At 41.2% G+C, this 55,931-nt stretch overlaps 1 protein-coding gene across 4 annotated transcripts; it reads right to left on the reverse strand.

Moving 5' to 3' along the window:
* Positions 1 to 333: 333 nt before the first annotated feature.
* Positions 334 to 46,698, reverse strand: galnt3 (UDP-N-acetyl-alpha-D-galactosamine:polypeptide N-acetylgalactosaminyltransferase 3 (GalNAc-T3)). Of its 4 annotated transcripts, XM_059966422.1 has the most exons (12): positions 46,375 to 46,664; positions 41,014 to 41,119; positions 40,511 to 40,909; positions 36,961 to 37,133; positions 35,756 to 35,905; positions 34,740 to 34,974; positions 33,321 to 33,438; positions 30,008 to 30,208; positions 19,699 to 19,830; positions 18,787 to 18,888; positions 8,319 to 8,468; positions 334 to 823 (listed from the first exon to the last, which is right to left on the reverse strand). In XM_059966422.1, the coding sequence occupies exons 3-12, from the start codon at positions 40,864 to 40,866 to the stop codon at positions 710 to 712; spliced, it is 1,731 nt and encodes a 576-aa protein (XP_059822405.1). In that variant the 5' UTR covers positions 40,867 to 40,909; positions 41,014 to 41,119; positions 46,375 to 46,664; the 3' UTR covers positions 334 to 709. The 4 variants fall into 4 exon arrangements, with proteins under 4 accessions (XP_059822405.1, XP_059822404.1, XP_059822401.1 ...); XM_059966421.1 differs by having other exon boundaries at positions 40,511 to 41,068; positions 46,375 to 46,665; XM_059966418.1 differs by having other exon boundaries at positions 40,511 to 41,119; positions 46,375 to 46,665.
* Positions 46,699 to 55,931: the final 9,233 nt, after the last annotated feature.

The following is a 55,931-nucleotide window of genomic DNA, read 5'->3' on the forward strand; positions in this document are numbered from 1 at the left end:
ATATTATACCAAAGAAATGTTTGGTCACCTCTGCACGAAAGATTGTGCAACAAAATTTCCTAAATAATGAACAATTTTAAACACATCTCAATATAAAATTTAGAAAGCTTTAAGATAAGCTAGCAGCAATAACCCATCCGGTGATATGTATTCAAGTTATAAATGTACCCAAGGCATAGAAGGTGAAATAATGGATTAAGATAATGACAGACATTTTATAAAGCTCTTTCTCTATTTATTCTTTTTAAATAGAGCTCTTCTTGGTCTAAGGAAGGGAAATAAAATCTTCTCAGAAACAACTCCCAAAAATACACATATAGTAAAATCCTCAAGTACTTTACTTTTCAAAAGTAAACTGAATTTATTTTGCCATTTCTTCATTACTAAAATGTTACCAACACAATCACCAATTCTGTAAAATAAAAATCTTACAGTATCCATATTCATTGTTGAGTTTTGTAGTAATTAAAATTGCAAGTCGATTAAAAGTGTCCATTGCAATAAGAGAATATATAGGAAGAGAACCCTAGCACCATCTAAATCATTCAAGTGCAATTTGCTTTATTACAAACTTTAAAAATGTCTTGAAAATAGTTCCATTACAAAGACTTGTATGTTTTCATTGTGCCTTTCAAGCCTGTGTTTTGTTTCCTGACTTTGATACAAAATTTTTACTTAATCTTCATTGCTTCAGGGGCTAGATTGCTTGTTAGCTGAAAATCCACTTTTGAAATTGATCAGAAGGATTGCACGGTGTCAGATTGGGTTTTCCACCTCTTGCGCTTAAACACTCTTTTGTAGCTTGATTTATAAGATGCATCTCCTGTAATACAAAACAATATATGAAAGATAAACTTGCAATACATTTTTCTTATTAGTCAGAATAACTTTGACTGTTTTGGAAATACACTTCAGACCAGGGGTTCCCAACCTGGGGTCCACAGACCTCTCTGTTAATGGTAGGGGTCCTTGCCATTAAAAAGCTTGGAAACCCCTGTTATAGACAAATGCCACATTGAAGATGGTGAAGATTTAAGCTGTCTTCTGACTACTTCACATAATCTATTCCCTAGGCATTGATCCTCCAAGAGGACCACAATTTTATTGTAGGCTTGGAGGCTTGCATGCCTCAATGACCCAGAGAGCTAACGTTTGTTGGAGTCAAGGCCTTGTGCTTTGGCTCTTGGTAGGGTCACCCATGCCAAACAGGTCAAAGGGTAGAGGCCAGGTCCACTGGTCCTCCAGGTTCAGGGGTTCAGCTCAGGGCTAACAACCCTGACTAATCAAAAAAATGATTGGTACAGAAACAGCAATGAAGACTACAGCAATGGACCTTCATTTCTGCCCTAACTGCAGCTTCATAATGAGTATTAAGGAAGGCATTGATGCCATTCCTCTTCCTGCTATCACTCTTAACAAGCTTACCTATTCATAACTTAAGCTTTATAACTAACTCTAGTATGAGCTTCAGGCTATATTCACATGCCATAACTCAGGATATACATTCTCCTGCTTCATCATTCCCTTTCAGAATCAGTTTTAATATTACTGGCATATGTTGTGAAACTTATTAACTTAATGGCAGCAGTTACCAGCAATACACAAGTACACTCATGGGTTCAAGCTGCAGAGGGGAAGCAGCTGTTCCTGAATCGCTGAGTGTGTGCCTTCATGCTTCTGTATATTCCTCCCAATGGCAACAACAAGAGAAGGCATATCCTGGGTGGTGGAGATCTCAATCATAAACATCGCCTTTCTAAGGTAATTCTCCTTGAAGATGTCTTGGATACTACGGAGGCTAACACCCATGATGGAGCTGACTAATTTTACAAGTTACCGCAACTTACTTTGATCTTTTCCAGTAGCCCCTGCCCCACAGCAGACGGTGATGCAGCCAGTCAGAAAACTCCCCATGGTACATTTGCACAAGTTTGAGTGTTTTAGTTGATAAACCAAATCTCTTCAAACTCCTAATGAAATATAGCCACTTTACAGCCTAATATTCATTATATTTCATTGTAGCCCAGTGAAATATAGTCACGATTGGCTCGAACTGAAAGTTAGTTAGTCAAGCCAATTAAATAAACAATTTAGTGTCCAAAGATATGTAGTGTGTAGTTAATTCTCTGTAATTTTTTTTTTTATTTGGACAATGTTGTTTTGTGGTCCATAACTTGATTTGAGTTTCCATTCTTATTCCCCAGAATTACTCTGGTGCCACTTGTGAACCATTTCATCTGGATCCAGTTCAGAGCTGAAATTGTTTTACATTGCAGGTCAAAACAGGATGAATTTACCACTGGATGAGAGATTAGTTCAGATGTTTATTTCAAGTGGCGGTTTCATTTTTCACTTCCCTCCCAATTGTTGTATACATGCTTGTAACCTACAAAAGGCTTTGGCAGAGAACAAAAGCTTCTTGGAGACCTGTTGGTGATGAGGTAGAGAATTAATCTATGGACAGGGATGTCAGAGTTGTATTTCAGGCAGATGATTTCTCCATCTGCAGCTTCATCATAGAAAATACCTCTGAGCAATATTGGTATATGTCAAATTGGTGTAGATTTCAGAAGCCACTGAAGTAGTTGGCTGAATACCTATACATTAGGAATAAGTTCCAGCAGGTCAGAAGGAAGTACAGTATTTAGCCACGACAAAGATGAATACTATCAATTAAAATTAGACCCAACTTAGCTCACCTGCTGCAGAACTCTTCTACAAATCAGTTACCACATGTTTGGACTATTCCAAAGTACTCCTGGTTAACTTCCCTCATCCTCCACTTAGGATACACAAGATCATCCAGAACTGAGCTCTGTGTATCTCAGCTTGTAAACAAATCCCATTCATTCTTTATGCTCTCTGACCTACTCTGTGTTGTTAAGCAAATTCACTATTTAAAAATCCTCCTTTATTTTCAAATCAACAAATAGCCTCTATTCCAGTCCTGAAGAGGGTTCTTGGCATGAAATGTTGATTCATTTCCATAGACTCTGCTGAGTTCCTCCAGGATTTTGTGCATGTTGCTTTGGATCTCCAGCATCTACAGAATTTCTTGTGGTTATAAAAAGCTTCTGATCTCCTCCAGACATAGTATCCTTAAAAATCCATGTCCTTACCATTCTAGCTCACTGATAACCTGAGTTCAATTACCCAAATACCGGCGATCGTGTTTTTACTTAAATAGTTCTGCTGCTCCACATCATGTTCCTCCTACAAGATGCTCCTTAAAGCCTATAAGCTGACTAAGCTTATGATCATCCACCTTTAACACCTTCATGTGTCTGCTTATATGATGGCATTTCCATGACACATTCTGCAGGTTTTGCTGCTTTAAAAAGGCACCTTATAAATACAAATAATTATTAATAAATCATTATTTTGCATAAGCAATTATGCTCCATTCTAGCTTTATGCCCCCATTAATGCACCTTGTCAGGCTTTACACTGTGTGTCTTAAACACCCACTACATTCATACCACTGTAGACCCAAGTGTTGTGTACGGTATTTAATATTTCAGTAATATTTGAGTAATCTTGTATACATATTGTTTGATTCAGCATTCTTGTTCATTTAAATAATTCATTACTGGTCATATGTATAAATACATGAATTGCACAAGTCACCACACGATACTTGCGTGCCTCACTTATGGTAAACACAAAGTTAGACCTGTATTCCCATGCGTTCATTTGAATTAGTTTAATGCTTTGAAGTTACAAAACAAAACACTAAGCAGCTAGTTATTTGCTTTTGTAATACAATTATTCAAAGTTCAAAGTAAATTTATTAAGAAAGTGCATATATGTCACTATATACTATCCAGAGATTCATTTTGTTGCAGGCATTCACAGTAGAACAAAGAAATACAATATTGTAGTGGTGCTACACACAGCGCTGAAATAACGACACGCAGTCGGTAAGTCGTTTCGAGACTAGTTTATTCAAACTTTGCGGCGCTGGCATTTAAATCCCTAGCGCCCGCCCTCTCCGGCGGATATAACGTCAGAGGTGCATTACCAAAGACTCGCCCCGTGCGCTGGCTCTTTGTGAGCTGGGTCATCTGCGCAGAAAGTGGTTCACCACATAGCCCCCCCCCCCCAAATGTCCACAGTCTGGATCAGCCTCTGTTTGGGAGGTCTGCCTCTGCGCCGCGGTGCCTGAACCTCGACCGGCTGTGCCAAGTCCACATGGGCTGGTTTGAGTCGGTCCACCGTGAAAACCTCCTCTTTTCCCCCAACGTCCAGAATGTATGCGGACCCGTTGTTGTTGATCACCTTGAATGGCCCCTCGTACGGCCGCTGTAGCGCTGCCCGATGTCAGCCCCTTCGTACAAACACAAACTTACAGTTCTGCAGGTCTTTGGGTATATGGGTCGGGGTCCGTCCGTGCTGTGAAGTTGGTGCAGGGGCCAGGTTGCCGAGCCTTTCACGTAGCCTGTCCAGGACTGCTGCGGGCTCTTCCTCTTGCCCCCTTGGGACTGGTATGAACTCTCCCGGGACGGCCTGGGGCGCGCTGTAAACCAACTCGGCCGACGAGGCGTGCAGATCCTCTTTGGGCACTGTACAAATTCCAAGCAGGACCCAGGGAAGCTCGTCCACCTAGTTAGGTCCTCTCAGGCGGGCTATGAGAGCCGACTTCAAGTGACGGTGGAAGCGTTCCACCAGTCCGTTCGACTGTGGGTGGTAGGCAGTTGTGTGGTGCAGCTGCGTTCCCAACAGGCTGGCCACAGCCGACCACAGGCTGGAGGTGAACTGGGCGCCTCTGTCGGTGGTAATGTGGGCCAATACCCCAAAGCGTGCTACCCAGGTTGCGATCAGTGCTCGGGCGCAGGAATCGGCAGATGTGTCGGTGGGCAGGACCGCCTCTGGCCACCTCGTGAACCAGTCTACCATAGTGAGGAGGTACCGTGTTCCTCGGGACACTGGTAGGGGGCCCACGATATCCACATGAATGTGGTCGAACCTCTGGTGGGTGGGTTCGAACTGCTGCAGCGGGGCTTTAGTGTGCCGCTGCACCTTGGCTGTTTGGCACTGCGCGCACGTTCTGGCCCATTCACTGACCTGCTTGCGAAGTCCATGCCACGCGAACTTGCTGGAGACCAGTCGGACGGTTGTCCTGATAGATGGGTGCGCCAAACCGTGTATGGAGTCGAAAACTCGCCGCCTCCAGGCTGCCGGGACGATGGGGCGAGGTTGGCCAGTAGCCACGTCGCACAGGAGGGTCCTATCACCTGGGCCTACGAGAAAGTCCTGCAGCTGCAAATCCGAGACTGCGGTCTGGAGTCTAGAGAGTGTGTCCGCCACGACGTTGTCCTTTCCTGAGACAAGCTGGATGTCCATCGTGTACTCGGAGATGTAGGACAGATGTCGCTGCTGGCGAGCCGACCAGGGATCGGACACCTTTGCGAACACGAAAGTCAACGGTTTGTGGTCCGTGAATGCGGCGAACGGCCTGCCTTCTTAGAAGTACCTGAAATGCCAGATTGCCAGATACAGTGCCAACAGCTACAGGTTGAAAGCACTGTACTTGAGTTCGGGTGGTTGTAGGTGCTTGCTGAAGAATGCCAGGGGGTGCCAGCGCCCCTCGATGAGCTGCTCCAGCACCCCACTGCCTGCTGTATTGGATGCGTCCACTGTGAGGGCAGTCGGAACGTCCGTTCTGGGGTGCACCAGCATCGCGGCATCTGCCAAGGCTTCCTTGGCTTTAAAGAAAGCGGCCGCGGTCTCCTCGTCCCAAGTAATGTCCTCGCCTTTACCCGACATCAGGGTGTACAAAGGGCGTATGATACGGGCTGCTGAGGGGAGAAAACGGTGGTAGAAGTTCACCATACCAACAAACTCCTGCAGGCCTTTGACCGTGTTGGGCCGGGCAAAGTGGCGGATCGCGTCTACCTTGGCAGGCAGAGGTGTTGCCCCGTCTTTGGTAATCCTGTGGCCCAGGAAGTCGATGGTATCGAGACCGAACTGGCATTTGGCCGGGTTGATCGTGAGGCTGAAATCACTCAGGCGGGAGTAGGGCTGGCGGAGGTGGGACAGATGCTCCTGACAACAACTGCTGGCTATAAGGATGTCGTCCAAATAGATGAACGCAAAGTCCAGGTCGCGTCCCACCGCGTTCATTAGTCGCTGGAACGTCTGTGTGGCATTCTTCAGGCCGAATGGGGTCATGAGTGCTGTTTTGGGGATGTCTTCAGGGTGCACCGGGATTTGATGGTATCCCCAGACGAGGTTTACTTTGGAAAAGATTCTTGCCCCATGCAGGTTTGCTGCAAAGTCCTGTATGTGCGGCACGGGGTAGCGGTCTGGAGTGGTAGCCTCATTCAGTCTGCAGTAGTCGCCACATGGTCTCCAACCCCCGGCTGCTTTGGGCGCCATATGCAGGGGGGAGGCCCATGGGCTGTCGGACCTCCGTACGATCCCCAATTCCTCCATCCTTTTGAACTCCTCCTTTCCCAGGCGGAACTTTTCCAGGGGGAGCCTTCGTGCGCGGGCATGGAGGGGTGGTCCCTGGGTCAGAATGTGGTGCTGTACTCTGTGTCTGGGCATGGCTGCCATGAACTGCGGTGTCAGAATCGATGGAAGGTCCGCCAGGATTCTGGTGAATTCATTGTCTGACAGCGTGATGGAGTCCAGGTGTGGGGCCGGCAACTTGGCTTCACCCAGAGAGAATGTCTGGAAAGTCTCGGGATGTACCAGTCTTTTCCCTTGCAAGTTGACCAGCAGGCTGTGAGCTCGCAAGAAGTCCGCCCCCAGGAGTGGTTGGGCCACCATGGCCAGTGTGAAGTCCCACGTGAACCGGCTGGCACCGAACTGCAGCTGCACTGTGCGGGTGCCGTAGGTCCGTATTGTGCTGCCGTTTGCAGCCCTCAGGGTGGGTCCTGGCTTCCTGTTGCGGGTGTCGTACCCCGTCGGGGGCAAGACGCTGATCTCCGCTCCGGTGTTGACCAAGAAGCGACGTGCTGACTGTTTGTCCCAGACGTACAAGAGGCTGTCCTGGTGGCCAGCCGCCAGTCATTAGCAGCAGCTGGCCCTGGCCCTGGCCCTGCAGGGCGGGTGACAACGGCGGGCTTCTGTGCCCCACCACTGGTGATAGAAACACCACTGTTCACTGGCCTCCTCACTCCTGCCTCTGTGTTGTGTGCGCCCCCCCCCCCCGCTGGGCCTGGTCTGGTCTGTTGTTGGGCGCGTGGCCTGGTAATCTGACGGACAGACGCCATGCTCTCCCTCTTGGCTTTCCACAGCACGTCTGCCCGGGCCGCCACCTTCTGGGTGTCGCTGAAATCTGCGTCGGCCAGCAGCAGATGTATGTCCTCGGACAGTCACTCTAGGAACACTTGCTCGAACATGAGGCAGGGCTGGTGTCCGTCAGCCAGGGCCAGCATCTCGTTCATCAATGCTGACGGCAGCCTGTCTCCCAAACCGTCCAGGTGAAGCAGGCGGGCACCCTGCTCACGCCGTGAGAGGCCAAAGGTCCCAATGAGCAGCGCCTTGAATGCTTCATATTTGCGTTCTTCCGGGGGCGACTGTATGAAATCCGTCATCTGGGTGGCCATCAAGGGCGCTCACCACGTGGTAGTAACACATGGAATCAGAGGATATCTGCCGAATCTGGAACTGGGCTTCTGCTTGGCTTAACCACACGCGTGGTCGCAGCGTCCAGAAAGTCGGCAGTGTTAGCAAAACTGCGTGAACAGATGAGGGGTTGGTCATCTTTGGTCCAAATCCTGTTTGGACTGTCGGGGTCACCAATGTAGCGATGTGCTACAAACAGCGCTGAGATAACGACACGCAGTTTGTAAGTCGTTTCGAAACTAGTTTATTCAAACTTCGCGGTGCTGGCACTTAAATCCCTAGCGCCCGCCCTCTCCGGCGGAAATGACGTCAGAGGTGCATTACCAAAGTCTCCCTCCGCGCGCTGGCTATTTGTGAGCCAGTTCGCCTGCGCAGAAAGTGGGTCGCCACAATATAATCACTGAAAACCTGCAACCTACTGTTGCATGTTAATTGCTGCCTTGAATAGCATCACCTCATACTTATTTGTGAACTCGGGCTTTCCTGTTATAGAGGTTTCACTACTATAACAAATTACTTTTTTTTCTACTTAATCATTAAGGACCTTGTAAAATTTGAAATTGAAAGGTGCATATTTCTGCACCTATTATACAAAGCAAACAAATATCCCAAATGCTTTACAACATAGCTGGAGAGCTAGAAATCATTTGAGAAGTATTTTGCCGCACAATGAAATTCAACAAAATTTTTAACACCAATGTCAGAATACATCGCTTACGAATTGTAATCTATACATTACTTACCTTGAGCTCCCATTTCTGCTCTGATGGAACAAAATTGTTTGAATTTTGGTACACGCATCCCTGAAGAAAAGCATTGCCGTTTAAGTTATGCATACACAATTCCTTCTTGATATTATGACGAATTTCATGCATTTTGGTATATTCAAAGTACTGAAAAGAATAACAAGGGTTAAGGAGTTACAGCTACGATGTACTCATTAAGTAATTTAAGGCAAACAATTCAAATGTTCTTACTATTAGTCGAATTACTCTGAAATTTAAAAAAAAACTCCATTTCAAATTGCATAAGATTTGTAGAATGCCCATCAAGATTCTGGGCTAAACATTTCATATAGTCATTAAAATAGCAATTTTTTGACTCAATATTCAGCCCATTGAGTCCGCTCTGTCATTCCATCATGGCTGATCCCAGATCTAACTCAAACCCATACACCTGCCTTCTCGTCATATCCTTTGAGGCCCTGACCAATCAGGAAACAATCAACTTTCGCCTTAAATATATGCACAGATTTGGCCTTCACAAAAGTCTGCAGCAGAGGTTCCACGGATTTACTACACTCTGACAAAAAAAAATCCTCCTTACCTCTGTTCTAAAGGGTCACCCTTCAATTTTGAGGCTGTGCCCTCTAGTTCTGGATACCCCCCACCACAGAAAAACACCCTCTCGACATCCACATATCTAGTTCTTTCAATATTCAGTACGTTTCAATGAGATTCATAGAACATAGAAATCTACAGCGCATTACAGGCCCCCCCCCCACATTCTTCTAAATTCCAGTGAGTACAGGCCCAAAGCTGCCAAATGCTCCTCATATGTAAACCCCTTCATTCCCAGAATCATCCTCGTGAACGTCTTCTGGATTCACTCCAATGACAACACATTTTCTGAGATATGGGTCCCAAAACTTCTGACAGTACTCCAAGTGCAGCCTGACTTTATGTCTTATAAAGGTTCAGAATTATCTCCTTGCTTTTATATTCTATTCCCCATGAAATAAATGCCAACATTGCATTTGCATTCTTTACCACAGACTCAACCTGTAAATTAACCTTCTGGGAGTCTTGCATGAGAATTCCTCTGCACCTCTGATGTTTGAACCTTCTCCCCATTTAGATAATAGTCCACACTATTGTTCCGTTTACCAAAATGTATTATCATACATTTGCCAACATTGTATTTTATCTGCTAATTTTTGCCCATTCTTCCAATTTGTCTGTCCTGCTGCAATCACATTACTTCCTCAGCACTACCTACCCCTCCAGTTATCTTCATATCATCCGCAAACTTTGCCACAAAGCCATCAATTCCATTACTTTCCCCTTGACAAACAATGTGAAAAGCAGCGGTCCCAGTACTGACCCCAGGGGAAAACCACTAGTCACCAGCAGCCAACCAGAAAAGGCCCCTTTTATTCCCACTTGCTGCTTCTGCCAGTTCCAATATTCTGCCATTCCAATATTCATGCCAGTGGCTTTCCTATAACACCACTGGATTTAATCTTGTTAAACAACCTCATGTGTGGCTTCTGAAAATCCATGTAAATGACATCCACTGCCTTTCCTTTGTCCACCCTACTTGTTTCTTCCTCCAAGAACTCTAACAGATTTGTCAGACAAGATTTCCCATAACAGAAACCATACTGACTTATTTTATCATTAGTCTCCAAGTACTTCAAAACCTCAAACTTAATAATACACTCCAACACTTTCCCAGGCGCTGAGGTTAGACTAACTGGCCTATAATTTCCTTTCTTTTGTCTTCCTCACTTCTTAAAGAGTGGGGTGACATTTGCAATCTTCCAGTCCTCTGGGACCATGCCTGAATCAAGTGATTCTTGAAAGATAGTGACCAATGCTTCCATTATCTCTTCAGCAACCACTCTCAGGACTCTGGGATGTAGTCCACCTGGTCCAGATGATTTATCCACATTAAGACCTTTGAGTTTGCCTAGCACTTTTTCCTTTGTAATAGCAATGGCACTCACTCTTGTTCCCTGACACTCACGATCATCTGGTACACTGCTAGTATCTTCCAGAGTGAAGACTAATGCAAAGTACCCATTAAGTTCATCTGCCATTTCTTTGTCCCCCATTACTACCTCATCAGAATCAATTTCCAGTGGTTCAGTATGAACTCTCACTTCTCTTTTACTCTTTATATAACTGAAAAGACTTTTAGTACAAGATTCTGCTGTATATTATTTGCTAGTCTGCCCATATATTTCATTTTTTCCCTTCTTACAGCTTTTTTGGTTGCCTTTTGTTGGATGTTAAAAGCTTCCTAATCATCCAACTTCCCATTCACTTGTGCTACCTTATATGCTTTTATACAGTCCTTAACTTCCTTTGTCAGCCACGGTTGCCTACCCCTGCCATTTGAGAACAACTTCTTCTGTGGAACATATCTATCCTGCGCTTGTAAACTATTCCCAGAAACTTCAGCCATCCCCGCCAGTATCCTCCTCCAATCCACCTGGGCAAACTCCTCTCTCATGCCCCTGTAATTCCCTGTATTCCATTGTGATACTGATACTTGTGACTTATGCTTCTCTCAAATTGCAGTATGAATTCAATTATATTATGATCACCACCTCCTAAGGGGTTCCTTTATGTTAAGGGATAATAAGATCTGGGTTATTACACAACACCCAATCTAAGATGGCCTTTCCCCGAGTAGGCTCAAGTATAAGCTGCTCTAAAAAGACATCTCATAGGCAATCATCAAATTCCCTCTCTTGTGAACTGATTTTCCGAATCCCCTCGCACACTGCAGTCCCCCATTACAATTGTGTCATTTCTCTTATTACATGCCTTTTTCAGCTCCCTTTGCAATCTCAGCCCCACATCTTCACTACTATTTGAAGGTCTGTATATATTTCCCATAATGGTTTTTTCCTAATCCTTGCAATTTCTTAACTCCACTCACAAAGATTCAACATTCTCTGACCCCATGTCGGCTCTTTGTAAAGATGTATTTACACCTCTTACCAATAGAGCCACACCACCACCTACGCCTTCCTGCCTGTCCTTTCAATACAAGGTACATCCTTTGATGTTAAGCTCCCAACTATGGCCTTCTTTCAGGCACGACTCAGCGATGCCTACAAGGTCATACCTACTAATCTCTAATTGCGCCACAAGCTCGTCCACCTTATTCTGAATGCTACGTGTATTTAAATACAGCACCTTCAGTCCTGCATTCTTCGCCCTGCTGAATTTTGCCTCTGTGGTACAATTTAACTCTTTGCCCTGTCTGCGTTTGTACCCAACCTTTGGCTTGTCTTTCCTTACACTCATGTTACACCCATTATCTACTTTTAAGCCTGCTGGCTCATCCTCAGTTCTGGTTCCCATCACCCTGCCATGTAGTTTAACTTCAGTAATTTGTATTACTTCAGCACTTATTTGCACTAACACCACATCATTCATCCACTTGACAGCTACAGATCAATCAATATTAGTCTTGACTATTGTGTGAGTTTTAAATGTCTCTTGGGTAGCAAATTCCAAAGCTTAATTAGACTTTGTGTGAAGAAATTTCTCCACAAACCCGATTCTGAAGGGTTGACACCTAACTGTGGACTCTGATCTCTGGTTCAAGGCACCAAAGAAAACACAAACTCCATGTCTGCACTGTAAAGCTATAAGAACTTTTAAATGTTTCAATGAAATCACTTCATTTTTCAAGAGTATAGATCCAGTCTGTTTAACTATTTCTCATAATACAAACAGTACCTCAGAAATAAATCTATAGGGCACTTGCTTTACTTTTCCAATGCCAGTATAATCTTTATACTTTTCCTTAAGGGAAACTAGGCATGTACACATGCAGTCTTATAGGAACTTGTATAATTGAATTAAGACATCTTACATTAATAATTAATTCCTTTCGTAATAAAGTCCAATGTACCATTTTGGTTGCTCTTTCTGCATATTAACCTTCACTGATTTGTGTACAAACACAATCAAGATTCTCTGAATGCCAACCTCTCGATCTCTATGAAAAAGAATTTGGCTACCAATCTCAGAGAGTCACAGAGAAGCACAGCACAGAAACAGCCCCTATGACACATCTAGTCGATGCCAAAACTAGTTAGAATGCCTACTCCTATCAACCTGCACCGGGACCATAGCCCTCCATATCCCTACCATCTGTGTGCCTATCCAAACTTCTGTTAAACATTGAAATCGAGCTTGCATTCACCATTTCTGGTTGTAGTCCCATCCAACCTCAGTGGAAAAAGCCTGCTTGCATTTAACCTATCTATACCCTCATGATTTTGCATATCTCTATCAAATCCTCTCTCAGTTTTCTACGTTCTAAACTATTCAATCTTTCCTTATAACTTGGGTCCTTCAGACTTGCAACTTCCTTTTTAAGTTTTCTTTACACTCGTTCAACCTTATTTACATCTTTCCAGTAGGAAGGTGACCAAAACTGCACACAATACTCTCATGTCTTTTACACCTTCGATATAACATCCCATCTCTGTACTCAATACACTTGTAATGTCCTGGTTTACATCTTTACTGTTATGCTGTAGCAGTTCTGTAAGAGCAGTCTGTTCTGCCTGTTTGGGTTACTGTTAAAGATAAGGGATATTGAGGAGTGTGTGCCATCCAATTAGGATTGGGGAACTGGGAGAAGTTTTTTTGATGAGAGACACCAAGGTTGGTCTTGGAGTTTTTTTCTCGGTGGGAGATGGAGAGAACCGATCGTGGGATACGACCAGTGGGCAACTTGTTTATTCAAGATAGAATTGAGCATGACGTTCAGATGTGGTATGAGCTCTCACGCAGACTGAGAGCCCAGCATGTGAGTGACAAGAGAAGTTCAAGATGAGTTCCAACTTGTGCACATTGACTATTTAATTATAATGGGCCCTTTTCTTTACTAACCCTTTAGTTAAGTAAGATTCATAAGTATAATTAATTTAGTCGTATGCAGTGTGCTGTCTATTATTTCGTGGCACTGAGTTGTAACAGGGTGGCAAATTACACAGCATCCACACAAACTGGGGTTTGGAGTGTAAGAATCATCCCAATCTCACAGGTCTGGCTGGATCAGAGTGCGTCTTCCCTAGACTTACACAGCCAAGGAAACCAGTGGGGTTTCACATTGATTCATGAAAGCTTTACCACCCTATCTACGTGTGACGCCTCTTTCAATAAACTACGTATCTGTATTCCAAGATCCCTTTATTCTACCACACTCCTCAGTGTTCCATTGTTCACTGTGTCAGATCTACCCTGGATGGCCCTATGGAAGTGCAAAAATCTCACAATTGTCTGCATTAAATTCCATCTGCCATTTTTCTAGCCAATCCATCTGCAAGGCATGATAACCTTCCTCACTGTTCACTACACCCCCAATCTTGGTGTTATCCTCGAGTTTGCTGATCCAGTTAACCACAGTGTCATCCAGATCATAGATATTGATGATAAACAACAAAGGACCCACCACTGATCCCTGTGGCACACCAATAATGATACTGACAATGTAAATGACCTTACATTTCTCTACATTACATACCACTTTCCATGTCCTTGGCAATTCTTGTAAATAGTCAATAATACACCAAAGTCCCTGAACATCATCCTTCAACACACTGACATTCAACATTTTATCATGAAAGTTGAATACATTATACTTCATCACACAATTTAAATCATTGACGTACATTGTAAACAATGGAGGCCCAGCACCCAAACCTTTGGAAACAGCCTTCCAATACAATGATGACAGTTTATTTTGACTGCTTTGCTAATAACTAATCAATCCATTCAATTATATTACATAAAATTATGGTATTGGGGTAACTATCTCAAGTGACGTATCTTACCAAAGGCCTTTGAAAATTGAACATAACAAAACACACACACACCTTCCCCCCGCCCCCCCACACCTGAAGGAACTCAGCAGACCAGGCAGCATCTATGCAAAAGAGTAAAGTGTTGACATTTTTGGCAGAGACCCTTCATCAGGACCCAAGATGTCGACAGTGTACTCTTTTCCATAGATGCTGCGTGGCCTGCCGAGTTCTCCCGCATTTATGTGTATTGCTTGTATTTCCAGCATTAGCAAATTTTCTCTTATTTGTGATAGAATTACATAAACTCATCACTTCACTATAAAAGAGAACAGGACAGCATAGTGCAGGCCTTTTGGCCCACCATGTTGTGTTGACCTTTTAACCTACTCTAAGATCAATCTAACACTTCCCTCCCACATTATCCTCCATTTTTCTTTCACCCTTGTGCTTTTCTAAGAGTCTCTTAAATATCTCCAATGTATCTTCCTTTATCACCATCCCTGGCAATGCATTCCATGCAGTCACCACTCAGAAGGTTTAAAAAAAACATACCCTTGATATCCCCCCTATACTTTCCTCCAATTACCTTAAAATTATGCCCTCTCATATTGCGCATTTCCACCCTGGGAAAAAGTCTCTAGCTGTCCATTCTTCTTATGCCTCTTATTATCTTATCCTCTTTCCTTGAAACAATAGTTCCAGTCCGCTCAACTTATCTTCTTCAGACGTGCTCGCTAATCCAGGCAGCATACTGGAGATCTCTATGGAAATGAATAAACAGTCGATGTTTTGAGCCAAAGCTCTTCTTCTGGAGTCAGGGCCTCGGCTGAAAACAGCGACTGATGTTTTTCCATTTCCATAGGTGCTGCCTGACCTGCTGTGAACATCCAGTACTTTGTGTGTCTGGTGCTTTAGATTTGCAGCATCTACAGAATTACTCGGGTTTATGACACTGAAAATCTCCTTCACAGCCTCTCTAAAACTTCCACATCCTTCCTATAATGAGGTGACCAGAACTGAACGTAATATTCCAAGTGTGTTTTAGTCCGAGTTTTATAGAGCTGCAACATTATCTCATAGCTTTTGAACTCAATCCCTTGACTGATGATGCCCAACACAGCACACACCTTTGTAACCACCTTATCAAGTTGCGGATAACTTAGAGGGATCTATGGACATGGATGCCGATATCCACATGTTCCTCCACTCTGTTAAGAATCCTATCATTAACCTTGTACTCAGCGTTTAATGTCAACCTTCCAAAGTGGATCACTTCACACTTTTCCAATTTGAACTCTATCTGCCATTTCTCAACCTAGCTCTGAATCCTGTCAATGTAACCTCTGACAACCTTCTGCACTATCCAAACCACCACCAAACTTCATGTTACTTGCAAGCTTACTAACCCAAACCTCCACTTCCTCTTCCAAGTCACGTATAAAAATCAAAGAGCAGCAGTCTCAGTACACAACTGGTCAACGATCTCCAGACAGAAATTGCTCCATTTAATACTCCCCAGCCCATCTTCTGTGGACAAGTCAATTCTGAATCCATGTAGGCAAGTTTGTATGTTTCCTAACTTTTTAAAATGAGCCTACTGTGGGAAACCCTGCCAATTGCCTTACAGAAACCTATATACACTACATCAACTGCTCTACTTTCATTAATTTTCTTTGTTACTTCAAGGCATTTAATCATGCTCATCTTCCCGTCATAAAGCCATGTTGTCTATCCCTAATCAAACTATGCTTCTCGAAATGCTCATATACCCTATCTCTAAAAATCCTCTCCAATAGTTTATCACCCTTGATGCAAGACTCGCTGGTCTACAATTCCCAGGATGTCGTTATTACTCATCTTGACAAAGGAATAACACTTGGCACCCTGCAATATTCTGGTACTATTCTGTGTCCAGTGAGGATCCAAAGATCATCACCAACAGCACAACAATCTCTTCCCTCACTTCCTGTAGGAAATTATACAGTGCCTTGTAAAAGAATTCCAATCCCAACCCTTTGTTCACATAAATGAGTATTACAACCAGGGATTTTGATCAATTTAACTGATCATTTTTATTTGTGACTCCCTTGCTCCTTTCCCCTCCCCTCCATAGTAGAGCACAAAGAACAGAGAAAATAGTAAAGCATGAAAAGCTTAACATTTAAAAACTGAAAAGTCAGCAGTACAAATGCATTCAATCTGCTTTGTTCAGTACTTAGTTGAACAACCTCTTGCAGCTATTACAGCCAGTAGTCTTTTTGGATAAATTTCTACTAGCTTTGCAAAATGTGATGGTGCAAGATTTGCCCATTGCTCCTTGCAAGATTACTCAAGCTGTGCCAGGTTAGTTTTGGGGAGCAGTGGTGGACAGCAATACTGGGGTCTTGCCAGAGATGTTCTATTGGGTTATGGTCAGGACTTGACTGGGCAACTGAAGGACATCATTTTTTTTTCCATCAGAAATACGCTCAACAGTTGCTCTGGCAGTGTGCTTTGGTTTGTTATCCTGCTGAAAGACCAACTTCCTCACCAGTTTAAGCTTTCTGGCAGAGGCTAGCATGTTTTTAATCCAAGATCTCTCTGTAATTACCAGCATTCCTCCACCATAACTTACAGTCCGGTTATGTACGAATGGTGTTACCTGGCTGATCCACAGTATTAGACTTACACCACACAAACCACTTGGGTGTTGAGGCCAAAATGTTCCACTTTATTCTCATCTGATCACAAGACCTTCCACTTCGCAAATTCTCTACAACTAAGAAAATGCATTATTTTTAGCAAGGGCTTCTTCCTTGCCACTCTTCCATTTTGTGCAAGGCCTTAGAGATTGGGGAGCCATGAATTTACCATCAATTGAGGCCACTGACTTCTGCAGTTCCCTCAATAACCACTGTCATCACAGTACTGCCAGTCTTCTCCGGCGATTAACTTTACAGGGGCAGCCTGACGTAGGCAGTGTGGCCGTGGTTTCATATTTTTCCCATTTTCTCCCCCGAGTTCTCTGCCTTTGAGATGGTCTTGTACCATTCCCCAGATTTCGCATTTCCCTAACTAGTCTTGAATGCTCTTTTATATTCACTTTGGCTTGATATGTTAAAAATCTACCATATTTTTGGACTTTACAGAGAGAGGAGATATTTATTCTTACGAATTCATCAAAAACATTTCCTGCATCAAGAAATTGGGTGAATTAGTAATATACTATACAGTAATGCACCAGAGAAAAGTTAGTATAGTAATTACAAAGTGGGTGAATACTTTTTCCGGCCTCAATTTTGATTTTTAATTGTTGACAGGTTTTGAAATTTTTGGAAATGTGAAGCACAATGTTATGTAGATTAACTCAAAAAACCCTACTTCAATACATATTAAATAAAATGTGAAAATAGTTGTGGGGACTGAATATTTTTTCAAGGCACTGTATATCATAATGCTCTTCAACTTCCACATATTCTTATCTATTAAGGCAACCCAATAAACAAGATTTGTTAATCATTATTTAGTTTTAATATATGTTTACTTTGCATAATCATTACTGTACCATTAACAATAGATCCCAGCAATTTTTCCCAACCATTGATGTCAGGCTAACAAGTCCATAGCTTCCAGTTTTAACAACACAGATGGACCCACAGATGGGTCAAAGATGCAAGTTCCGCTATAAGGATAGAATTAACTAAGGTCCAAACAAAATGTAGAAACATAATTTTTCAATCACCATCTAAAATCAAAATCAAATTGGTATTTGGAGGAGATTAACATGATACTCCTTGAAATCCTCTTGGCCTAAGATTGATTAATTACACAATTAATAACAATTTGCTCTATAATATTTGGCACAAAGGAAATGAAGCACAACACCATTGTGATACTGCTTAATGAGTATTAGTAACATTTTCAGATTTGGCTATTTCACTAGCATACACTTACAGTCTGGGTGGTGGGGTGGAGATACGTCTCTACCAAAGGAGGTGCAACACACTCCTTCCTTCCGCTAACCTGCATGGCACCCTTTGGCAAGCTGTAGCTCCTGTTTAGCCTCCCACCACCCCCTCTGACCAAGGTCACGTGAAAGCATGGGAGCAGGTGGTGGATGCTCGTATGAGCATCTAGTGCAGATCACAAGTCCTGGTTATGCGACCACTGATGCCAGGCAGACAATCTCTGAAGGGTATGAATAACGGCTGGGGTCACCTGTCTTGTAAGGCGGCGGCAATGGCAAACCACTTCAGTAGAAAAATTTGCCAAGAGCAGTCGTGGTCAGAGAGAGGCCACTATCACCCATGTCATACAACAATGCACCGATCAAACAATCGACAGACCATAAAGACCAAAAGATATAGGAGAAAAACTCAGCCGTTTGGCCCCGATTGAGTCTGCTCTACAGACACTGTAAAAGGTAGAAAAAAAATTAAAAGGTAGTAAAGAAAAGACTTCTGTATTATCAGAGAGTTAATTTTATATAAAAAAAAGCAAACTGAGAACAAGGCTGGAGTTTTGCTAACAAATAGCTAATGATTTGATCTTCTTTAGAATAACCAAGCCATGTTTCTTTAAAGCTACCCCATATTATTATACCCAATATTATTATTACCCCATATTATTATACCCAATGATTATACTCAATATGCCATTACACTGTATTTTGTTACCTGGTTTCCTCCAAGACCATGGCATGTATACATTATTAGCTGTTTTCCACCTCCGTTGTTTTCCCCAGCGTCCAGACAGGTTCGCGAGCCCTCGTTTTTAATCTGAAATTGAAGGTAGATTGGAGTGAGAAGAAAAGGAGTGACCTCATTGCAGAGCTATAACCACACTTCCACTGAACAAAGGTTTGTAACTTACTTTTTACATTAATAGAACAGAGCTTTTAGTTCAGAAGGTTAAATATTCATTGGTTTAATTTAATATCAAAGAACGTATACAATATACAACTTGAAATTCCTACTCTTCACAGACATCCACAAAACAGAAAACCCCAATGAATGACAGAAAACATTGGAATCCTGAAGTCACCCTCGTCCTGCACAGGCAGCAGCAAAAAGCATCAGCCCCCACCACCCACCGAGCAAAGCCCCCAGAGACGATGATCTAGAGTCCATCAAAAAAAAACTGTTCATCCCAATACTTCGACATCTCGCAAGCTCACTATCTTACTAACGATGGGGGGGGGGGGGGGGAGAGAGAGGTAACGCTCAGTGTTACAGTCTGCAGCGTTGCTTATTTCAACAGCAGCACACTGCTGTCTCGACGTTCCAAACTCCCAGAACGGCAAGTGACTTGAACCAATTTAGCACAATTTATATTTCAATTGAAGACATTCAGTTAAATATTGTAGATATGAAGTTATGATCCAGTAAAGTAAAAAATAAGATACTCAAATAATTGATGGTTCAAGTATAACATTAGAAAAGTAGAAAATGTTAAATTAAGTAAACTGATAATTTAAACAAACTCCAAAGCGCAAGTGCCCAAAATGCAATCAAAAATCCTATACAATAATTCTTGTACTGTAGAAAATATATTGTATAAATATGCTTAAGTAGAAAAAAAATACTTACAGCACCAAAATGTTGAGGAGACCGCTCAGGTATAAATATCTCTGGATAAACATTGTTCAGGTACCAAGTGAAGTTCTTACATTGCAAACGTTGTTTTAACTCAAGCCTTTCTGTGACGTCTCCAAAAGTTTTCTGTTTTTAAAAAAGTTATCATTAGCACCTATTATCTGAATAATCTTCCCATCACATCAACCACAAGACACAAGATCTATAAAAGAAAGCTCATTTGATGAAGTGTAACACATATAAAATGCTGGAGGAGTTCCATGGTAGTGTATCACCGTGGACAGCATTTTGTGTGTTGCTCTGGAAGATGCTACCTGACGTGAGTTTCTCCAGCAGTCTCTATGTGTTACACTTCGTTTCCAGCATCAGCATCATCTTCTGTGTTCATCTTCTGATGAAGAGTTCCTTTTTGAAAATTCCCAGATTAGCCAATTCCTTAACAGCTTTTCTTACTAAGTACCTACAGTACACTAATGTTTAATTGTTTCCTTAAGATAACATTTAAATAAAAAAGCCACTTTGAATGATTTCTCAGTAATTATTCAAGTAGCATTATATATTACCTTTGAACAATGGATGGATGCAATTAAAAGCTTTTTCTCTATTCAGTTTAAATATGTAATATTGCAATTGCTCTTTAATTCTCAAATTGTCTGCACTTTTGACTAACACTGAATAAATTTAATGTAATATTCAGTATCATCATTATGTGCCTTGTTGCATGATGTGGGCGATCATAGTCTGTATTTATTACCCGCGGGGAAGACATCCTTCAATGTTGTTCTGATTCTCTGCTCTATCCATGATCATAATTACTTTTGGCAAGTTATTCTACAGAAGTGGTTTACCATTGCTGCCTCCTAGGCAGTGTCTTTACAAGATGGGTGACCCCAGCTATTATCAATACCCTTCAGAGATTGTCTGCCTGGCATCAGTACTCACATGACTAGGACTTGTCATATACACCAGCTGCTCATACGACCATCCACCACCTGCTCCCGTAGATTCACGTGACCTGACTGGGGTGCTGAGCAGGTGGTACACCTCACCGAAGAATGACCTGCAAGCTAGCAAAGGGAAGGAGCGTCTTGCACACTCTCCATGTGATCGCGTGGGCTTCCACAGTCCAAAGGAGGTTAATTCATCATCGTAAATTGACCAGTAACTAGGCTAGGGTTAATGCATGGTCGATGTATTACCTCACTGCATCACTGAACTGCATCACTGCTCACTGAACAACTTGCCTAGTTCCATAGCATCTGATTCTTTCTCATGAGAAGATTTTGATGCTACTAGAAATAGAGTTAAGGGAGGGGCCAAGTGTGGGGAAGCAACAGAACAGGAGGTCCGTCATAACAGGTGAGAATGTACAAGAGTTTTTTTGTTACTGTTGCTTGAAGATTGATTTTTTTTTGAGAAGGTTGATACTTTTTCCTGAGAGTAATGTTTTTTTTAAAAAAAAGACAAGACAAAAGATTTAATTTTGAGAGTTCGCTCCCTCCAGTTGGAAAGTCTAAAACTCAGGGTCACAGCCTCTGGATGAAGGGATCAGATGCAGAGCAATTTCTTCACGTAGTGAGCTGACAACCTTTGGAATTATCTGCACCACAGTGAGGCATTTGATCAGCTGATGAAGAATCGGTATTTACAATTAATAGAACTGAGCATAAAGGATATGGGAAGAGAATGGAAAATGGACAATGCCGAAGTTGATCTCTCAACCATGAAATAATGTTGCTCTGCTGTGAGATAGTTATTGATTGACTGAGGTACACCACTCTTCCAGCCCTTCTAGTCTCGCTGCCCACCAATCCTGATTTAACCCTAGCCTAATCACCGGTCAATTTACGATGACGAATTAACCTCCTTTGGACTGTGGAAGCACCCGGAGGAAACCCACGTGATCACATGGAGAATGTACGAACTCCTTACAGGCAATGGCAGGAACTGGACCCGGGTCATCAGAACTGTAAAGCATTCTGTCTTTTTTTAAATTTCTATTCCTGTAATAAACAGAGCTGCAGCAATAAACTAGCCACTCACACTCCGAATGCCAAACTTTTGAAACAATTGTTGCAACTTTTAATATAACGGATAATGTAGCAGTTTCTGTTGAATGCTGTATGGACTTTTGAAGTGACTATCTTGACAACCTCTGAGTCTCCATTTTCTTGTGAGCAATTTATGATATAAAAAGGTTCTTTTAATGGTTCTTTTGTGATATAAAAGATTTTTTTTAAATCACGGACAAGCAATTTGATATTTTTCTTAAAAATCCAATGACTGCTCATTGTGCCAGAAAGGCACAAACACAATAAATTCTGCAGCCGATGGAAATCTAAAGCAACACACACAAAATGCTGGAGAAACTCTGTAGATCCGGCAGCATCTATGGAAAAGAATAAACAGTTGAAATTTTGGGCCAAGACCCTTCTGCAGGACTGAAAGGAAAGGGGCAAGATGCCACGATTAAAAGGTGGGAGGACCGGAAGGAGGCTTGTGAGAAGCTGATAGGTGAAGAGTGGGTCTGGGCGAGCACATGGTCAGCAGAGGTCACAGAGGGAGAGCAGTGAGAGCTGAAGTTCAAGGTAAAATTTATTATCAGAGTACATACATGTCACCACATACAACCCTGAGATTCTTTCTTCCTACGGGCATACTTAGCAAATCCGTAGAACACTAACTGTATATATCAGGAACTCTAAACTATAAGCTGGCAAATACAGATATAAATAAATAACAAGCATGAAATAAAAATACAAAAGTCCTTAAATAAGTGTAGTTAAACCCTTTTGATGAAGAGCCTGATGGTTGAGGGGTAGTAACTGTTTTTGAACATGGTGGTGCAAGTCCTGAGGCTCTTGTACCTTCTACCCGATGGCAGCAGTGAGAAAGTTGTATGGCTTGGGTGGTGATGATGGATGCTGCTTTTCTGTGGCAACATTTCACGTAGATGTGCTCAGTGGATGCGAGGGCATTACCCATGATGTACTGGGCCAAATCCACTACCTTTTGTAGGATTCCCCCCCCCCCCCCCCCCCAAAGGCATTGGAGTTCCCACACCAGGCCATAATGCAGCCAGTCAGCACACTCTCCACTACACGGAGGACAAGGTTTGCCAAGGTTTTCCCTGAACTTCTGAAGAAGATTTAAACTTCTTCAGGGTAGGCATCGCTCAGAGACTTCAGTGGAACAGCAAATCATAAACACAAGAGATTCTGCAGATGCTGAAAATCCAAAGCCACACAAGTTACTTTTTATTGTCATTTTGACCATAACTGCAGGTACAGTACACAGTGAAATAGAGACATTTTTCAGGACCATGGTGCTACATGAAACAATACAAAAACTACACTGAACTACATGAAAACAACACAGAAAAAAAAACTACACTAGAATATAGACCTACCCAGGACTGCATAAAGTGCACAAAACAGTGCAGGCATTACAGTAAATAATAAACAAGACAATAGGGCAATAAGGTGTCAGTCCAGGCTCTGGGTATTAAGGGGTCTGATGGCTTGGGGGAAGAAACTGTTACATAGTCTGGTTGTGAGAGTCCGGTGCCTTTTCCCAGACGGCAGGAAGGAGAAGAGTTTGTATGAGGGGTGCATGGGGTCCTTCATAATGCTGTTTGCTTTGTGGATGCAGCATGTAGTGTAAATGTCCGTAATGGCGGAAGAGAGACCCTGATGATCTTCTCAGCTGACCTCACTACCCACTGCAGGGTCTTGCAATCCAAGATGGTGCAATTTCCGAATCAGGCAGTGATGCAGCTGCTCAGGATGCTCTCAATACAACCCCTGTAGAATGTGATGAGGATGGGGGGGGGGGGGGGGGGCGGTGGAATGGGAGATGGACTTTCCTCAGCCTTCACAGAAAGTAGAGGTGCTGCTGGGCTTTCTTTGCTATGGAGCTGGTGTTAAGGGACCAGGTGAGATTCTCCGCCAGGTGAACACCAAGAAATCTGGTGTGCTTAACGATCTCTATTGAGGAGCTGTCGATGCTCAGCGGGGAGTGGTCGCTCCGTGCCCTCCTGAAGTCAACAAGCATCTCTTTTGTTTTGTTCACATTCAGAGACAGTTTGTTGGCTCTGCACCAGTCCGTTAGCCACTGTATCTCCTCTCTGTAAGCTGACTCATCGTTCTTGCTGAAGAGAGCCACCACGGTCGTGACATCGGTGAACTTAATGATGTGGCTCGAGCTGTGTGCTGTAGCACAGTCGTGGGTCAACAGAGTGAAGAACAGTAGGCTAAGAACACAGCCCTGACTGACACCCACAAATTGCTGGAGAAACTCAGCCGGTCAGGCAGCTTCTATGGAAATGAGTGAACAGTTGATGTTTTGGACCGAGACCTTTCTTCAGGACTGAAAAGAAAGCGGGAATATTCCAGAATAAAGAAAGGTAGGGAGAGCAGACAGAGGCAAACTGTTGGCAATTTTGTTTTAGTTAGTGGAAATAGCAGAACAGTGACCATGTTAATATTCAGATACAATCTCAAAGTTGAAGCAATGTTGCAATATGATTTAGGGACAAGCAGCAAAATAAAAAGATTTAAATTGACATGTGATTAGTTTTATTCAAACTTTAGATAAAGTTGTGAATGTACATGGGGGGGGAAGGGAAGATGGGATAAAATGCACTGATAATAATGGAGAAAAGAGGTTAGGAATAACAGTCCTCAAAAGTAACGTAAAACTTTCCCATGGGAGAACTTCCAGGACTCACTGCAACCACTTAAAGTGACACTCATCAGCTTCTCAAAAAAAACTATTCATTATATCCAATCTTATGAATGAATAGATTTTTCTGAAACTCTTCTAATGTTCTAATCAAAATGTATGAAGATTTTATTTATTTGTTGAGATACAGCATGGAATAGACCCTTCCGTTCCTTGAAGCCACGCTGTCCAGCAACAGCCAATTTAACCCTGGGCGAAACACAGGACAATTTACAACCCATACATCTTAATAGCCAGGTCGCTGGTACTATAAAGCGTTGTGCTAACCACTATGCTACCGTTCCGTTCCTTTCTGTTGAATGTGCTATAATATGATTCAGCAAGTCAGGCGGGGAATAAACAGTTTTTGTTTCAGCCTTCATCAGAAGTTCGAAGATGTTGACTGTTTATTCCCTTCCATGGATGTTGCATGACTGTTGAGTTCCTCTAGTATTCTGTATTTCCTGAATCTGCAGAATCTCTTGTGACTACATTATGTTTTGTGGATCTGATGGTACAGAATACAGACAGATTTATCTGGCAGCAGTTATGCACCAGCTTGAAGTGTGTAACTTTGATTTTAAAAAAAACTGGCTTTCAAAACAGCTAGGTTACAACAACACTACTGTGATCAAAACTTTCATTTTAAATAAAAATTCTGACAAAGACTGGTAAGATGTGTTATGTTTTATAACTTCAAAACATTAAACTAATTCAAAGAAATTAACAGGAGTCCGAAACATGGGCCTAACTTTGTGTTTACTTCAAGCAAAGTGCACACATACCACATGATGACATATGCAATTAGTATATTTTTACATATAACCCATAATTATTTATTTAAATGAAAAAGAATGCTTAATCAAACAATATATACATGATTAATATTAATATTTTTGGTATTACCCGTAGGGAAGGGACTAATAAGTTATCATTATATGCTGATGATTTGTTACTATACATACCTGACCCTGAGAGATTTATTCCTGCTCTTTCATTCTTGCTTGTTCAGTTTAGTAGCTTTTCTGGCTACAAACTGAATTGTAATAAGAGTGAACTATTTCCATTAAATATGCAAGTTCCAATTTATAAACACTTACCATTTAAAGTTGTCACAGATCATTTTACTTAATTGGGTATTAACATTACCAAGAAACATAAGGGTTTATTTAAAGTTAATTTTTTACCTTTAATTGACCAAATCAAGCAACTTGTTACCAGGTGGTCCCCATTTCCTTTGTCATTGGTTGGTCGAATTAATACTATTAAGATGATAGTATTACCCAAATTTTTTATATTTATTTCAAGCATTACCAATTTTTATTCCTAAATCTTTTTTTGATATTATTGACTCCAAAATATCCTCGTATGTGTGGCAGAATAAAAATCCTAGATTAAGTAAAAAAAAATATTTACAGAAGCCTAAGAAGGAAGGTGGTTTGGCTTTGCCAAACTTGAGATTTTACTATTGGGCAGTTAATATTCGATATTTAATATTTTGGACATAAGAATCGATTATAGCACCTTGCCCACAGTGGGTAAATTTGGAATGTAAATCTGTACAAGACTTTTCATTGTTTTCAATTTTAGGATCTTTGCTTCCTTTTGCTTTATCTAAATTGAATAAACAAATAACTAATCCTATAGTTAAACATACATTACAAATATGGTTTCAATTTTGTAAATTCTTTGGCTTGAATAAGTTTATCTTATTAAGCCCTATTATATCTAACTTTTTTTTCAGCTCTCTTTTATGGATCAAGCCTTTGTATTACGGAAAACAAAAGGTATAACATGTTTTCGTGATCTATTTTTAGATAACAGTTTTATGTCCTTTGAACAGCTATCTAATAAATATAATTTGCCTAAAACTCATTTTTTTTTGATACTTGCAAGTTAGAAATTTCTTGAATAATATGTTACTATGGAGCTGTGAGGGAGGAGCTGGCCAAAGTTCAATGGAACAATACCCTAGCAGGGAAGACAGTGGAACAACAATGGCAGGTATTTCTGGGAATAATGCAGAAGGTGCAGGATCGGTTCATTCCAAAGAGGAAGAAAGATCCTAAGGGGAGTAAGAGGCGGCCATGGCTGACGAGGGAAGTAAAGGGCAGTATAAAAATAAAAGAGAAGAAGTATAACATAGCAAAAATGAGCGGGAAACCGGAGGACTGGGAAGCTTTTAAAGAGCAACAGAAGATAACAAAAAAGGCAATACGCCACCAAGAAAAAATGAGGTACAAAGGTAAACTAGCCAAGAATATAAAGGAGGATATTAAAAGCTTCTTTAGGTATGTGAATAGCAAAAAAAAATAGTTAAGACCAAAATTGGGCCAGTGAAGACTGAAACAGGTGAATTTATTATGGGGAACAAGGAAATGGCAGATGAGTTGAACAGGTACTTTGGATCTATCTTCACTAGGGAAGACACAAACAATCTCCCAGAAGTAATAGTGGCCAAAGGAACTAGGGTAAAGTATGAACTGAAGGAAATTTATATTAGGCGAGAAACGGGTGTTGGATAGACTGTTGGGTCTGAAGGCTGATAAGTCCCCAGGACCTGATGGTCTGCATCACAGGGTACTTAAAGAGGTGGCTCGAGAAATCGTGGACGCATTGGTAATCATTTTCCAATGTTCTATAGATTCAGGAACAGTTTCTGCTGATTGGAGGGTGGCTAATGTTGTCCCACTTTTCAAGAAAGGAGGGAGAGAGAAAACAGGGAATTATAGACCGGTTAGCCTGACGTCAGTGGTGGGAAAGATGCTGGAGTCAATTATAAAAGAGGAAATTACGACACATTTGGATAGCAGTAGAAGGATCAGTCCGAGTCAGCATGGATTTATGAAGGGAAAATCATGCTTGACTAATCTTCTGGAGTTTTTTGAGGATGTAACTATGAAAATGGACAAGGGAGAGCCAGTGGATGTAGCGTACCTGGACTTCCAGAAAGCTTTTGATAAAGTCCCACATAGGAGATTAGTGGGCAAAATTAGGGCACATGGTATTGGGGGCAGAGTACTGACATGGATTGAAAACTGGCTGGCTGACAGGATACAAAGAGTAGTGATTAACGGGTCCCTTTCAGAATGGTAGGCTGTGACCAGTGGTGTACCGCAAGGTTCGGTGCTGGGACCGCAGCTGTTTACAATATACATTAATGATTTAGATGAAGGGATTAAAAATAACATTAGCAAATTTGCTGATGACACAAAGCTGGGTGGCAGTGTGAAATGTCAGGAGGATGTTATGAGAACGCAGGGTGACTTGGACAGGTTGGGTGAGTGGGCAAATGTATGGCAGATGCAGTTTAATGTGGACAAATGTGAGGTTATCCACTTTGGTGGCAAGAACAGGAAGGCAGATTACTATCTAAATGGAGTCAAGTTAGGAAAAGGGGAAGTACAATGAGATCTAGGTGCTCTTGTACATCAGTCAATGAAAGCAAGCATGCAGGCACAGCAGGCAGTGAAAAAAGCTAATGGCATGCTGGCCTTTATAACAAGAGGAATTGGGTATAGGAGTAAAGAGGTCCTTCTGAAGCTGTACAGGGCCCTGGTGAGACCCCACCTGGAGTATTGAGTGCAGCTTTGGTCTCCAAATTTGAGGAAGGACATTCTTGCTATTGAGGGAGTGCAGCGTAGGTTAACAAGGTTAATTCCTGAAATGGCGGGACTGTCATAGGTTGAAAGATTGGAGCGACTGGGCTTGTATACACTGGAATTTAGAAGGATGAGAGGGGATCTGATTGATACATATAAGATTATTAAGAGATTGGACACGCTGGAGGCAGGAAGCATGTTCCCGCTGATGGGTGAGTCCAGAACTAGAGGCCACAGTTTAAGAATAAGGGGTAGGCCATTTAGAACAGAGATGCGGAAAAACTTTTTCACCCAGAGAGTGGTGGATACGTGGAATGCTCTGCCCCAGAATGCAGTGGAGGCCAAGTCTCTGGATGCATTCAAGAGAGAGTTAGATAGAGCTCTTATAGATAGCTGGTCAAGGGGTATGGGGAGAGGGCAGGAACGGGGTACTGATTGTGTATGATCAGCCATGATTAGAGTGAATGGCGGTGCTGGCTAGAAGAGCCGAATGGCCTACTCCTGCACCTACTGTCTATTGTCCATTGTTACAATCTTTTCCGAAATTATGTCCAATGGACATTACGGAAAAAATTTTAGCTCTGAATCCTTGCCAGAAGGGTTTAGTAGCCATCTTTTATAATATGATCATGAAAATAAAGCCAGAAGTATCAGAAAAAATTAAGAAGAAACAGGAAAAAGAACTTCATTGTCTTATACCCACTGAGCAGTGGGAGAAAATTTTACAATTGGTCAATTCTTCTTCTATTTGTGCTAAACATGCCTTAATACAATTTAAGGTTGTACATAGGGCTCACATGTCCAAGGATAAACTCGCTCGATTTTATTCTTATGTTAATCCAACCTGTGACAGATGTCATTCTGAAGTTGCTTTATTGACCCACATGTTTTGGTCTTGCCCTTGCTTGCAAAATTATTGGAAAGATATTTTCAGTATTATTTCAACAGTTCTGAATATCAAATTGCAACCGCACCCTATTACTGCAATTTTCGGTTTACCAATGGTGGATAATATTTGTTTATCCCCCTCAGCTTGACGGATGATTGCATTTGTTACGTTAATGGCTAGAAGATCTATCCTATTGAATTCGAAAGAAATTAATCCTCCAACCATATTTCAGTGGTTTTCTCAAACTATTTCTTGTTTGAGTTTAGAAAAAATTAGAAGTGTTGTTCTTGACCCTTCAGTTAAATTTGAAGAAACTTGGAGACCATTTATTCAATATTTTCATATGAGCTAAAATGACTTTTCCTAAACCTTACTTTTATTATCCTTAATTATTTGGATGGAGGTACGGAGTTATTGACGCTGCTGTGTATATTTGACATAATGCAATGGCCCATGTTGGTTAGGCTTTTTCCCATTTTTTGGGGGGGGGGGGTGGGGTTTCTTACTTACTCCATTTTTCATAGTTACTATGAGATTGGGAGGTTATTATATATGGATTATCATCTATTTGTATTTATACCTTAACCTATTAATTATGTACTCTCAAACTCTCTGTATTCATGTTTCATTTGTTTGTTTAAAACTAATAAAAAGATTTAAAAAGAAAGAATGATTAATATTAGTGAAATATTAAATGCACAAGATGGTACCTTCATAAGACTTTCATCAGAACTATGATTGAGAGAAACAAAGTAATGAAAATTAACACGGCAAAGAGAAAATAGAAACCAGGAAAGGTATAATAAAAAATTGAAGTTCAAGAAGGAGAAGCAGTAAGTTAGATTCTGCAATGCTTTGCTTTTGAGTTTATTCCTTATGGTCTTTAAATAAATTTTGAACTTTCAGAGCAATATAGCAAAAGGTATTTTGTTAACTTCTACATTTGAAAATACATTAAACACTTAATTCTTCTACCCATTTAAATTGAACGTCTTTAAAATTTTAATCTCAAAAGCCAAGATGCTAGCTCAATCATTAAGTTGCAATAATTTAATAAATTATGCACATATTGATTCACAATTCCACCCACCTCTTCGAACATCTGCATTGCCTGATTATTTCGTCTGTAAAATATCTGTTTGTAGTCATCCATCCATACCTCAGCCAGCCGTACCAGATTACGGGCTATGACTTGAGTACCTCTGGGGAAAGTATGGGGGCTTTTGGTACGGAAGACATGACCTACGACAGAACATGGCAGTATTTCTAATTGTCCACCACATAGCCATACCTGTTGGTAAATGAAAGGAATGAAAGTGTTTCAACATAGTAATGAACACATTAAACAGTTCAATCAACACTAGTACACAACTGATAAAAGTAACTAAATATTTACTTGTGAAGTAACTATTTCAAAATGGCTACCATGCTGCTCTATTGGAAGTTTATGATTTGAATTAGAAAAATAATGTCTTCACAAAATGTTTGTAAACATGGTACAACGATGTACTTTTATACAACTTTACTGCAGCCAAGAGATGTGACTCTCCACAACCAAAAAAACTTTGCTACTAGTTTTCATGAAGATAACCCCATTAATGTCCTGTTCAAAAAACAACAGAACCTGGGCCTCGGTTCCTCCCTGTGCAAATGGATCCTCTACTTCCTAACCAGAAGACCACAATCTGTGCAGATTGGTAATAACATCTCCACCTCACTGGCAATCAACACTGGGACGTGTACTTAGCCCATTTGTCTGTCTCTCTAATATATTGCATTTTCATTGCCTTTTTCACCTTTCTCTTAAGTTTTTTTTTAAATAAGTTTTCTCTAGTTTTTCCAAGTTCTAATGTAAGCTCCTCAGACTGCAAGTATAACTCTGCTTCTCTCTCTGAGCATGCTGCCTGGCCTGAGTCATTTAAATTATCACATCTTTTGAGATAAAAATAAAAACTGGATTTGGCTGTTTACATTAGTCATCATCCACAGGAATCAGTTCTCTTATTAACTTAGAACAAGGGTCAAAAAATAAAATTTTTCTTGAATACCCACTTGATACAGATGGATTGTAATTGTGCAAATTGTACAAGCGTTTCGTTAAGCTTGTTATAGCCAGGGAATGTACTGGGTATAAGCTCCCACTACCTATTAAATACTCCCAATGGCATGGTCTCAAATAGCCTCTGACAACCAAGTCCAGGACCCGGCCTTCATGTGTGGCTTAGCTACCATGACCAGTGGAACCATCTTTACTGACAGGAGAAGGGCAAAGGCAGGTTACTGGCAGCTTTAATCCAGCAGCTTTGGGCAGATGGGGCAAATCAGCTGTAGCTGGCTGCTCATCTAGGAGAAGGAAAACCCTGATCTTAATCTCTGCTGCCCTGCAGCTACAGTCATTCATGGTGAAGGCATTGGGAGTAAAGCCAGAGGGAAAATTTGGATCTGGAGTCCCTAAGGCAGTTTTCCTATGTTGAGTTCGACAACAATTGGCATCTCCTGTGATGCTGCTTGTGCCAAACTGTATCGGTCTCTATGGTTCCTTTGGGTGGAGAGGGAGAGTTTGCTAAAGGGGCAACAGCTTGCTCTCCATATTTTACTGCCAGGCTTTCATATCTACACAGCTAGGACACAACATCCATAGTCAACCGTGACCTATGGAGGCCGCTCTACAAGGAATTGGCAATGGCTCAACCTTCAACTGCACTTATTAAAAGTTGGATGAATTAGGAAACTCCATTCAAAGTGTAGGATGTAACGGATGACTAAGATGAAAATTTACAAAATGAATTGGCAAATCAACGGAGAAAGAAATTTATTGTATGCAAATAAGAGACAAACTGCAATGTAAAAGTGGATTTAATATCTATCTTCTCAATTAGAAAAATCCACAGTAAGAAAGAGAAGTAGACCATATGGCATCCTCATATGGGGAGGGGGGGGAAAAGAGGCGAAGAATTGGTTCTGGATGGAAGTATGAATTTTTTTTTGGAATATCAAGATCCACCAAACAAAACATTCCTCTGGAACTCTGTGCACAACACAGTACAAATATCTCAAACAGACAACAAATAAAGTAATACTTAGTAAATTAACAAATTATAAAGTGCATTTCAGACACTAAAAAACAACAGTATAGCACTACTAGTGCTTCATACATAATGAGACCTGGGCGTGCCAGGGAGTTCAGCAGTTTTATGGCCTGGCGAAGAGGGTGGGGGAAGAAGCTATTTCCCTTCCTGACAGTCCTTATCCGAGTGCTACAGAACATCCTGCTCAACAGGTCTGACGGCCCTGGTCCTCATGACTCACATAGATGACAAGACTGGAATTGATCAGTAATGGAGGAGTGGCAAAAATTGGCCGACATCTGTTACATGATGCTCACTGCAGGTAAATGGTGGCCTACAATAGAACTCCAGGGCAATTCATTGCAGGGTACTAGCCAGCCACTGGTACAGTGGCATCTGCATCGGACTTTGAGGTAAGTGGTCTCAGGTTCGAATCTTCCATCCACGCCGGGTAGCAAATCGGCCTTGTAAAAAAAAGACAACTGTTAAAGACACCGCCAGGTTGCTACCCAATGCACCACAGGGTGTGGAGAGGAGCAACAACTCATTGCAGGTGATGACTTGGTACTAAAAGAGGTACTTTGGTTGACTATACCAAGCCCAAAGTCAATCAGTTCAAAAGGCTTCCTTTTTCAATTAAGAAATTTATGTCCTTCATATACATCTCCATTTATATTTGTGCAACAGCAAATATCATTGTTTAAAAATGTTAAGCTTATATTGTCAGTGGTGATAAAATACAGTAGCATGGGAAACCAATACCATAATTCCTTCTAATATGCTCTGTGTACATATCTGACAATAGTGACTGCAGTACATTGCAGAGAGCAGCATATTTGAAAACCACTTTATGTACCTATTAGACTGAGTCTTGTGTACAATGCACTTTGCCGTCTTCAGCAAATACAATTATATTCATGCGCATGTTAACAATGATGACTTTCCTTTTCTATACATGGAAAGATGATAAATTCAAAAGAAAACAGTTCCTGATTAGCAAAGTTATTCACTTTCAAGTGCAAGAATCACCCTAACCCAAAATCACTGAACTTCATTCTGTCATCATATATAACAGGAACACTGAAATGCTTTGACAATCATCTCCGAAGTTCAAATTTAACTTTTGATTAACTGAACAAAATCAGTGATGAGAGCTGTGCTGTCATTGCATCAACCTTAGAGGAGACCCAGTTTTATGCTTCCATATGTTCAGATTCCAATGATAGAATACAGCAATTTAAAATGGAAAATTTTGAATCCACATGATGATGGAACTCTAAATCTTCCATTTTGAGAAATTCACACACAAAATAAAATACAAAACCAAACACTTACCCTGAAGGACATTTCGATGTTCTCACCACCCCATATTTCCATCTGATCATCATAGGCACCTATGTGTTCAAAATATTGCTTGGAGATTGCAAAGAGCCCACCAGCAAATGTTGGAGACCTGCAAAGTGAAAGCAAGAAACTATACCATTTGCTATATGTTCAAGGGGCTGCTTGTCCAAACGGAAAATAAATGGAAAAATTCATTAATTTATGCTCATCTTCTTGCAAAATTTAGAACACACCCTTCTCATAACCACAGTAGAGGAAGGAGGCAGCACTGAAGAGCACAGAGGCGATTTCGAGAACCAGGGATGGAAAATTATAGATGCGAGAGATTTAAGTTGAAGTCATTTTCTTTGAAACAAAAAGAAAAACTGAGAATGTAAAATAAACATTAAGTCCTGCGAGAATAAACACTCGTTTGTTCATTATATGCCATGTCACATAACATAGTCGATCAAGGTCTTTCGATGGCCATGATTGTTCTTGGCAAATTTTTCGACAAAAGTGGCTTGCCACTGCCTTCTGGGCAGTGTCTTTACAAGATGGGTGACCCCATCCATTATCAGTACTCTTCACAAATTGTCTGACAGAAATCAGTGGTTGCATAACCGGGACATGTGATATGCACCGGCTGCTCATATGACTGTCCCACCACCTGCTCCATGGCTCATGTGACTCTGATCGGGGGGGGAGGGGCTACACCTTGCCCAAGGCTGACCTGCAGAGTAGCAGAGGGAAAGCGTGCCTTACACTTCTTTGGGTAGACACATATCTCTACCCCACCATCCATGAATAAACATTAAAGAGTCATTTCCAGTTGTCAGTAACTAGCCAGTGTAGATTTAAATTCATTGATAAAAGGATTAGAAGGGAGCTGAGAGAAAAAAATTTGAGGGGAAGAAACTCATTTAATGAGTAGCAGAGGTCTGGAAGTAACTGCCTGACAGGATGACGGAATCATATTTTTTTTAAACAGTAGTTGAATAACTATTTGTAGTTATTACTCCATGATCTGGCAGTGACTGGAGCAAGGCTCAGGAGGGCCTCCAGAGAGATGGCTGAAGATGCAGAAAAGGGCAGCTTTTGGCTGTGGCAGAGGAGGAAGGACAGAAATTGGGGGTTCAGCTAACCACATTGAAAGCTACAGGGGTAGCAGGGAGATGTCCTGCCATTGCTCAGCCACCAGGAGATGTACCAGGGCTAAGGGAGTGAAACATTAATGAATAGTGGGCCCTGGCTGAGGACCAGGCAACTGACCCATGAGCACAGCTGGAGGTATGGCAGGCAGCAATGCCAAGCAGGAAAAATCTTCCTGTAAATCTCACTGGGCTTTAAACCAAGTGCTGAATTAAAGTTCTCTGCACAAGCCAAATATTTTTTCCAAATTTACTGTACATTTTGAAAATTTAAACTTACTTTATGGGATAAGTTTCATCTTTCCTCCTTTTCTTCTCATGATTAGGGAGAGCTTCCCATCCAAATGACAGACTCCAATCAAAGTTTCCCCTATTATGATTTTGTCCGTATGGATTTGGCTTCATAACTTCAAAAGTTTTGAGATCAATGTTGGAGATATCTGGGCTCACTACAGCAGTGTAATTCTCAGCTATTCTGCTAAGCAAAGGCTCCAACCAACCATTGAAACATTCACCTGTGTGGAAGGGTGGGGGGGGGAGGGGGGGGGGGGGAAGAAGAAAGATGAGTTAGTGACAGTGCTTTATTGATTCTAGATAAATATCCGGCTGAATATATACAATGTTAACTGGTGTACCATAACATCTTATGTATTGTCTAATGTTTTTAAGTTACAATACATAATGTTACGGTATGTCAATTCAGAGGAAAACAAACAAGTCCAGGAATATGGACGTAAATTCGTCTTTAAATGAGAGACAGACAGACACAGACAATTGAAATATCAAATACACAACAACATACATTTTATTTTAACAATTTTTGGATGCTAATAGCACGAAATCTTATTTTTAGCTCGAAGCAGCTCCAATGGTTTCTGAATAAGCCAGCCATTACGTGTTCTCATTTTTCTCTACAGAGGTTACTTCAGCATCAACTGTTTCCTTTCCAGATGACAAACAATTTCAATGTACACAAAACTTATCAATAAAACACCTCAGACCATATGGAAAGTTTGGGGAAAATGAGGAAGAAATTTTAAACTAAATGCACTCTGCACAACCAGTTTCTTTGGACTGAATTGAGAGAAACCAGATAAAATAATACCTCATTTAACTACTTTGGAGCAAACTTTCTCTGACAGTGTAACCCTTAATTCAATCTAAGATTCCACACTTGTAAGTAACTAATTAAAGTAAACAAAATCTGATGCTATTTTTCTCAGATCAATAAGGTCATGCCTTGGTTCTTTTTAATCGACAAAATAGCTTCCAAAGCATCAAAGTTAGTCAACTTACAATGTGCATCCAAGAAGGTTAAAACCTCCCCAGTGGCCACTGAGGCCCCAAGCAATCTTGCTGTAATTAACCCCTTCCTTTCCAATTGACGAACCACTTTAACTATTTGGAATGGCTTCACGTAGTTATCTAACTCTTCCTTTAAGTAATCTGCAAGTAGAAATATTTTGTAAACATGCAGTTCAACCACAACTATTTAATGAGTGTCAGCTAGAATAGACTTGACTTTTTGCTCTTTTTGTAGTGCTTAATTTTATATATACACTGTATAGATTTCTTTCTTTTCCAATATTTTTATTGATTTCTTACAAAAAGAATGCAGAGTACAGGAGGATGTGTATCATATATCAATTACAATATATGTTAATCACACTTAGTTTCATTACCTCATATTCATGTAAATTAAATTGAATCATAATATTGAAAAGTAATAATTTTATTATTATACAAAAAAAAAATCTAAACCCACTACCAAGAAAAGCTGTTTGGTAAACAAAGAAAAAGGGAGAAAATCGTTATCATATAGTCGAACATATTATTAGCCAACATCTGTACTTGATAACAAATCAAAGATTATGAAAGTAATTCAAAAAATGTCCCACAATGTTAGAAAGTCTTGTCTTGATTCAGAAATTGAACAACGAATCTCTCTAAATTTAAGCACGACATAACATCGCTTAGCCATTGAACAGGAGTAGATTTCTTATTATAATTTATAATTTTTTAATGTATTGCACAGAACTGCTGCCACAAAAATGTCACAACATGTGCCAGTGATATTAAACTCAATTCTAATGACTCAGGAAAGATTAACTGAAAATTGCTGGGTTTTTTTTACTCCTGCTTTCATGAATACACAAAAATTTTCAAACCTCTCAAAATTATCTTTTTTAAAAAAAGGAGATACAGGAAGATTGGCAGTTTTCAATTTGTAGAATAGCAACTCCAGTTTTGTGCTTAGAATATGAAGGCAAGTATTTGCATCTGGCACCAGAGTGTATTGGGAGAGATCACCTGTTCTTATTAAAGTATTACACGGAAGGTTGTCATGCATGCTTAGTTTGTTTCTGACCACTGCAGCCACATATTTGGGAAGTTCTCTATCACAACCAAAGCTGTTGGTTAATTCTCTAAGAACTGTTAATTAAAGTCACCACAGACCTGTCACTGCACAATTATATATTTATAATAAAGCTCAAACTCACCATCTGTACTTGCATCATCAACCAGAATTATCTCTTTTAGAAACATAGCAGGCGAGGTATGCATTACACTGAAAACAGTTCTGAGCAGTGTAGACCAGGCTTCATTGTGGAACACTATAATTACACTTGTGGTGGGCATGGAAGGGCATCTCTTAAACTTCTGTTCAATGCATCTAGAGTTGAAATTCAAGAAAAGTTAAAGCCAGAGGACCTTCATCCACTTAACCCTTTCCTTCTGCACACAATCGAAACTCAGAATAAACAGCAAATATTTCATCACTAAGAGATACTGTAGATGCTTGAAATCCAGAGCAACACACTCCCCACCCACCTGGTTTCACCTACCTGCCAGCTTATACTCCTCCCCTCCCTCCCCCACCTTCTTATTCTGGCTTCTTCATCCCTTCCTTTCCAGATCTGATTAACAGTATCAGCCGGAAATATTTTCTCTTTATTCCTTTCCACAGATGCTGCCGGACCTGCTGAGTCCCTCCAGCATCTTGTCTGTGTTGCTTAATATCTTATCCCTGATTTAGGGCACTTGGTTTGAAGAAAATAATGTACCTCGATTTTCAGAAGGCATTTGATAAGGTTCCACATAGGAGATTGGTGGGTAAAGTCAGAGCTCATGGCAGTGGGGGGAAGATATTGACATGGATAGAAAACTGGTTGGCAGATAGAAATCAAAGGGTAGCGGTGAATGGGTCTTTCTCGGAATGGCAGGTGGTGACTAGTGGGGTGCCACAGGGCTCGGTATTGGGACCACAGCTGTTTACGATTTACATCAACGATTTAGATGAAGGCATTGAGAATAACATCAGCAAGTTTGCTGATGATACTAAACTGGGTGGCAGTGTGACATGTGATGAGGATGTTAGGAGAATTCAGGGTGACTTGGATAGGCTGGGTGAGTGGGCAGATACTTGGCAGATGACATTTAATGTGAATAAGTGTGAGGTTATCCACTTTGGGAGTAAGAACAGGAAGGCAGATTATGATCTGAATGGTGTAGAGTTAGGTAAGGGAGAAATACAAAGAGATCTAGGAGTACTTGTTCATCGGTCACTGAAGGTGAATGAGCAAGTGCAGAAGGCAGTGAAGAAGGCTAATGGAATGTTGGCCTTTATTACAAAGGGAATTGAGTACAAGAGCAAGGAAGTCCCTTTGCATTTGTACAGGGCCCGGGTGAGACTACACCTGGAGTATTGTGTAAGTTTTGGTCTCCAGGGTTAAGGAAGGACATCCTGACTGTAGAGGAAGTGCAGCGTAGATTCACAAGGTTAATTCCCGGGATGTCCGGACTGTCTTACACAGAGAGGTTAGAGAGATTGGGGTTGTACACGCTGGAATTAAGGAGATTGAGAGGGGATCTGATTGCAACATATAAGATTATTAAGGGATTGGACAAGATAGAGGCAGGAAATATGTTCCAGATGCTGGGAGAGTTCAGTACCAGAGGGCATGGTTTAAGAATAAGGAGTAGGTCATTTAGGACAGAGTTAAGGAAAAACTTCTTCTCCCAGAGAGTTGTGGGGGTGTGGAATGTACTGCCTCAGAAGGCAGTGGAGGCCAATTCTCTGGATGCTTTCAAGAAGGAGCTAGATAGGTTTCTTATGGATAGGGGGACAAGGCAGGAACCGGGTATTGATAGTAGATGATCAGCCATGATCTCAGAATGGCAGTGCAGGCTCAAAGGGCCGAATGGTCTACTTCTGCACCTATTGTCTATATAGCTTTGTAGGAGTTGATTAGATATGAAATGTGGTGTACACACAATAACTTTGAACTGAGCAAAAATTCTGAAGTATTCCTAACCGTGGGAGGAGAATTAAACATGTTTGCTTATTTGAATTACTGTAAATATTTCCACTTTGCAAACAACAATCCCAAAACTGAACCTCCATTATTATAACATCTGAAATCATTTACATACAGGTGTTCAGCAATTTAGATTAAATGCCCGAATTTAAATTGATTTGTTACAACATGGAAGGAGGTTACCTCACCTATTGAACCCATGCCAACAAAACCATTCACGGCTCCCCTGTTCACACATCCTGCTGACCTGCATCTTTTGTATTTATTTCAGTTTTCAAGCTCCTTAAGTACTTTTGGGGTTCCCATTCACCTGGCCCCTACCCCTACAAAACCCCAGAATTTTTCAAGCAACAAATTCTATGTTGTAGTTATGTCTTAGAGCGATACAACAGCCTTTATTAACTTTCAGGCAGCAAATACCAGACTGTAACTTTGAATCCTGCTCAAAGTCTTCCACCAACAGCAGCAAAGTACTCTTTCTACACCCTGCCTAGATCCTTCATGATAATGTATCAAGTCACACCTTCAAATTTTGTGCTTCATGAGAACAACTTTATCTATCCACGTAACTGAATTCTAAACTCAGAGGCTCCAATCTGACCAACTTCCTAATAAATCTTCTCCACACCTTCTTTACATACTCCACATGTACTACCCAGAACTGGGCACAACGTTTGACTGAAGTCCAACATAATCATTACCTTATTTTGTATTTCTGATATCAAGTCCAGAAAGTCATAATCTTCATTGAAAACAAGATCCCCCACTTTTATTCCTCCCTTCACAGATCAATGCACATATAGGTCTTAGTTTTCGCATCCCTTTCAGAGTTCTTCTATTTTAGATTAAATAAAATTTCTTAATTTGTACCAATAGAAATAATTCGTACAGGATTCCCTTAAGGTTAATTTGCAGGTTGAGTCAGCGATGAGGATATGATGTTAGCATTCATTTCCAAGAGGACTAGAGTATAAAAAGAAGTTTGTAAGGTCGAGTCTTTACAAAGCACGAGAGGGGCCTCACTTGGACAATTGTGAGCAGATCTGGGCCCTTTATCTGAGAAAGGATGTGCTGACATTGGAGAGGGTTCAAAGGAGGTTCACAAAAATGGTTCTAGGATTGAAAGGCTCATCATATAAGGAGCATTTGATGGCTCTGTCTCTGCACTCACTGAATTCAGAGGAATGGGGGGGGGGGGGGGAAATCGCATTGAATCCTATTGAATGTTGAAAGGCCACAATACAGTGAGAGGATTTTCCCTATGGTGGAGGAGTCTAAGACCAGAGGACACAACCTCAGAACAGACGGATGTCCATTTGGAACAGATATGAGGAGGGATTTCTTTAACCAGAGAGTGGTGAATCTGTGGAATTTGTCGCTACAGGTAGCTGTGGAGGCCAAGTCATTGGGTATATTTAAGGTAGAAGTTGATAGATTCTTGATGAGTCAGAGCATAAAGGGATATAAGAAGGCAGGAGATTGGGGCTGAGAGGGAAATGGATCAGCCATGATGAAATGACAGAACAGACTCAGTGGGCCAAATGGCCCATTTTGCTCCTATATCTTATGACCTTACGATCTAAAATGCTTTTATATTCACACTTCATGTACATATCTTCACAGCCTTAATGTAGAATCTTGAACCAGAGTAACATTTGTTTTAAGTTATTAATATCAATAAGATAGAAATAATCCGACCTATCCCTGAATATAAATCACAAAGTAAGCATACTCAGGTGGCCGTGTGTCAGGTCCAAGATCTCTATGTAAGGAAATTCGGTCGCTCGCAAAAACATTGAAGCAGTGTTTCTCATTCCCTTTATCTTTTTCTTTCTGTTCCTCTGGAGACAGGTTATCAGTGAGATATGCTTTCCCTCCAACTCCAGGGGCGTTGGGATCCTGAGGGGGCCGCTCCATGAAGGGTTTCAATTCTGCTGCTGTATAATATCCAGGCAAACAGGATTTTTTCAGGTCTGAAGACGCTTGCTCTCTGATAGGGGCTCCTATCTGCATTTTTGGAATTGCATCTTTTAAATTGTTCACTGCTCCCATCATCATGTGCAGCATTTTGTCTTTTTTCACAACCATTTCTTTCAACCATGGCTCTTGTGTAGTGTCCCCAACTACTTCCCTATGCATCAGAAATAAAAATGTAACAAACACAAGGGCTATGAGAATGAGTTTCCAATGCAAGTAACGTCGTCTTAAAAGCCTTTGAATGGCAGGCATCTTTACTTTTAAAATTCACTCCAGAAATGTAGCCTCCAATTTCAGATGAATATCCAGCTTCCTGGAGCGAAGAGACCACAAAAATACTCATGAAGTATTAAAATCTTAAAATCTGAAAAATAAAAAAATCAAATCATTGTTACAAACACAACAAAATCTGCAGATGCTGGAAATCCAAGCAACACACACAATGTTGGAGGAACTCAGCCGGTCGGGCAGCATCTATGGAAAAGAGTAAACAGTCGACGTTTCAGGACTGGTGAAGGGTCTCAGCCTGAAACATCGACTGTTTACTCTTTTCCATAGATGCTGCCTGACCTGCTGAGTTCCTCCAGCATTTTGTGTGTGTCAAGTCACTGTTAAATAAGTTAGTAACATTACCAAATGCTGGAAAAATTTCCCAAGATTGAAATACAAGCTACACACGCCGGGAATTAACCAGCAAGACAAAATGGTGAAGACTTTTAAGCAACACGTCATGATCTGCAATGTGGGAAACAGAGAGCTGCACATTCAAAAACTAGGTCACTCAGAGCTAAAGGACAGATAACCAGAGTGGCAGGATGATGTAAAGGGAAGCAGTGTTACATTGCTCCTTCACCATTCACTGTTACTTTATTTGCAAGTGAAGCTTCTAATTATTTTTTTGACAGCGACAGTAACAAAACTCTTCTATAAATCATATATTTAAGAAGGAATCCATGTCAGTACATTATACAAGAGCAAGCACTTGGAAAGTGCAAACATACACTTATCCCCAGCCACTCCCAATTATCACAACAGACTTTCTGAGTTAACATTTGAACAACATGACTCATGTCCTATGTGTACACGTTAAAATCTTACGATTATTTATTCTGGGGCTCCTATTCACACAATAATCGTAGTGTTACAAACCATCGATGTAAATGCAATGTTTTAGATTCCAGAAGGTACAACTCCTTTAAACTAACTTGAAATAACACACCTAAATAGCAGTGCGGAAATATACCTAACAAGGCAAGGCTGGTTTTCATTCATTGTGTATTGCTTTGATTAAGACCAAAAAAAAGATTAAGACCAATAAAAAGATTTAAAAGAGATTACTACAGCCTGCAGTTCAATAACTCCTATGCTTTGATTACCGAGTTAATTAGAGGTCCAACCACCCAATTTTTCATTCATCCAATAATTGAATGGAAAAAATATTCACTTGCTGAGGGAAGGAAGGAAAATCTAATGGGGTACATCAAACAAAATGATTCTTAGATCAACAAGCAAACAGATAGTAAGGCCCAGATTTCAAGCACTGCTCTCCAGAAATGATACCTCTATGTGCAAGATCCGTTGATGTTCAATTTTGTTTTTTTCCATTATTTCAAGATATTTTGTTAGATCTGTTGTGTATTTAATATTTGAGTAATATTGTAAATACATTGTCTGATATATTCTTTGTTCATTTGAGTTATTCATTATGGGTTACATGTCAATGGCATACGTCATTACACCACCCTGTCATAAGTGCATGCCTCACTAAAAGTAAAACAAAATTGACAAATGTTATGAATGCACTACAGCTCTGAGGGGCCGACAGGTGCGGGGAAGCCCCCTCCTTTGTGAGAATCGCAAGAGCATTATTGGGTTGGGTCAGAGGACCCAGGAAATGAGAGAGAGAGACCTGGCCATTGTCTCCTGGAGACCACGTTTGTGGATTGGGGACTATGCTACGTGCAAACCCTCGGGCAAAGTGGGCTGGTTGAGAGAGGGATTGCATCACCCCAACCTGATTGACATCTACTACCCGGCGAGTTAAGATAAAGGGGGGGGGGGCTGTAGGGACAGCCCCTCAGACACACCAGAAGAAACGCTAGCGATCCCGTAATAGCGGGAAGCCATTTGAAGGAAGCCACGTGCGTTCGGTTCCCTTACCTGGGGGCTGGTGGCTGGTACCACGGAAAACGACTTGGAACTAACAACGGGGAACCAACTCCCCCAACGCAACGGATTGGCCTCATAAAAGTCCCGGGCAAGTTTAAAACCGTCTCTCTTAAACCCAAAAGCTGCAGCTTGAAAGGACAGTGACTTTTATCTTTCCATCGGACAATACAATATCCCCTAGACAATCGATAGAGCTATTGCTTAATTGATGATTATTATTATACCCTTGTTTTTCGATTGAGTATTGACGACGTATTTTATCTGAATGTCTGTATTAATCTTATTTTTGTTCCTCTTTATAAATAAAGACTTTTAAAAATAGTACCATCAGACTTCAACAGGCCTCTCTATCTTTGCTGGTAAGTGACCCAGTTACGGGGTTCGTAACACAAACATCTCTTTTTCTTTCGATTAGTTTTTGTGATTTGGAGTTACAAAACATAAATTAACAGGAATATAACGGAGAGCAAACAGTCAATAGTTCACACATACCCATTGATCTAGACATACTGTAGCAGGTTGATGCAGAGTTTCAAGAACAAAGCTTGTTCATTACATAAAAGAAAAAAAACTGCTTCAAACTGCTTCAATGCAGTTGACATTGTATTTTCAGGAATTTATTCCATAGAAGGAATGACGACAGAACAGCAATGGCTGGAGTTTCTGAGAGAAATGTGGAAGGCGTAGGAAACATACATTCTAAAGTCATCATAATATTCTAAATGCAAGATGCTGTATCAGTGGCTGATAAGAGAAGTCAAAAACAACATAAAAGCAAGAGGGCATATAATAGAGCAAAAATTAGTGGGATTTTAGAGCATTGGGAAGCTTTTAAAAACAGAAGGCAACTAATAAAGCCATAAGCAGGGAAGAGATGAAATAGGAAGGTAAGCTAGCCAATAAAATCAAAGAAGATAACAATAGTTTATTTTTAAAATTACAGAATATAAAAAGTAAAAAAGAAACAAGAATAGATACCGGACTGCTGAAAAATGACACTGGAGAGGTAGTGACAAGGTATAAGTAAATGGTGAAAGAATTAAATAAGTATTTTGCATCAGTCTTCACTGTGGAAGACACTAGCAGTATGCTGGAATTTCAAGAGTGTCAGGGAGTAGAATTGAGAGCATTTGCTATTACTAGGGAGATGGTGCTTGTGAAGCTGAGAGGTGGATAAGTCACCTGGACCAGATGGTGTACACCCCAAGGCTCCGAAGAGACTGTGGAGGCATTTGTAATGATCTTTCAGGAATCTGGAATGGCTCCAGAAGACTGGAAAATTGCAAATGTCAGTCCAAACTCTTCAAGAAGGGAGGGAGGCACAAGAAAGGAAATTACAGGCCAGGTAGTCTGACATCAGATGTCAGAGTCAATTGTTAAGGATGAGGTTTCAGGGTACTTGGGGGGAACATGATAAAATAGTTTTAGTTAGCATGGCTTCCTTAAGGGAAAATCTTGCCTAACAAATGTGTAGAAATTCTTTGATGAAATAACAAGCAGGATAGACAAAGGAAAACCGGTTCATGTTGCGTTCTTGGATTTTCAGAAGGCTTTTGACAAGGTGCCACGGTATTCTATACTAGCATGTATAGAAAATGGGATGATTGGCAGGAGGCAAAGATTGGGAGTAAAGGGAGCGTTTTCTGATTGGCTGCTGGTGACTTGTGGTGTTCCACAGGGGAAGGTGTTTAGGCCACTTCATTTTACGTTGTATGTCAATGATTTGGATGACAGAATTGACGGCTTTGTGGCCAAGCTTGAAGACAATACAAAGATGGGTGGTGGGGCAGGTAGTGCCAAGGAAACAGGAAGTCTGTTGAAGGACTTAGCCAGATAGGGAGAATGGGCAAAGTGACAGATGGAATACAGTATTGGGCAGTATACAATCATGCACTTTGGTAGAAAGAAAACAAAGACTATTTACTAAGCAGGCAGAAAATTCAAAAATACGAGCTGCAAAGGCACTTGGGAGTCCTTGTGCAGGATTTCCTCAAATTGAGGCAGTGCTGAGGGAAGGCAAATGCAAAGTTAGCATTCATTTTGAGAGGACTAGACGATAAAGGCAAGGATGCAATGCCAAGACATTATAAGGCAGTGGTGAGACCTCTTTTGGGGTACTGAGAGAAATTTTGGGCCCCATTTCTAAAAAATAGCATTGGAGAGGGTTCAGAGGATATTCACATGATTACAGAAATGAAAAGGGAATCATACAAAGAGCGTTTGGTGCCTCTAGGCCAGTTTCCACTGGAATTTAGAAGAATGAGGGGGAGATCTCACTGAAACCTATCAAAACCATAGAAAGGACTCAACAGAGTAGAGTTAATGTGGAGGAGTCAAACCCGGAGGACACAACCTCAGAATAGAGGGATGTCCAATTAGGAGGAATGTATTTATCCAGATGGTGGTGAATCTCAAACATGTTACCACAGGTGGCTGTGGAAGCCAGGTCATTGGGTGTAAAATTAAGGCACTGTCTGTTCTTGCTTAGTCAGGGCATGAAAGGTTACAGGGGGGAGTCAGTAGGATGGTGTTGAGATGGAAAATGGAACAGCATTGCTCATATGGCAGGGCAGACTCAGTGGGCCGAATGGCCTAATTCTGTTCCTCTCTCTTAGGGTCTAATGTATTCTGCCAGGATACATACCAGAAACCTATATTAATTTATCTCTTTCCTAATCTCCTCTAAATTAAAACATTAAAAACATTACATCTGCAGTACACATTGCGTTTCAAACAAATTTGCTTCAAGGAAATACTCTTAAAAATTGTACAAAAAAATTCTGTATTTCCCGATAACCATTGTGAACCGATTACACACAGATCTCAGTATTAGAAACAACCCTAATGCATTGTGCCACAGGCCAATTGTCTTAGATTGAACTGCAGCATACCATTGAATCAGAATACAACACATTATAAAACTTATAGGAGTTGATTCTGTATAAGATGTGCTTCCTTTCTTTATTAGTCGTTGAAACTTTGCAAACTGGGATGTCGATTTAATGTGAAAGTCCTCTTTGACAGAAGGAAATCAATTAAGCCTAGTACATTTTAACGAGGAACTCCTGCTGTGACATCCGGGGCTAGGATAACTGCAACCCCAACCCCCCACTCCACAGTAACAATCGTGACTCCAGCAACAATGAGTTATGCGAGTTCACCTTCAATTCCAATTACTTTACTTCTATCAGTCCCCTTTCATGCGAAGATGCGCCAACTACCGCCTTGACGGCTTCCTTGATGTGGAGTTACAGTCCACTTAATGACTTTTATCATCCGAATCCTAACTATGATGCAAACCCAGATTAACAGAATGTTGGACCAGCATTTAATTGTAAAGACACGTCTTGTGAGTGTATACAAGTGTGTATGTGCATTCTCTTACAAAAACTTTTTTTTCCCTTTAAAAAGTCCTCAATGGTTTAAAAAAAGCGGTAAAAATCAGCTTACCTCATGTGCTGAATCCCGGCGATGCCGCATACCCGAGTCCGGTCTCGCTCTCTCGGTAATCGGATTTAGAATCAGAAAGTACGCCGAGCACTGGAGTTCCCGGGATCAGCCGCAGGAAAGCCGGTAACGGAGGGCGAACTCTGCGGCCGCTCTGGGCAGCTCCTCGGTCACGGCTGCATTGATCTATCCCGAGCGACAGCGATCGCTCCACCAACTTTCGGCACAAACTTCCGCCTCGTTGGAAACAGGTGTGGACGTTCAGGTGGGCGCGGGTCCGAGTGCGCATGCCCGGTCCCGGAACTCCAGGTGCCGCTCGTCCCCCCGCAGGAGATTTAAAGGGGTCGCGGCTTCCAGACACGCGGTGCAGTTACCACCCGCGCCTTTGCACCACACAAGCGTCGCCACAATTCGTTACAAGTCGCAGAACGCACTTATGAAAGTGGCTAATATCAATACTAAAGAAAACAGGTTGGGCAGCCTCTGAAGAGAGACATCAAAGACCGCATAGAGAATAAGAATCAGGTTTATCACCGGCATATGCGTGAAATTTGTTGTCTTTGCAGTAGCAGTACATTATAGCAGAGAAAAAACTGAATTACAATCAATATAAATATTATAGTTAAATTAGTAGTGCATCCTGCGCAGCTGCATCACTGCATGGTGCGGAAATTGCACCATCTCAGATCGCAAGACCCTGCAGCGGATAGTGAGGTCAGCTGAGAAGATCATCGGGGTCTCTCTTCCCGCTATTACAGACATTTACACCGCACGCTGCATCCGCAAAGCTAATAGCATTGTGAAGGACCCCACACACCCCTCATACAAACTCTTCTCCCTCCTGCCATCTGGGAAAAGGCACCAAAGCATTTGGGCTCTCACGACCGGACTATGTAACAATTTCTTCCCCCAAGCAATCAGACTCCTCAATACCCAGAGACTGGACTGATACCAACTTACTGCCCTCTACTATGCTTATTGTCTTGTCTATTATTTATTGTAATGCCTGCACTGTTTTGTGCACTTTATGCAGTCATAGAAACATAGAAAATAGGTGCAGGAGTAGGCCATTCGGCCCTTCGAGCCTGCACCGCCATTCAGTATGATCATGGCTGATCATCCAACTCCGAACCCTGTACCTGCTTTCTCTCCATACCCCCTGATCCCTTTAGCCACAAGGGCCATATCTAACTTCCTCTTAAATATAGCCAATGAACCGGCCTCAACTGTTTCCTGTGGCAGAGAATTCCACAGATTCACCACTGTCTGTGTGAAGAAGTTTTTCCTCATCTCACCTAAAAGGTTTCCCCTTTATCCTTAAAGTCCTGGGTAGGTCTGTAGTCTAGTGTAATTTTCCTTTCTGTGTTGTTTTTACATAGCTCAGTATAGTTTTTGTATTGTTTCATGTAGCACCATGGTCCTGAAAAACGTTGTCTCATTTTTACTGTGTACTGTACCAGCAGTTATGGTCGAAATGACAATAAAAAGTGACTAGACTTAACTTGAAAATGGCAATAAAAAGTAGTGAGGTGTTCATGGGATCAATGTCCATTCAGAAATCTGATGGCAGAGGGGAAGCAGCTGTTCCTGAATTGCTGAATATGTGCTTTCTGATGGTAGCAATGAGAAGAGGGCATGACCTGGGTAGGTGATGGGAGTCCTTAATGATGGATACCACCTTCTTGAAGATGTCCTGGATACTATAGAGACATGATGGAGTGCCCGTGATGGAGCTCACTGAGCTTGCAACTCTCTGCAGCTTACTTAGATCCTGTAAGATAGCCACCCCCATTCCCCCGCCATACCAGACGGTGATGCAGCCAGTTAGAATGCTCTCCACAGTACATCTGTAGAAGTTTGCGAATATCTTTGGTGACATAGCAAATCCTCTCAAACTCCTAAGGAAATGCAGCCACTCTCATGCCTTCTTTGTAGCTGCATCGATATATTGGGTCCTGATTAGATCCTCTGAGATATTGACACCCAGTTACTTGAAGTTGCTCACTCTTTCCACTTCGGATCCTCCTATGAGGACTGGTGTGTGTTCCCTTGTTTTACCCTTTCTGTAGTCCACAATCAGTCCTTTGGCTTTTCTGATGTTGAGTACAAGGTTGGTGCTGCAACACCGCTCATCTAGCTGATAAATCTCAATCCTATACACCCTCTTGTCACCATTTGAAATTCTGTGAACAATAGTTGTATCATCAGCAAATTTATAGATAGCATTTGTGGTGTGTTTAACTATGCAGTCATGGGTGTATAGAGAGTAGAGCAGTGGGCAAAGCACACAACCCTGAGGCGCACCAGTGTTGACTGTCAGCAAGGTGAAGATGTAATTTCCAATCCGCACAGTTTGTGGTCTTCCAAGACAATGATTGCAGGGTCACCGGGTGCTGCAGAGATCCTGGTAGCTCTAGTTTTATTCTCCCTTTCAAAGCGTGCACAAATAAGTTTGTCAGAAGTTCAAAACAGAAGCTGATGTTCATATGAAAAGAATAATTTGCACAGTTCTGGGACAGTTCAAGAGGGATTTCTGCAACAGGAGCTAACAATAATCTCCTGATAGTTACATAAAATGGGGGAAATAGGAGGTATGCAAATTAATAGTAAAAGATCTTTAAAGTACAGAAAAAGAAAGAGGGAAAAAATGGAAGATCTGAGGTGAGGTAAATTGCAGGGGAGAGTAATTAACGAAGGCGTTGAAGGTAAAAGGAGGAGGCTGTAGGTATCACAATGTTTAGGAATACCTGGTCCAATTTAATGCTAAATCAATTTGCTGGCAAATACATAAGTTCTGCAAGATTTTAGGAAGTGGCGAAGTAAAGTTCACAGAAAACAATGCATGTTATTCGTCCAAACTGAACTATTAATTAGTTTTATTTCAAGCCATTTTATTTGTCAGACAAGATACTTCTTATTTACATAAGTAGTGCACTGTTATTTTCGAGTAACTGCAATAACAAGAGCACCTTAGTTTCTGATGGACTCTGGATCATGGTGGGCGGAGGGGGCCTGATGCTTTTGCTGCTGCTTGTGCGTGGGAGGGGAGGGGTTGCTTTGGGGTTCTGATGTTTCTGTCATTCATTCTTTTGGTGTTTTTTTTCTGCTTTGTGGATTTCTGCAAAGAGTAAGAATTTCAGGTTGTTTTCTGTATACATTCTCTGATAATAAATTGAACCATCGAATATAGAAGAGTGTTTCAGGGATGTTGAGGATCCACAATTACAGTCTACCTCTGGGTTAATGCATCATATCATTAACTAACCTAGTTCCTCTGTCTGTTATCTGTCCAGCTATACTTTTCCAGCACCATCCCTTATTTCAAATGTCCATAAGGCCTTTACGTCTTTTTTTTTCTATTTTATTCATACTGAACGATACTTCTATAGAAGTGTAATGGAGAGCATATTGAGTGGCTAAACCACAATCTGGTATGGAAACACCAAAGACCTTGAATGGAAAATCCTCCAAAAAGTAGTGGATATGGCCCAGTCCATCATGGATAAAGCCTTCCCCACTACTGAGCTCATCTACATGAAATGCCATCAGAGAAAAGCAGCACCCACCATCAGAGACCCCCACCACCCCCACCGCTCTCTTCTCGCTGTTGCCATTAAGAAGGTGGTACAGGAGCCGCAGGTCTCACATCAGCAGGTTCAGGAACAGTTATTACTCCTTAGCCATCAGGCTCTTGAGCCAAAGGGGATAACTTGATTTAACTTCACTTGCCCTTTCATTGAAATCTTCGCACAAACAATGGACTTGCCTTCAGTGACTCTTCATCTCATATTCTTGATATTTATTGCTTATTTATTTATCTATCTATCTATCTATCTATCTATTTATTTATTTATTTATTTATTTTAATTATTTCTCCTTCTTTTTATATTTGATCAGTTTATTGTCTTTTGCACAACGGTTGAACACCCAAGTTGGTGCAGTCTTTCATTAATTCTTTTATGGTTATTATTCTATGGATCTATTAAGTATGCCCAGAAGAGAAAGAATCTCATATGTACTTTAATAACAGACTTGCTTTGAATTTTGAGCATTCCTGATGAGGCCAGATTTATTGTCCATTCCAATTATTTCAAGATGGTGATAATATGGTTGTTTGGAATGTTCAGAGTCGACTACCTGAGTGGCGGAAATGATAAGGAGGACCAGATTAGGGGGCTGATTTCCTTGAGACTAGTGTACCAGAATGGTTTTTAATGTTACCGTTACTAAGACTGGATACAACAACTTTCTCCAAATTTCAGATTATTAACTGAATATAAACTTCATGGCTATCTGGATGGGATTTTAATTCTCCAGACTGCAAATCAGATAACTTAACAACTGCTTTGTTGAAGTTTAAGAAGAAGACAGAAAATAATTTGCTATTTGTTATTGTTGCATTCCAGAATGATATTTTGAACTTGGAACCAGTCAAGAGACGGCTTGGAGTGTTTTAATTAATCTAACTGGGCTGTGAAGTTATTTGTGGGATATGGTAACCAGGAATTCTCCAGTGGGAGAACTTTCACATAAGTGAATATTCCAAGCATTAGCATTAATGGTCACAATAGAAAAATGATAAATGTGAAATTAATAGTCACCTTGCCATGACATACCAGATCAAGACAGTAATTTCAGCCTAGAAGCATGATGGTTGCTCTCATTTTGCAATACTAAATTTATTTTTTTATATATTGCTAATTGTAGCATATACTTTTGTATTGCATTGTACTGATGCTGCAAAGCAATAATTCTCACAACATACGTCAGTGATAATAAACACGATTCTGATTTTGATTCTCATGAAACCCTAACTGGGAACGAGACTGGCTTAGGAGAATGACCAGTGAAACCAGCAGCGGCAGGGCTAATGATGTAGACTGAAGACAGTTTATTTGATTTCAACAATTAAGAAAAAAATGTCACACAGCAGTAGATGTTCCACGTGTAAAGTTTTGACATCAAGAACCGGAAGCTAGTGTTGAGAAACTGATGTAGTGCCAATTTCATATTTAAGAACACTTGGCAGTGTAGTTAAGCTCAGTTTTACTCTGAAGGATAAGTTTGCACAGGTACAGTAGCAGATAGGAATTTTGATGTCAAAGTTTGTCAGTAAAACAGTTGTTGCTCAGAATGTATTGGTAAGGATGCACAGGGCTGGGGCCTCCATGCAGGGGTGGAGCCTTTGCCCAGGTAAATCAGCAATCTTATAGGCAGATGAGGGGTGATCACGATGGAACTGCACAGGAGTGAAGCTCGGTAGGAAGCTCACTATCAGGAACAATTTTGTGAAAGCAAGTTTGGATTTACTTCGACTTTTTAAAAATCTGAACCTGTAATGTATGGATCTATTTCTTTTAGAGCAACGACCACCACCTCCCCCCGCCTTAGCACTACATCTTGATCTGTTGTCTGCGCATGTACGTTGCAATGTGCATACACCAGTTAATGCCATCTCCCACATCCATGCTTTTATTTATTATATATATAATTGCGCACAGACACAATAAGATGGTGACAAGGATGGGACCTGAAAGTCAGAAAATATTACAAACTGCATCAACAGTTCAGAATCAGAATCAGGTTTATTACCACCAGCATGTGTCATGAAATTTGTTAACTTAGCAGCAGCAGTACAATGCAATTCATATATAGAAGAAAATAAATAAATTACAGTATATGTATATTGACTAGATTAAAAATCGTGCAAAAACAGAAACAATATATATTTAAAAAGTAAGGTAGTGTTCACGGGTTCAATGTCCATTTAGGAATCGGATGGGAGAGGGGAAGAAGCTGTTCCTGAATCGGTGAGTGTGTGCCTTCAGGTTTCTGTACCTCCTACCTGATGGTAACAGTGAGAAAAGGGCATGCTCTAGGTGCTGGAGATCCTTAATAATGGACACTGCTCCTTGATAATGTCCTGGGTACTTTGTGGGCTAGTACCAAAGATGGAGCCGACTAAATTTATGACCCTCTGCAGCTTCTTTTGGTCCTATGCAGTAGCACCATCCCCCCATACCAGCCAGAGATGAAGCCTGTCAGAATGCTCTTCACAGTACATCTACAGAAATTTCTAAGTGTATTTCTTGAAATATCAAATCTCTTCAAACTCCTAATGAAGAATAATCACTGTCTTGCCGTCTTTACAGCTGCATCGATACTTTTGGACCAGGTTGGGTCTTTCAGAGATCTTGACACCCAGGAACTTGAAACTGCTCACTCTCTCCACTTCTGATCGCTCTATGAGGATTGGAATGTGTTCCTTCATCTCACCCTTCCTGAAGTCCACAATCAACTCTTTCATCTTACTGACTTTGAGTGCAATATTTCTGCTGTGACACCACTCCACTTGTTGGCATATCTCACTCCTGTACGCCCTCTCATCTCCATCTGAGATCCGACCAACAATGGTTGTATCATCAGCAAGTTTATAGATGGTATTTGAGCTACACATAACCATACAGTTATGTGTATATAGAGCAAGTAGAGCAGTGGGCAAAGCACACACCCCTGAGGTGCATCGGTGTTGATCATCAGTGAGGAGGAGATGTTATCACCAATCTGTATGGGACAAAACAGCGAGAATTAGACAGTACGAGAAAGCCAAAGGACCTATGGGTACCAGTGAAAGACATGCTGAATTTAAATTGAAAATAACGTGGCGATGGCTTCAGTTGGGAAAGTTGGTGAAATTGATAATGCTAATGAAGGCTGGGAGTTGTACATTGAGAGGGTTGAACTGTATTGTAACATGAACTATGTGGAGGAAGAAAAGAAAGCCCCTGCTCTTCTTAGCTTAATGGGCCCAAGAACGTCCAGTTTCTTACGCAGTCTAGTAACCCCTGAAAAGCCAGCAAATGAGAGAAATTGTTACAATATTACAAACTCACTTGGGCACTAAATCGCTGGTAATAGCTGCAAGATTTAGATTTTACAAAAGGAACCTGTAAAAAGATGAAAGCATTTCTGAATACATTGCAGAACTGCACTAACTTTCCCAACACTGTGACTTTAGAGATGGACTTTCTGATGCATTAAGGGACAGGCTTGTATGTGGCATGCATAGTCAAAGCACTCAAAAGAGGCTAATGTCAGAAAGACATCTAACCTTAGAATGGGCATTGACCATTGCAATATCGTTAGAGACCGCAGCAAAGGATGCAGCAGAACTACAGAAAAGCAAGTTAGAATGTGAAATGCACAGTGTCCCTGAATGGTAGAAAAAGCCAAAAATGTTATCAATGTGACAAATCCACCCATGACACAAATGACTATTGGTTTAAAGGAACAGTCTGCAGAAGGTGTCACAGACAAGGTCGCATGGACAGAATGTGTAAGGCAGACAAAAAGCCACAAGCAAGTGAAACGTCTCAAACACAAAACTAAGCAAATGCATAAAGTTACCAAATATAAAACAGAATCAGACAACATAGAGTCTGACAAAGGTGAACTGTCATGCCTAGAACTGATTGGTATAACTGAAACAGATCACAAAATCATCTGGATTAGAATAGATGTGTCTGTTTTAAAACTGAAAATGGAGCTGGACGCAGGGTCAGCTTTGTCCATAACTCCAGAGACTGACTACAACAGACTGATTTCTAACATACCGTTAAAGACCTCAGTGTTGTTAAAAACTCACACGTGAGAGTGTGTCTCCCAAAGGCAAACTGAAAGTAAATGTTACATGTGGAGGCCAGACTCAGCAGTTAGACCTTTATGTGCTGGAGAGTGGAGGGCTAGCACTTTTCAGATATGAATGGTTGAGAAAAATCCAACTAGACTGGCACGCAATCAAAGCTCTCAGTGTGGCACCAACAGACAACTGCAGCCCAAATGGTAGCACTAACCAGAGACTGACACAGCTGGTTAATGCTAATGAGAAGGTGATTAGTAAACTCAAGGGCACGAAGGCCAGAATTGAACTGGATGAAACAACACCACCAAGATTCTATAAAGAGTGTCCAGTGCCTTATGCGCCATGTCCTAAAGTGGATACTAAACTTCAGCACAATATGGAGAGTCATGTAGCAGATGAATCCAAAGGAACGGCAGAGACCAATGCAGGTTTGTAGGAGTTGCCAGTCAGCATTGAACTCAACATACGACTTAGGGACTCCAGCTGATGAGACCGATCTGCCGAAAGCGATGGTTTAATGGTGCCAGCAACCCACCTTTGCCCCTTCTTCTGTCAGTAGGAACGGTTCCAACAGGCTTAGTAGCTAAGCCATGTGAAGGCCAGGGACTGGACTTGGTTGTCAAGAGGCTATTTGAAGCACACACCATTGGGAGCAGTAATAGATAGTGGAAGCTTTTTCCCACTACCACCCCCAGCTATGACAACCTGAAGGAACTATGATAGATTATAGTGGGATAAAAAAGAAACAGAGACACAGTAGTAAGATGAAGCACAATGTCTGGGGGGAAAAGAAGCAGGAGGACTTGATATTTCTAAGCTACACTCTCCTATGAAAGGGCTCAAAATTTCAAGGGATAATTGAATGATCTGCCAGGCATGTTGTTTATTAATATACAGTAGGAGTAATGAGGCAAAATAGTTGAAGATTAACCAAGCAGGATCCAGGATGCTCATTATTAAATATTGGAGGAGGTCTATCTAAATTAGAAATGAAAAGGGGAAGGCTTTAAACTTAGTTTCAGCAGCACAAGTGTGGGAACAATAATCATTTAATTGGAAATAGCAACTTGAATTGTAATTAAGCCAAATAAAGGTGAAACTTTTTCACAATATTATTTCTCCTCCAAGAATATGTATTTATTTTTTGGATTATTTTAAATTCACTGGATTTTGACATGTGGATTAAACTACATTGCTACGGAAAAATACTGAAGTTGCTCGTGTTGGGAATAAAAGGATCCTTTTCTGGCTGGCTGCCAGTGACTGGTGGTGCTCTGCAGGGGTCAGTGTTGAGACCACTTCTTTTTAAACTGTATATAAATAATTTAGATGATGGCTTTGTTGCCAATTTTGCAGATCATACGAAGGTTGGTGGAGGAGGTTCGCAAGGATGATTCCAGGAATGAAAGGGTTATCATACAAGGAACGTTTGATGGCTCTGGGTCTATACTTGCTGGAATTCAGAAGGATAAGGGGAGATCTCATTGAAACCTTTCGAAAGTTGAAAGGCCTAGACAAAGTAGATGTGGAAAGAATGTTTCCCATGGTGGGAGAGTCTAGGACAAGAGGGCACAGCCTCAGGATAGAGGGGCACCCTTTCAAAACAGAGATGTGGAGAAATTTCTTTAGCCAAAGAGTGGTGAATTTGTGAAATTTGTTGCCACATGCAACTGTGGAGGCCAGGTCGTTGGGTGTATTTAAGTCAGAGATTGATAGGTTCTTGATTGGACATGGTATCAAAAGGTAGGGGGAGAAGGCCGGGAACTGGGGTTGACGAGGAGAAAAAAAAAGGATCAGCCATGATTGAATGGCGGAGCAGACTCGATTGGCCAGATGGCCTAATTCTGCTCTTATCCCTTATGGTCTTATGTTTCTCCTTCCATAGGTGCAAGCTAATCTGCTGAATGATTACAATATC

The sequence above is a fragment of the Hypanus sabinus genome, chromosome 4 (assembly GCF_030144855.1).
Source record: "Hypanus sabinus isolate sHypSab1 chromosome 4, sHypSab1.hap1, whole genome shotgun sequence".
In the NCBI taxonomy this organism is placed as follows: domain Eukaryota; kingdom Metazoa; phylum Chordata; class Chondrichthyes; order Myliobatiformes; family Dasyatidae; genus Hypanus; species Hypanus sabinus.

Excerpts from the sequence above, each read along its gene's own strand:
- galnt3 (XM_059966421.1), bottom strand. The coding sequence starts at position 41,007 with ATGCCTGCCATTCAAAGGCTTTTAAGACGACGTTACTTGCATTGGAAA. Across the intron at positions 33,439-34,739 it reads GATGAAACTTATCCCATAAA|GTCTCCAACATTTGCTGGTG; the intron begins GTAAGTTTAAAT and ends TTCACTTTGCAG. Across the intron at positions 30,209-33,320 it reads ACATCGAAATGTCCTTCAGG|GTATGGCTATGTGGTGGACA; the intron begins GTAAGTGTTTGG and ends ATTTACCAACAG.